Consider the following 72,089-nt stretch of genomic DNA (forward strand, 5'->3'; position numbering starts at 1 on the left):
ATTGACTTTTTATTAGATGATGCTCTCATGTTCATTTTTACCATGGAATATTTTTTTCAACTTGGATGAAAATATTCTCAATCTTTACTTAGATAACTTGATCACATATACTATTCAAACACATGATAATTAATTCTCATAATTTTCTAAAAAAAATACTAATAATACTATGATGATTAGTACTATTTTTTATTTTTTTTAAAAAAAATTATGATAATTAATCATCAAAATTAAAAACATTTTTAAATAACATCAATGATCAAATTATTCATTATGGGAAAAAAACAACGATAAAATGCCTAATATGGGAAACCACTCGGTAAAAAGTTAATATTAGGGAATTGATTCGAGAAAATGCCTAAAAAAGCTACTTAAATTTCTTACCGTAAACCAATTCAAAATCCTTTACATGAAGGATTGAAGCAACAATTTTATTAAGTACTTAAGGATAAAACTTAAACAAGATCCATTGCTAACTTGAGAGCACCCAATTAACAGCCGCTGTCTCTGTGACAAAGGTTCCTGAAACCTGCTATGTGATGCATGCATTGCATGATACACCAATAACAATATCAACACTAGTATGATGATACTAAAACTAATAAAAGAAACTTTGCAATCATATCTCACAGGCATAACTCATTCCAGTTTCTGTTGTGGATTTCTGGAAACCATTTCCTGGTACTCTCATCCATCTTCAACAAGGGGATTTCTGGAATTTGCACCTGAGAGAATACTCGGTTCAAATTGCCTTCTTGGAGACATCGAGGAACACAGCTTATCTTCCATACTTTTTGCAGAATCTAATTATCAATTATGATGGACAAGTCTTACCTTGTCGAGCTATAACAATTTATGTCATCAATCTTGCAAGCTGTAAAGAAGATTATTAACCAGAAGAGATTCTAGGAAAACCACTTGATATACTCTTCCAAATAACTGCAGATTCAAGAAATCAGGCAGTGCAATGGACAGCACACAGATCATTAGGGTTTTGATATTTCATCCATCAGAAGAACATATTTAGCAGCACTTTGATGAATACAAAGTGCAGCTTTGGCAACTAAAACTGATCACATTTCCAGAAACAAGCCATGTTAACTGCAGCTCAGGAAGAGTTATTCAAATGTCAACATTACTCCTAAAAAACTCGTCGAACACTATCAGGTGCAAATATATACTGTTTCAAGCCCAACATTTGATTCAGTCTACCAAACAAAGCTGAATCAAAGGGCTTAGAAGCAAATGCAGACATATATGTTAGCATAATTAGCAAGATTTAGACGAAAAAAGTCACCACCAAGATGGCAAAGAAAAAAAAAGCCTGCAAATTCTGTCAAGGGTAACCAGGAATAGGACAACAAAAAGAAGTCATAGAGGGGTAACACGGTCTACAACAGTTAAACAACATGCAGTACAAAAAGTGATAATTGGGGTACAAACATGACAATGGTACAAACTGAGGTAAATGCAGACATATATGTTAGCATAATTAGCAAGATTTAGACAAAAAAAGTCACCACCAAGATGGCAAAGAAAAAAAAAAGCCTGCAAATTCTGTCGAGGGTAACCAGGAATAGGACAACAAAAAGAAGTCATAGAGGGGTAACATGGTCTACAACAGTTAAACAACATGCAGTACAAAAAGTGATAATTGGGGTACAAACATGACAATGGTACAAACTGAGGTACTCTCACTTACCATGTTATGGTGTCAAATTTCCAAAGAAAAAAAAATAATAGGCGAATCAACTACAACAGGAAACAACACCTAACAGTTCGTCTCTAATTAATACGCTCATTATTGTTTGACATTTGCTAGATTATGAGTAATCATACAATGATATGCTCTTGTCATCAGATACACTCGCTAGCCGCCCTACACGTAATCCTGTTCCTCCAGGAGGTCGAAATGCTACACTCCACACCTGGTCAGAGTGGTTTGTCATAGTCTGCACTGCAGTCCTCATGCTGAGATCCCAAAGTTTAACTGTTCGATCACTGGATCCTGTTGCTATCGCTGCACCATCCAGACTGGCATCCACACTCAGCACCCAGCTTGTGTGTCCCGACATTGCACCAACCAGGCTCTTTCCCTCCGCATCATACATGTGTACATGAGTATCATCACAAGCAGTAAATAGAACACGAGGATCCACAGGGGAGAAGACCATCGACCTCACAGGCATGTAATGACCATCAAGGTGGTGGAGGAACTTAGAACGTGCAACATCAAACACAGCAATTGTCCCATCCATAGATCCGCAAGCTAACTTTTTACCATCTGGACTCCATGCAACAGAAAGAACAAATTTGCCGCTGCCAGTCTTATCAGGTCGGGCACCTTCTGGGCGTGGAACCGGAAGGCTGCAAACAAGTTGCCATGAGGAGGTGTCCCACAGCTTAACTGAAGCACTGCCACCACCAGCAACTGCCAGAATGGTGCCCTAAATAAAAGGGATTTTTTTTGTGAGATAATTCAAGTGCAACCTTTATTATCATAGATATGTGCAAGACTTCATGGCCAAAATTTATCAGGTCAACATCTTCAACGACAACCAATAACAAACAAATAAAGTTATTTCCAAAATGTACACTTTTGAACACAAATATATTTCCTAAATGACTTGCAATGAAGAAGGTTCCAACCTAAGCTATATGTTTTGATTTCTCAAGAATAAAATGATGTGAAAGTATTTTGATGGACTTGAGCTTTGGCCACGTTGAGTTGTACAAACAAAATAAAAACACATGATTTTCTAATTGTAAATGTCTCGTAGAAACATGTAGATACTGGTAACTTGGCTAACTTTATAGAATACATATAGTTCCTCCGGTCTTTGTATGTGGTAGATGCATAAAATACATTAAAAAAAATAACCATTTAGTTCTTTCTACATATCTAGGAAAAAAATTATAGAGACGATCTCAGTTGTTTAAGCTTAAATTGGTTCAAAATCCTCTTGCACATAATATAAATAGTGGCAAGGATATGGATATGGATATTAATTCTCAAATCAAATTAGTTAGAGAGATCTATAGCCTAAACCAATATTTGAGGGGGAAACGCTTACTGGATTGGTGATGATAATAACAGCTACAAGCCTACTAAGGATGCTTCAACTTGCAAACTTAAATCTATGGACAAATTCCAAACTAATTTACACATGAAAACCCCACCTCAAATGTATGTATGTATGTATGAGAGTCCACAGCAAGATGCATGAACAGTATCCAACTGGTTAATTATATATCATGACATAACAGACTACTCGATCACAAGGATGTTCTTTCATTGAAAAAGAAAAAGCCTTTTGTTATTATGTAAATTAGGTGCTTTCGAATAAAATGGTAACGCTACCATAAAGGATCATAAAAATTAGAGGCCTTCAGCTTCACGTTTGAGGTGAGTCCAAACCTCATGAAATTATTCAAATACTGAAGTAGATGCAGCCTATGTGATGAAAGGGACTCGCCTAACTTGTTAAAGAACCTTGGTGACATCGCCATATTGCAACATCGATCATACATTTAATGATATTTGATTCATTACACATCTTACCATGTTTAACTTTCACATGTAAGCCTGAATTTATCAAATGTCATGCGAAAACTATTAAGTGCATCACTTTCCTTTTGTAATAATGCAACTATATTCCTTCAATACAAGGTAACACATAAATTCCTCAAGTATGCACCAGAAGAGTCACATATCCCTTTCCTTTTGTGGTAATGCAACAGTTACAGACTATTATGCCTCCAATATAAGGCAACAGAGTCATCAGATACACATGACAAGAGCCTTTATGAGGAAAGCATACAACACCATTTATTAATACAGCATTGTTTCTCTAAACATTCTAGAAAAGTCTCACTGTAAGATGTAAGGCAAATATCCTTTCGAGATTGTTTTAACTCCAAATACAATTTCCAATTTTCATGGGTTACCCACTCTGACACCAGACCTATAATGGCCAACAACTAGATGCAATCAGTTCCATCTTCATACCATAAATTTCTTATGAAAATTGAGAAATTCCAACTTAAACAAGTGTTGTACTTGAAAGGGATGACCAAGGCAAAAAGTTATCAAGCAGAAATATTGCTTCAAACTGGAATCCGAATTGGTTCAATAATTAATCATTAACTTAGCAGAAAAATCCAACAAAGATATCCTTATTAAATTAGGTCATCACTTTTTAGCTATTCTAATATTGCCTCATCCAACATCAAATATGATGTCCCAATATTGACTTTTATGTAACATTTCTTCATCAACTTTAGTAGATAAATGCCAGAAAAAAAACTACACTTTAAGAAGAAACAAGATACAATGGAGACAGCTTTACTCACATATATTGTTATAAAAACATAGAAACATATTCTGATCTAAAACTAAAGCAGAGTAGATACATGCAATAGACTGTTAAATATGAAACACGGTTTCTCAGAAAATAAAGCTGAGGCTAGAATCATTAAGACAGTATGTTTCTAACCTCATCAGGATTCTACGGTATATCATATGTTGGTACCTAAAGAAGTATCTTCTTGATTGCCACATACACATAGCACATGCAAACTACTGATGTATGAAAAAGAAGGGAGGAACCATATCCATGCCAGTCATAACATAGTCCAGTAGTCTCCTACTTTGAGAGATACACAGGCGCACGACAGCCAACGACATCAGTTGTTGCAAAGCCAAATAACCGAGACTTACAACAACTGAAGCACATGGTTTTACATAGTATCTCTTCTTCAAGTACAGCCAAAACATGATTTTTACCCTTTTCTTCGAAGTCGCTTAAATCACTAGCACCAGAAATGAACAGAGAATGGCAAAGATAGCACAAAAAAGCAACGAAAATCTAGGCTTTCTAAAGAATAACCAAACCACATAAGGGCCTCACCTTTGGATCAAACTGCATGCTCCAAACTTCAGATGGAGGCGCCTCGAGGGTGGCAATGGACGCATTAGAGTCGATGTCAAAAACGCGTATAAAGCTATCGAGGGAGGAGGAGGCCGCCACCGCGCCGGAAGGGTGGGCTGCGACGGAGACCACCCCAAGGGCGTGACCCTTGGAGGGCGGCGCCACAGGGGTGAGTTCGTCGGGTCGCCACAGCCGCACGGTTTCATCTAGGGACCCGGTCAGGAGGAGCGCTGGTCTGGCCTCCGTCGCCGGAACCCACGCCGCTGCCCATATCGATTCGTCATGGGCGTTCTCCACGGATTTCAGCCCCGCTAACTTCATCTAACCGCCACAAAGGACAACAAAAGGAAGCGAACCGAGCAGGAGAGAGAACGCCCCAGGATCGGGTCTCTTCTCCTCCAAGGGAAACGCTAGATTTGGCTCCGGAAGAGGGAAGGAAGCCCTAGATTCTCTAATGGAGCACCGCTAACAAAACAGCGCCAAGAAACCCACCGCTTTCTAAACCCCGCCTCAAGGAGGGCATAAAGCTACCCAAATCCTGTATCCAAGTCAGAACACCAAACACGGATATCACCAATTACAAAAATATATATGATTTAGAATATTTAGAATATTTTTATGTATTTATGTTTACTTTAATTCAAATTCGCATATATATATATATATATATATATATATATATATATATATATATATATATATATATATGTGTGTGTGTGTGTGCGTGTGCTGTACTAAAATTTGAAGGGGTATATACACAGTTTACAAATTTTGCATTAATAAATATGCAAAAGAAACCCATAGTAAAATTCACTAAATCACTGGTTCAAAATTGTTTTTTGGTTTTTTCAGAAATTTGATTTTGATCTGCTTTGACCGGATTAATCGATGTTATGAGCCTTAATATTCTTAATAAACAACTAAATTATTTTAATATATACAATAATATGTAAGACAGGCTGTGATACCAGCTCTTAGTGTAAGCATTTCACTGGAACTAAAATTGTAATGCAACATTTCACTGAGCTACAGTTGGTAACATATGATGCTTATAAAGCATTAGGCCATCATGATATTCCCAGCATCCCTTTGCTTGCCACTGCAGTGAGAAACATGTTTAGAGGAGGCATTTAGCTCTATGAACAGGAGAAAGAACTCAACAAGGCTCTCTCTAACTAATTTGCCTTGATGCTGTGCCATCCTATCAACCACCAAAAAAGAGCTACTGAAGTCAACAAAAACTTACACAAGATTCAGTGTCGAGAATAATATGATCCCTCTAATATTACAGAGAAATATTATGTTACAGTTGTTAAAAGTGTACTTCTCGGACAGAAAAGCTCACTAATTTAACCCACCAAACTGAGCATCATGGCATTTGTTATTCTTTCAAATGAAGCCATAATCCAATAATTCCCATCTGAATGACGGGAACACATAGAAGACTTGGGGCGGCGTCTTAAATAGCAGGCCCATGCAGACACAGACTGCCGCGATACCCACAAGAGAGAGCATTACTGGTCTGTACAGTATGGTCCTCGCCACAGAGTTAGGGTAAGCTATCTTTTGGCTGCATCTGTTGCAATACGGTTGTCGTTCTCTGCTCAAGCAACTCTTAGTTATCTGGAATAAGTTTGGTTTACCAGATTTAAGTGCATCTACTAGCTCATAGGAGACAACACCGGGAATGTTGAGGACCACCTGACTCTGGTGATGTTGCTTGTCAATTTTCTTCTGGACCAATCTTATGTATGAGTCATGGCCCTGAGCGAGAGCATAATCTTCGGGAGTGAATCCAATGCAGTCACGGACGTTCTTCCATGCCTTAATTCCCAGCTGGAATGCAGAAACCAACAGAGGGTAAGAGAGACTACCAAACAGGAAACTGAAGTACAAGCTAACTGAAATAACCTCAAAAGTGAGCATTGGTTAGAAAAAGAATAAATAACAGCTGCCAGTTCATACATAAGCATTACAAGAACTAAATTACCAGAACATATAAGTAATCGTTCCTTGCAGCTGCTGAGGGCAACATGCATGAGTAGGTGGAATCATGGCCACGTTAAGAAATAAAGCTTTGAGAAATCACACTAGCAACACATTTATTTCAACATGGTTTTGTGATATAAGCATGGTAGTGAAAAGAGATACAAGTGGGTAAAAGTTGGTGCAAGGAATTTATTTTGCATGATCGTATTACAGAAGCAAAAACTTACATGAAACAAATGAAAACAGGAGGTTATGAGCTCCAAGGGCCTAGCCTCAAATATAAGTTAATGAACTAACTACTAAGGAGAGTTGCCTAAAATAATTGCAGGCTAATGCTATGTGTGCTTTAACACCGAAATATGCCAGTGACTTCCACAACTAAGGTCCAGCAAGAACTTGTACGCAAAAAATGTCATGTAAAGCATGATGAAGCCATTAGCATCCAGAACGAAGTTCAACCAGATTATTTCGTGTTATTGCCTCAATCAATTATAGGAATGAAAACATAAGCATGAAATAATATGTACCAGTTCAGGATCATCAGTAAGCGCATCCAATATGCTCTCAGCACCGTTACTGGAGGCTGCAACATGCAGCGGAGTTATACCCAAGGGGCCAAGCATGTCAGGTCTAAATAAAAAACGATCTACATGCGTCTCCTTTGAAGCTTTAACAGGTGCATATCTCAATAGAAGTTCCACCATAGGCCTAGAGTTCATTTGAACCGCACTATGGAGCAGGTTTTCAGATAAGGCAAGTTCTGTAGGTGATTGCCTGTCTGCATCTACTGTTCCACTGAATAAAATATCGAGAAGCTTCTTCACAACTGCAGACCACTCTCTACTCATAGCGAATGACATAAGATGCCTGAAGCGTCTCAGGGGAAAGGTATTCTGAGAGAATTTAGTTCCTTCAGAAGCAGATCTCATATGATTCTTCCGAAGCAGCCACCCGAGTTCATTAATAAAGTCTAAAGCTTGATTTCTAGCATTGGCTGCATCAGTTCTTTCCTGAAGTTGGCCATCACATGAGGCTATATTAATTGCATTCTCCAGCATACGGATCTCAGAGCATACATCTTCTTCCGCAACTATGAAGGGAAAGAATCCATTACAAAGGCCACAATCTTCGAACTAGGAGTCAAAACCAAGAATTCCATAATCAACAGAAAAAGCTTAAAGTTGACAAAGAAAGAATTTGAAAATAGGAACTAAATGACTACAATATGACGGAACCTCAATGAATCCTCTTCCTGTCACATCAGGTAGCAAACAAGTAAAGCTCAGGCACTGAGACAGATCATGCCCTGCATCTCTACCAGTTCCCTCAACTAGAGCTTGTGTTGTTTCTTGGACCAAGTATTTCCCATCAAATGAACATAGCAACCTGATAGGAGGATCAGCATTATGATACAACACAGGAAAAATAGATAAAACCATATTTTATGCACCAGAGAAAGGTTACATAATTGCGCAAAAGATTTCAATTCATCAGAAGCAAAGAAAATTAATACCCAGAAGTTGGTTGAACTAGATTAAAACCCTTCACTGTAAACTTAACCTTTGTAGAACAAGCAACTGCAATAGGTGTGACTGACAAACCCTGACAATGGTTGAAATCTCCAATTGGGAAAGGCATGTCTAGAACAACCTGACCTGAAAAAGAATTATGCAAAAAGATGACAAGATATTTCTGTGGTTGCTAATAAAACCAACTTGTACAATGCTGCAATCTTGAAAAAAATGCTGCTCAGAAGAAGCTCTACATACCATCATTTATAAAGACAGCGCAATTTTGTACCCTAGCAAAAATCCATCCCGTTGTCCAGAAATCATCGGAGTCATGCAAAAGCCTGCTTAGGTTGGAGCTTAAATCATGAGAGAGCTGTCAGCATAGGAAGGATTAGATTAATAGGCCGAATGAACTGTGGAACACAAAGTTGATCAGAGATGGAAACTTACCTGTACCCATGCAGATTCAGCTTGCCGAAGGTATATTGTTAGAACTATACAACCAGGCCTAATGTAGCTCTCAATATCTGTAGGACCACTGGATAACCAGTCAAGAATCTGCAATTCAGCATTAACAACGAATTAAAAAAAAACAAACTTGTGCATGCATTTTTCTATTTTTTTAAGCATTTCAAAACTATTTTGGAACTTACCTGTGTTCGCAGAGCAAGAGGAAGATCATTAGGGTCTTTGCCAAAGAGTTTGAAGATAATCCTATCTGTTCTACACTGAAATGAGAGGAGACAAAAAATAATCAATAACGAATAAGTTGAAACTTTTCTAAGAACCAAGTGGTACAGAAATTTACTAAGCTGCCCTAGCAATTTAGCAATTTAGCAATTTTGACAAGTCACTGAAAGGTATATTTTTTATTTAAAATATTTAATTTTAAGTATGATGGCACATTTTCAGAAAAGACAGAGTATGTGTAGCATAGTGGTGAGCCACATGTTGTTGAAGGTCACAAAAAACTCTCCAAGCAATATAATTTTTTTTGGTTTCTCTTATTTTTCTATTTTCATTTTCTAGTCTAATTTCTAATCAAGTAAATTAATACATAAAAGAAATGTTCAGTGATATCTTTTTCAAATCCATAGGTTTCGAAGGTGCTAACTAACCTAGTTGGTATAGACTTTTGGCAGATCATTGCAAGTCCTATGCTCGAATCCCACCTTTGTCACTTAACCTTTGCAAAAAAAAAGAAATATCTATAGGTTTCTAAATTTAATAGATAAATTAGCACCTAACATGTGATATCGTGGCTCAGCCCCTGGTTCTTGCAGATTTTATAACTTCAATCAGATAGATTACTTTCATAAAGATATGAAGATAAATAGGCGAAATGAGCCCCTAAGATGCACCCAAATCAAAACCATTTTAGTAATAAATGTAAAAGGTTTTCTAGAAGGTTCGTCACACCACTTTGCTTGTCCAGAACAAAGACAATGTTAATACAATGAACACCCAATCAACATGGTCCTATGTTCACATAGACCGCGACACGTGCTGCACAACACGATGTATATTCAACTCTTAGAAAAAGTTTCACAGCACATACCAGACCCATACCAGTCTGGTCAGGGACCAGCATGGATTAGTTGCCCGAATGTCAAACCATGGCTACGAAAATCAAGGAAATCCATATAAGGTGCCAAAAACTCTCATTCTCATGCCTGCAATTTCTTATATGATAATGAAAGCCATCATTGGACCTCACAGTCAGACCAATGGTGAACATCATGTCTGATACGAAACAGCCAAGCCCAACCCATGTCTTTTTAAGCTCAAGAAATGTTAACCTCAAACATACAGTACGGATTTATTGGCAGAATGTAACTAGAAGTTCTCTATATTTCAAGTCATACAGAAGCTCTGCTACATGCATACATGGCATTCTTCATTTGGTCCAATCTTCACTGTCACTGTCACTCTCCTTTTACAATTATCCTACCTTGATCTAGAACAACTAAAGCTCATCTAAGGTGAATGAGAAGATACCACAAAAGAAGCTGTAGTATTCTCTACAAGAAAGATTGTGGAATATTTGCAACAGCAAGGGTCGGTTGGTGGTGTACTTGAGGCAGACATCTTAATGTTTTCTATGAATCTATTGTTTGCTAAAAACATTGTTTCTATAAGGCAAAAGGTAAACAATGCTCAAGCTGTTGGATTCAGATAGGCTTTTAGGTTTCTCACGGATTTGAGCAAAGCCATTTTTTATCAAAGGATGTATCATCTTAAATTCCTGATAAAAGATCCCCAAGAAAAGATCATAACACCTGATAACCTCATAAGATTAAAAAATATATATCTACGATATGCAATAAGGCCTCAGCCCCTTGGATGAGTATATAAATGTTGCTCCTTTTCCATCCCTTTCTTTCTCTATTTTTTTCTAGTACAATATTAATTACTCTCTTCAATATTCCCAACATGTTTTATAGTTCTGTTTATTTTTCTCATCCTTGCTGATTTCCACATAAATATTGTTTGTTTACATGAAGCTGATTAGCAGCTGTTTGATTTCAAGTTACTTGCATTTCACTTTGATAATGTTTTGGTGCGATTTTCTCAGGACAGCAAATAGAGACATTTGTTTTCCTTTATTTTGAACCTTTTCTAGGCACATGAAACCCTAACCTTCAACTTTCAATTGCACCCAGTAATGGTATCAAAGAAACAGTCTTTCTATGTCAATCTGTTGAATACTTGTCTTAAACCTCTTGCTTTCCTTTTTTATTTTCATTTCCTGATTAATCATAAGCTTGAAGACTTGGTGAACTACATGCTTCTAAAATGTGTTTGCTCGCATAAAAAATTGTACTAGAGAAAGCTCTGGAGATGGGGCAAATAACAAGTCCCAACAACCATACACTTGGTCCCACAGGAGAATTAAGCATTAGTAAACACGAATAGTGCCTAACTCCACAAATTCATGACCTCTGGTAGAAAAGGAAAGAAATTCACAGTGCCATCTCATTTAGGAAAAAAGGTTTAAAGCAATGGGGTTGGTTGCAGATATGTGAGACACCTCCTATGATAGAAGTATTGGGCTTTCAGAAGACACATATGGGCTTAGGTAAACATAATTTTAGAGAATAGATGCATGTTACATTGTGATTGGTTTGATGCACAAGAAAAATGACATACTTGAGCACCTCCATGTGAACTAGTTTGAGATTGATTGCAGGTATCCGAGTTGCCACTGGTCTGAGGTGGACTTGACTGATGAGAACTCTGCAGCAACCATGAAGGGCAATTAGAAGAATCCATCCTAGTAGACAAGAGAGTTGCTGGGTTCATTCTTCCTTCTTCACAATCTCTTGTGTCACTGTATGCATTGTTCAAATCAAAGTCCATTATGACTCTGTCTGTGACATGCTCTGAAATAGCATAGAATTTAATTAGCATGAAGTTCTGTTCATAAAAGAGAACAAGATTCTTAAGTACCTAAAATGTAGAATATACAGAAGGAATTGCAGGCACAGCCTCACCAGGAGAAGCTACCCTTTCTTTTGAAGGCACGTCAACAGTAGTTACAGAAACAGATGTGACATGGTCAGTTTGCCTCAAAGGATCCTGAGTACCAGTGATGCACGTCATTACAGCCGTCGAACACAAGGGATTACCAGATTCTTGCTCACGAACACCATTTGGAACAGAAGTAATAACCACATCTGTGGATATTCCGGAACTAGTTACAAGCTTTTGTGGATCCTGAGATGCCTGTAGGAGTCTAGAAAGACCACTTGGATCAAAGGAATTAGCAAAGGTGGCCAGGTTCCCTAGAAAATTAGTCAAGAGCTCTGGATCTTGTGATTGATCTGAGTTAGCTGCTGCAGAAACATGAGCCAAAATCAGCAGATACGGAATCACAGCTATCAAGTTTCTACATGTTAGAGTGTATGAAGGGCCATGTATTGATGAGAGGCCATGGTGTGATATGCAACTACATATGCAGTTAAACTAAAGCATTCAAAAAATGTTCAATTAAGTTACAAGTAAATATTCCACCACCACATTTGTGACATAACATGGACCAATTTTGGTAAAAGTTACAAAATGGGTTGAGGTATTAACTATGAATTACCATACTATTATAAACCATGTATTATGGTACTAGAAGAACAACTACATTAGAAGCAATATTTATAAAGCCTGAAACATAAACCAAATATGGGACCACATTTTCATGCTTTTGCAACTTGGCGACTGATCTCCATGTACAATCATACCACACCATAAGGCTACACTAGCTTCTGTGAAATGGTCATATGTCTAGATATGCATATGTGCCAACATATAGGGCCACATACCACATTTGGGGACACGTACAAGAAATACATGAAGCACATGAGCATGATCCATTTTTTATGTTAACTATGCTCCACTTTGGGCCACTTTAAGTTGGTAGTCACTCATATTTTGCAGTTCAATAAACATGCCAATATGTTCAGAGCTCAAGATATACTAAGGTGTCAAGCTCTCAAAAAACCATTACATAAGGCATGAGGCAAGGTTCTGATCAAAGCAGAAATCATAAGTTCTCATCATATCAAAGAACAAAAAGTTACAAATACTTGAATGGCATCTACTTCTATCAAAAATTTCTGGAGTAATGATGTCCTTGCTGAATTGGAATCTTCCCCATGCAGAACAGGTTAGTACTCTAAAATCTAAATACGTGTTCCACATATTCATCTCTGTTAATATTAAAGGAAAACATGTTAAAGAATGGACTAATATGCTGCACCTAACATACGTCTTAGTCAACACCATCTCAATTAGTCATCAACATATGGCACAGGAGTATGCCACATCCCAAAGTGATGTGATCCGTGAATTTTTTTTTTCCCTCCATTTTGACTAGCATACAGGACACCATGTTCGTGCCCTACAGAAACAGTATGAGATAATCAAGGGTTAAAAAAAACCAAACAGACTGATCCATACCGGCAAACATTTATCAGTCCAGCCCAACCAGAAAAAGTGATGTGAACTGGATGATTTCAGTCCGAAACAAGGGTTACAGCATCTGATTCCAAACCCCACTTGGTGGGACACCACCTTCCTAAATGGCCCTGGAAGTGTCACCTACCTATTATTTGACTGCATACTCGATGATCGTTGTTCCCATGGCATACCCCTCATTGACTTGGACCTCCTCATGCTGGCCTCCTTTACAGCCCCAAACTACACCATGCTGATGTGCCAATCTGTGCTGGAACCATACCAGTCCAGTCATCAACCAGTATCAACACCGGACTGAAATTGTAAACCCTGATGATAACTAAATCCTAAGGTGACATGTGCATATAAAGAACTTCAAGAATGAGCACTTGATACATGATAAACTAATCAATCATCTTAGATGTCTGCCCAGGACTATATTACATACTGGCTTCCTACTAATGATATTTTGTTTACCAAAGACATTGTTCTTAATTTCTAAGCCTGCCCACTGAAAGAAAGTACAGGTAACACTGACCAAAAGCTCATGAATGGTATCATGGGAATTAGATAATTGCCAAAAACATGCTGAATTTAGAAAAGTAAGAAAATTGCAAAAAGAATGCAATTGACTAGAGATTAAAAAACCATGTAGAGTAACATGTTGCAGATATTCAATGAATAAGTTGCAGCAGTTACATTGCAAATTGGATAGGATTCTAAGTAGGCTTATCAACAGATAGCCACAAGCCTGTTCATCTATCAAAGAATTCCCATTGACATTGACATCAAGCTGTGTCTTCCTCCTACGCCTGTTGTGGCCAGCTAAGCGCCGCCGACAACTTCTTTTGCCTTCATCAAATTCTTCAAGAAGATGAAACCTGGACGTGATTATCAAGAGCTCACAAGTCACAACAAAGACAAAGGGGGAAAAGTTAAAAAGTTCAAAAAGAAAAAAAAAAGTTCTAGAAGCAGATAATTATCCAACATCAAGGACCAAACCATAAAGTTCAAGGCAAACTAGAGATAAACTAACCTAGACTAGCGTGAAGTATTAATCACCAAAAGAGTGCAATAATCCCAAAAATTTTCTATTATCTTCTCATTTCAGTTAACATGTGGTTTCTCCTTATCACCAGAAGTGGTTGCAGAGGAAAAAAATTAATGTCCTACACAAGCAATATTTGATAATTGCCACTATGCCCAGATGTCAAGAGAAAATTAATGTCACACATTACAACTAATCTTGTCAATCATCCATATATCCAAAGTGACCTGAGATAACATTCATGTTGCATAAGTTAAATAGATGTATACTACAACTAATCAAGTTGAATAATTGACATAGTTTTGTTATATTCTATTTCAGACTTCACAAACATGACAAGAAAGAAAATATATACTATAAATTCGACCTGTTGCGAGATAAGATCATGAATAATGGATTAAAGCAGCTATATGTGTCACTAAATATGCAAACCTATTTTACATCATGAAGCCCAAAAACCCAATCTCTGGACTAACATTATCTTATTCTGATTCTTTAATCAAAAAGTATAGCTTAACATTGTTTAGGCAAATGCATTAGAATGAAATGAGTTATGATGCCCTAGAAATACCAAAACTAACTTCAATTCCAGAGGACTCTGCTCACCTAAATTTCTTTGAAGAGCAATAGTTGAAGAGGCAGAGTGACAAAGGAAAAATCAGAAAAATGGATTAGAACTATAGCAGTAAATTTGAACAAAAAAATTAGAAATTGAAATTTACAACAGTCATTTAATAAGAAACTAATGATAATAAAATTCAAAAAAATTCACAAATAAGTGCATTAAAATTTCTGGACTATTTAGGGATTAAATCAATTAATAATAACTCTTTTTGGCAAATAAATAATGTCAGAAACTAAACTATAAACAAAAACTGATCATCCATGAAACTGTAAAGATGTGTTATTCTCAGCAAGAACCAAACATGAGGATTCTCAAATTATGCACCTAAGTAATTTATAAAAAGAGGGCCTAGCAACATGGCCCAAAATGCTTAAAACCATGTCACAAGTGATACAGAACCCAGCTCACAATCTAAGTATATAGTTTCCTTTTCTTTCCAATGTGGTTCTATTTGGGTATCAAGATCATCATGCATTTTTGGAAGGTATCCAGATCAACACTAATACAGTATCAAGCAGCATTATTCTCCTAACTTAGAATTTTTTTAGTTGTTCTTCTGGGAACCTCTACAGTTAATAGCTTTTTATTGTCAAAGAACACAAAAAATTCACATAAGCCACGGCATTTTAAATTTTCTATTCAGTATTTTTTCCCAATTTAAATAAATATCAGTGAACTAGATTTTATTGCAGAAAGTGGCTTCATAAACCAACTGTGATATTCTTTTAGTCATTTAGTGTATGAAACATCAGTATAATAAGGGCAATGGACCTCATTTTTGCTCTTCTTTCTCATCATTTTTTTAGATTGGTTTCTATTTTGCAACCCTTATTCTTTCTTGCTATTTATTTCCTCTTTCTTTTAAATATATTATGCTTCCAGTGTTGAGGTTCAACCATAAAACAATGAGGAATAATCAATTTATTGTTATGTATCCATATTACCTATAATTTCAATAAGGGTAATCTCTGAGTCAACAAGCTAGCTTCAGAAATTCATTTTTTTACTATCTTCAGACTGATTTAGCTAAAGAAAACAAAAAATGGATTATCTGTGACACACAAATGTAACAGACAATGGAAAGGTTTCTAATCGTACAGATAGAAAAACATTTTGATTGAGCTGTACTATAACTGAATAAGTGCTATCCAGGATGGGTTTCAATTAAGAACCAAACAAACAAGCTGAACCAACCTACTACATTGCTGGCAGAAGCGCTGGCTTGCATTTCTGACAACCGCTGTGCTGGCCTTTGCATGCATCTCACAGACCTTGTGCCGCCTATGGTAGTCCTTTGAGTCACTGAGGTCAACATCACAGCCTTCGACCTGGCAAGCTGGATGACTAGAATTGCCTCCTGGTGGAATGCTCTTCTTTCCAGTCTTCCCTTCCCAATTTGCAAGGTCAGCTTCCGCTACTGGATAAGCATGTGCCCCAAGCTTCAAGCTCAAGGACCCAGCTCCACCGAAAGATTCATCTTCTTCCCCCACTACAATCCTCCTCCTCTTCTCTGCTTCACCTTTCTCCTTATCAACCAGTCCATAATCAACACCTTCAGAGGAAGATGATGAACAATTTGACACCAATGTTTTTGCTGTATCCTGGTGTAGTTGTTTGTTCCTGCAATCTTCAGGGATGGAATTTAGAGGGCTAGCAACAAAGCGATCACCATCCCATCTCCAGTCATTCAAGTCCCACTCAAGGCTCTTCTTCCCGATCCTGTTCAGTTTAGATGTCCCAGCAGCAACAAACTGATGGTTTTCACCCCCAATTCTGGCCTCCATCAAGGCAAAAACCTCAAAACAACTCAGAAGGCCGAGATTTGAATGCAAATACTTCCCATGCTGCAAGGTGTATAGCAAGCCACTCTGGACCAAGAAGATGGAGAACACGATGGAGTGGAGTTCCTAAACCACGTCACTGCTTCGCCAAAAATCTAAAAGCATAACATTGGCAGATCCGCAGATCCAAACAAGTGAAACCCACATACCAATCACAATGTCCCACACAAAATCACTAGAAAAGAACCAAAAATAATTTATTTTCACAAGAGAAAGCCTAGTTCACTGATTCCAAGCAATAAAATCACCAAATTAACGACTGTAACAGCTCGAGAAACCCACTCAGTACGGAGCTAACCCTGCTCCAGTTCATCCGTCACGATCCAGACGCCACTAAAATATACCAGATTTAACCATATTTCTCGAGCAAAACATCAGCAAAACTACTCCAAATTCCCGCAGAAGTGCTAGAAGTTTAACTCATTCAACCGTTGCCACCACGAACCTCGCTACTCACAGAAGGGGGCGGGGAGAAAGAGAGAAAATTTAAAGAACCAGAACCTTCCTCGGGAGCAACCACTGGCCGATCCAGAGAACCCCTTTCATCCGGATCGAGATGCCCGACTCGGCAGCCATGATCGATCCAAGAAAAAACCTAAACAGCGGCCGACGATAACAACCACGCAGAGAAGAGAGCGGAAGAAGTGGAGGAGCTCACTGCTTTAAAACATTATATAGGCAGTTCGGCCGTGAGAAAGCCCCACTCCCCAAACCTTTTTAATTTCCTCCTCCACCTAGACGACCGGCACCCGCGGTCCACCCTACGCCAACTCCTGGGACCACAAACGTGGGGCCCACACATTACAACTTCAAGGAGAGCGACTTGGGTGACACGATTGCGTCCTCTTGCTTTTTCAGATTTTTTTCTATCACGCCCGTTGTTTATTTCGCTTTCCCTCGGTTGCGTTGCTCTCTCGCAAACTGACTCGCCATCGCCACCATAACCACGACACGCGGCTAACAAGCACAGGGTTTCGCGGACCCCACCGGCAGCACGCTCCTATTGGAGACTTTCCGTGGCCAGTAAGAAAACGGCGTCCGAGTACGTCAGAGTGGGTGGATAGTGGGCCCGGGGTACGTTATTTTACGCGGGCGAACGCGCGAGATAACGCATTGCCATCTGCGGGGCGTCAGCCGTCCGATGCTGATCTGAGAAGATATCGACCGTGCATTCATCGTCGAATCCGAAAACGTTTGCATGCGGTCGTCACGGAAGTTATTCCCCCGCCGTACTCGCAATAATGCGCGTGGTTCTCTCACGTCTGGACCGTTCGTTCGCGGGGCCTGTCTATCCTTGAGATTGGCGATAGCACGATCGTCAAAGCAACACGGAACGCGTGCTCTTCTTTCTGTGATTATGCGATTAGCCCGTGCATAGCACGTGCCAAAGGGAGAACCCAAACCTTAAAAGGAACTTAAAAAAATATATATTTTTTTTATTATTAACACTCTCCTCATATGGATGGAGACTTTTTGTATGAACGAATGACTTTTCACTATTATACCATTTTAACTTTTTTTTAATCAATGTCACGTTTAAATCGATAAATGAGACATGATCTAAAATTTTATATCTTGCTCATGTGTGAATGGTAGATGTCCCAATCCAACACATGAATAAAATTCTTGACAACATATGACCTTAGCTAATTCTTGAATAGTAGATGTCCCAATCCAACACATGAATAAAATTCTTGACAACAGATTATGTTGCTTCATCATTGACTTTAGCTAGTTATTGGCAACATATATCAACTTATTGTTATATATGATGGGTAACCCAAGACGGAAAGTATTATTAATGAACAAGGATAGAGGTATATTATATATGGAGTTATTATTGGGCTAAATCTCACATCCTCACATGTGTGGTATTATGTTTAGATATTGACAAATGTACTAAATCTTAAGAAGTCTATGACAGAAACCATTTTGTTTAGATATTGACAAATATATTATTGGGTTGGTGACAGAGATCATTTTGACCATTTATAAGACAAATTTTTCTCTGGAAGACATTTTTTGAGCACCTGCAACCATTCGGATTGGAGTCATGCATCATGGAGAGGTTGTCTACACACCATCGTAAGCAACTTTCTTTACATTTACTCAGTGTCTTCAGGTACTGTGAGAACTGATAGAGGAGTAGGCTACATGAGATTTAGAAGTGAAACATGTATTCATGCATATTGTGGTTGATCATTTGCTACAAATAATCCCAGAAGGCTATGTATTATAGTGTTATATTTAATGTTGGAATCCACGAGTAGGAGCTATGTATTTCATTTCACGTAATTATGTGGTATAGATAAAATAGTTTGGCCACATTTATTCTCTGTGGTACAGTGGGTGGGTGGACTTTATGTGGCAGATGCCAACCCTACATGAAAGGGAAGATGTACGTGTTCAAGATAGTACACACGAATTCAGACGTCAGTAAATGCTCGGTTACAGGTGGTCTCTCATGATAACGGAGGTCCCCGGCATTAGGTATTCATTCATGGAAGAACTCCTCGTTAAATCTCTTCCTACCGCAACAGCCGAGGGAAGGAAGGGCCGGTGGCAGTTGTTTGGTGAGTCGTTTCCCATTCGCATGGCAGTCATTGATGAGCAGCTTTCAGCCCCATCATTCATCAAACGATGCTTCGCTTTCGTCCGGATCATGCGAGGGTTTTCCCTGCTTGATTCTGAGCTTTAACTCTGACAGCTCTTGATGCAGCAGTGAACGAAGACGACATTCTGTTGTCGGTACTGTGTAGGAACTGCACCTCCTCCATGCACGTGCCAGATTGAATGAAACCCTTAGGTTATGACTCCCCTCTAATGGACTCGGATTTAGTTTCAGAGAGTTTGGTGGCCATGCAGGGATATCTACCGAGAGTGCAACGTGGGTGCAAATCGGTTGACCTTGATCCACACAGAAGAGAGCTCATTGGACTTAGTCGAGAGAATGAAGGAATATCTTGTTTCTGAAAGTTTGATGAGAATGCAGGGAGATCTAATGAAGGATCCGTGAGCTGCGTTTGCATGTTGCTTGACCTCGATCCACTCAAAAGAGAGCTAGTTCTTTCCGAAGGACTTAGATCCAGTTGCAGGCATGGAAGAACATTTTGTTTCTGAAACTTTGGTGACATCTACTCGAGGAGTGTAGTGTTGGTGCAGGTTGGTTGACTTTTATCCATGCAGAAGAGAGCTTGTTCTCTCCCAAGGACTCAAATTCAGTTGCAAGCATGCAGGAATTTCTTGTTTCTGAGAGTTTTGGTGACCATGAAAGGAGATGATGCAGGTTGGTTGACCTTGATCCGCACCAAAGAGAGCTAGGACTTGGATTTAGTTGCGGGCGTGCAGGGAGATCTACCAAAGGCGTGAATTGTGTTTGCAGGTTGGTTGACCTTGATGCACACAGAAGAGAGCTTATTCCATCTGAAAGACTTAGATTTAGTCGCAAGAATAATTGTTTCTGAAAGCCTGGTGGGCATGCATGCAGGGATATCTACGGAAGGAGTGTCGTATTGATGCATGATGGTTGACCCTGATCCATCTGAAGGACTTAGCTGAGAACATGCAGGAAATATATCTTATTTCTGCAACTTTTGATGAGCATGCATGCAGGGATATCTACTGGATGAGTGTAAGGTTGATGCAGATCGGTTGACCCAGCTCTCTCTGAAGGAATTGGGAGTATCTTGTTTCTGGAAGTCTAATGTGCATGTGGGTGCAGGTTTGTTGGGGTTGACCATGACACACAGAAGATGAACTCTTTCAAGGGATGGCACCGACTACAATGCCATCCATCATCTTTATTATTAGGTACTTTCTCCATAAACTATATAGTATTCTTCTCAGACATTGGATCCCAAGTCTGGCTCCACTTTGCAGTGACAAGGCACAGAAGCCACTTGTTCTACCATGTCCTTTTCCTTGCCATCCTTGTCTCCTCCTTTATGGACCTCCCAACATCTTTTCTAAGCACCCAGAATCCCTGTTTCCGATGGCCAGCCTTTAGTTAGAGCTTGACTTATTGACTGGAAATAAAGTTCAAACCAGTAGATGATTCATTCTATATTAACCTGGGAATCATGTGGTCTCATCAGTTCTGCTGCTACTTTCTTGGAAACTGCAAACAATAGCCAGCAGGCATACGGCTCAGATCAATGTCGAGCTCGCTCACTTCATCTCACTGTTTCTTGACACACAAAAGATGTGATCTTTGGAAGCTCCATGGGAGTTCCCCTGTCTCACCAGAAGCTGAGCATTGACATCTGACACTGCAAGTGTGATCCCCTGTGCCCATTGTCACTTACTGCATCTTCCCTGGACGGAAAACTTGTCTCTTCTCATTACGACAGAGATCAAATCCCCTTCCCAGAGTAACTCCTAAGTCTTTTGCTAAGCTCGACCAACTTGAATGTAATTCCGATAGAGGATAAAGTGAGGAAAAGAGATCTACGAATGTTGTGATTAGACGAGATGAGATAATTAGCATTAGTGATATTGAAAATAGACAGAGATAAAAAAAAAGATTATTTGACTAAGGAAATTACTTGATGCATGATTCGATAGTTGAAAAGATTAATATAATGCATCCAAAGAATTGAGACTTTACAGCTTGTTGCCGCTGTTGAAGAGTCTTTCTTTGATGATATTGCTGTGGCATAATGGTAGGAAGGGATGAAAAGGACAGAAGTCGCGTTGAATCTTGACGAAGCTGCGAAACTTAGATTTATGATCAATGAGAGTTTTAGATACGAAAGGAATTATCTCCTCTTAAGTAGGTCAAGTCAACACTATGACCATGTGCCGCTTGCTTGGATTGGAATTCAACGAGAGAGAGAGAGAGAGAGAGAGAGAGAGAGAGAGAAGATGACACGGGGTGGTGTGCAAGGGAGGAGGGGGCTGCAGAGTTTGGAGGCACTCTTCACGGGTATTCTGGTCAGTGGAATCCGAAGAGGCAAAGGCTAACCTTGTACAACTGCTGTCCTTTTAACTTCTCTCTCTCTCTCTCTCCCTCTACTCCTTAGCTGGAGAACTGTAACTGACAACGCCATCCTTGCATGTAATGTCATATGTTTCAGCCTCAACATGAGAGAGAGAGAGAGAGAGAGAGAGAGAGAGAGCAGAGCAGTCTGATAAGAGTGAAACTCAGTAGCAGCAGCAGATTTGATTCCATGGAGATTTATGCCCACAAAGACATCACACTGGCTCTGTCTCCTCCAATTCGGCAGTGGATTTAAGGCAGCTCAAGAGGGCGCTGTGGATCCTTTAGGTTACTGGACGGTGGTTTGTTTGTCTGTAAAGAGAGGGAGAGGGAGCAGCTGAAGACAAAAGGTGGCGGACAGGAACAGTTTTGTTCTTTTGCAGTACAGACTGTAATGATTTTTTCCCTCTCTCTCTCTCTCTCTCTGTGTATTTCTTTTTTCTTTTGATTGATGGTGGGATTGGTCTTTTGAGAACAGAAGCAGCCCATAGATCACAATGGAGTTGATGGGTTCCACTTCCACTTGATTGCCGTAACATCATCAGATCACCACAGGATTTTCGAGATTGTGCTTCCCTTTTGGTGTAGTTAGAGCTTGTTCATTGCTTCTTTGGTTGTTTGGGCCGATTAGAACCCAGTCACATGAAGAGATCTGCATTTGTAAGTGTCTCTGTTTCTCCTGCTTCACGCTTGGATTCCTTTTTCCTCTTGACGTCTTGAGGTCAATTGTTGAGCTCTGCAATACGGTTATATCTGAATGGATCTTAGTTTGTGTAAAGCTAGTTGGTTCTCTTTCTTTCTTCTGATACTGGAATGTGGATCTGTGATGGAAAATACATCTGCTTCTAGTATTGAATCTATCATCCCCTTTTCGTTTCTTTCTCATTTTATTGCAATAGCAGGCCTTTGCTGCAACTTGACCTTCCAGTCATGTATAAAAGAGAGTTTTATTGTATCTAATCTGCAGTCTGCATTTTAATACGGTTTTCGATTCACTTATTATTCTATCGATACTTCGATCTTTTGCAGCATCTGAAACAAAATTCGATACACATTGGATATATGATTTCAATCCTGTTCTCAAGCCATTGTGCTATGTTGGATTAATGAACTTTGTAATCCAGATTCATGGTTTCCTAGGCTGGATTATGGAGCATTTTTTTCTCTTACAAATGAATCAAGGGGAGCCTCTTTGGTGAAACTTATCTCTCCCCCTTGACGATTTCCTTGCTGTATTCACCCACCAATGTAAAATCTAGTTACAAGAGAATCAAGTGGGTTTTGATAATATTCTTTTTCCATTTACCTCAAATAATATGACCTATTGAAAAGCATATTACCGGTTCATGAAAGTGATTTAAGTTAGTCATACATTCTGATATAGGTTTTGTTTTCTTCCAATTTTATTTATAAACTGGGATCCTAAATCGATATCATATACTTCCCTTTAGTTTTTCATTTTTTGTTCTGAAAATTGAGTTTGCAAACCCATACTGGAATTGGACCTGCTTAACATTGCACCATTCATGACATCCAACTTTTGACTCTCAATTATATAAGCTAGCATCTCAAGAGATACAAAAGGAGCTGATTGAATTTGGAAGAAACAAATATTTTGAGTTTGATTCTTTCAAGTGATCATGTAGAGGATGGATGCTAGAAAATATTTGTGTTAATTTTCTTTTAACCAAATCCCGAATGATTTTGAGATCATTGTTTTCCTTATTAACCTATGGAATTTTGACTCAGCTGCTAGAAACTCTTATGATTCTTGCAACGGTCGGTCAGTCATCATGGGCTGCCTTGTCTACTTCATCCTGCAAGGAGATGGGATCAAGCACGTACCGGCCACACACTGTCACTGTAACAGAGTTTGGTGCCGTTGGTGATGGTGTCACGCTAAATACCAAAGCCTTTCAGAATGCTATCTTTTATCTCCATTCATTTGCAGATAAGGGTGGGGCGCAGCTGTTTGTGCCTGCTGGAAAGTGGCTGACTGGAAGTTTTAGTCTCATCAGCCATCTCACTATATCACTAGACAAGGATGCCGTAATAATTGGATCCATGGTGAGTGTGTAGTTTCATATCAAATCTATGCTTGCAGTACATGGTAGAAACAGTTTAGATTGCTTTGTCTCCTGCCTTGGTTTTTATATTGGAAACTAGACATGTCCCTGTAACATAAAAACAGCAGGCATCAAGATTACTTGTGAAGACGGTCCGAACTATCTAATATTTGAGGTTGGTTAGACTAGTGGCACTATCAGTTTTTGTCAAGGAGAAGATGTATTATGTGTCTCTTTGAAAAGTTCACAAGTTGTCATGAACTGATGTACTTCAATTTTCTGCACACATCCTTCAGATGATGTAGTTGCCGCTAATTACACTGAAAACTAAATCTGATGTGATACTTCATTTTACTGAAACCCTCCTGTATCGAGGAAAAAAAAAATCTTATGAAAGAAAACTTTGTAGGGTGGCTTGCTTCTATTTATTTTTCTATATTCTCTCTGTTTACATATACAATTGTGTATGATCTGTGAAAAATTATCCATTACGCTTTAATACAGGATTCCTCTGATTGGCCAGTCATTGATCCATTGCCATCATATGGCCGGGGTAGGGAGCTACCTGGTGGAAGACATCAAAGCCTCATACATGGGTCCAACCTGACTGATGTGATAATAACAGGTCAGTAAATCTTGAATGAGTTTTGCCTAATGTTTCTCTCTTAATTTACAGTGGTAATGAGTAATGGCTCAAAAGGCAACCGATATCTTATTAATTATTGTGTAATTTCTATTTAGTGAGCTGTTGTATTGGATGCTTTTGAACATTCCAATTTTATTTTTGCTGGGCATTATTCAAGCAACATCCAAGCGCAACAATCTGAATCTTTATCTTTAAATAGAAAGGCCAGGGAATACATAAGAGTATAGTGTCAAATAGTTGTCCTGATTTGACTACGAACTTGGTTCAGGTAGCAATGGGACTATCAACAACAATCTGTATCTTTAAATAGAAAGGCGAGGGAATGCATAAAGAGTATAGTGCCAAATAATTGTGCTGATTTCACTATGAACTTGTTTCAGGTGGCAATGGGACTATCAATGGCCAAGGCAGCGTTTGGTGGGATTGGTTTAACAACCACATTCTCAACTATACTCGACCACATCTCATAGAACTCATTTACTCAACTGGAGTGGTCATCTCAAATCTTACGTTCATTAACTCACCATTTTGGGCCATCCACCCCGTATATTGCAGGTTTGTCCATCCTAGTGTATGTATTTATTTCTCTTATTAGCTCTGTAGATTGATGTTCGAGTGGAGCTTCTATGAGCTAGGGGAGACCTGAGACTGCTTTTATTGGATTAACAGCCAAGTGCTCATCCAGAATGTTACAATCCTTGCCCCACCCGATTCACCAAACACAGATGGAATAGATCCAGGTAATGATAAAGATCTACAGCTACAAACTGTGGTGATACTATTCAGTATCAAGTAGTCGTAGACTCATAGTAATGATAAAGATCATGTTCAACTGAAGATGTTTATAATTAATTACTTGCTGTTTCATCCAACAAAAAAATGGATAATGCTCATCTTCACTGAAATCCAGTAGCTTGCACCATTTGGTCTTTATATGACTCCTGTTCAGTTGCTAATTTTCATTGTGCCAATACTTCAAACTTTAAAGTTCTCAGTTTTACATTAAAAAAAACTATGGCTTTGCACAGATCATAAGAAAATCATGCACATAGCCTATATTATACTTCTGTGATTATGATTTTGTTGAGATAATCAACTGTATCATATAGACTTGAAACAAAGTGCTGAACTAATGCAATATGGAAAACTTAAGTGCTGAAATATAGACCACTCATCTATGAACTCCACTGTGCAAGCTTGTGTCAAAAATCCTGCAATATAGCTTAATTGCTTGATGCTCATATTCAGGCACTTTTGGAACTTATGATAAAATTTTAATGAAGAAGAATTCCTTGTTAAAAATTTAGTGATGAGTATGTGTACCAATATTTTGTCAATCATTTTAGCTCAAGCAAGGATAAATCACCAAATAGGTAGCTTTCTACTTGTGAGTCCCAATTTTAATATAATGAAAAGTTGAAGATTTTTGCATCTTAAGTTCTTATGCATTTTCAAATTTAAGCATTATTTAGTTATGCAGTAAAGATGCAGGTCAATTCTTATTCTTGTGATCATCATGATGTTTCCTGTCATGGTCTGAGATGCTTGTTCTTTTTATTTCACATTCTAAGATTGAAAATTTTGTTTTTAACATTTGAACTGGTATTGTGTTAATAAAAGAAGTTGGCATGAGTGGCCATGAGTGTTCTGCATATAATTCCCTTGAAATTCTTCTCAAAATTTTGATTATTAAATGTATACAATGATTTCGCTCATGTCATTCAAATGAATCCAGATTCGTCCAGTAATGTCTGCATTGAAGATTGTTACATCAGCACCGGTGATGATCTTATTGTCATCAAGAGTGGATGGGATGAGTATGGCATTTCTTATGCTCATCCAAGCTCCAACATCAGCATCCGACGCATCGTAGGAGAAGCCAAATCAGGTGCAGGCATTGCCTTTGGGAGTGAGATGTCTGGTGGCATATCGGATGTGGAGGCAGAGGACATATCTCTGTTTAATTCATTGTATGGCATCAGAATAAAGACATCTCCAGGACGTGGTGGGTATGTTCAGTACATCCACATCTCCAATGTTGTTCTGAACAATGTCAACATAGCCATTGGTATAACTGGACAATATGGTGAGCACCCAGATGAGAATTTTGATCCAAATGCACTTCCCATTATAAACATGATCACCCTGGAAGACATTAAGGGAACAAATATCAAACATGCTGGCACATTAGAAGGTATTCAAGGTGATAACTTCAGCAGTATTTGCTTGTTCAATGTCCACCTCAATGTGACCTCAAGTTCTCCATGGCAATGCTCATATATCCAAGGCTCTTCTAACTTGGTCTCTCCAGAATCATGTGAGCCACTCAGAAACCCATACCAAACCTCAGTTTGCTACACAGCTAACCATGTAAGAACTCAAAATCTGGTGCAAGCTGCTTGAGTTGCCTGTTCAGAGTTTTGGCATCATCCTAACCCGAGTCTGGCACTGCACACAAAAAAATAATTCATATCAAAGAATGTCCAATTGTCTACAGAATCTGGTACATGCTTTTTTTTTTTTAATTTTGTTTATGTCTCGACATATTGTTTTGACTTCCAGTTGAAATGGTAATGCTTTGTTATCATAACAAGTTCGATATGGCTTGAGAGTATGCTGCAACTGACTTCAGTGCATCCTCACAATAGAATACAGTGACAGTGAGATGTTAAATGGCCTTTTCTGTCTTGTGTTTGCTTATGTTTTCCTGTTTTTGTCAGTAAAAACTCAAAAAATGAGGCTTGAGACATTTATTATTATCAAGCTTTATTTAAGGTTTCCTCAAGAAACATTTCCCCGAGTTGCCTGTGAGGCTATATGTGCTTTTTGCAAGAGATAACCTCTTGATTTCAATTTTCAAACAAACATGTTTTGAGACTAACTAATAAAGTTGTTTCTTATTATACAAACATACAAATAAAGTGAGGTTCAGGCACACTTTTACTACTGGTACTCATAACCTCCTCAACAATGACTAAAGAGCTGCTACTTAAAGCTTAAAAAATCATATTTGCTTTCTGATTTCTAAACAAGTCGAATCACAACCAAAGAGCATCTTAGAACTGCAAGTATTTTATCAGCCAGATTCACCCCAAATTTCTGTAATATAAAAGTAAATGCATCATTAAGAAAAGCAGTTGATCTTATCATTAGATCCAGAAACAAACAAGACAGTTTGCCTTAGTGTCATGGACAAACTTCGAAACAGGATGTTTGATGTAATGCTTATGTATGTCCGTGTCTTTTGGCATGTCCATGCCTTGTACAGCATGTAGAGGGGCGGCCGAAGGCTTAATAGTCCCATTTTAGTTGGGTTGGTGGCCTCTTTAGGCTTGTAAATAAAGGTTGTGTCACGTGGACACGTGCGAGAGATTTTCGGTCTGTAATGGATCATTTTACCCTTTGTTGTGCCACTGTTCAGAGCTTGTAAAGTCTGTTTGTAATTTGCATTGTCTATGAAGTGTTTTTCGGAGATGTTTGCTTGTGGATCCCGATTGAGGCGTTCTTTCTAACCCGTTCTCTTTTTTGGTGGTCCTAAGGGACAATGGGAGGCTTCGGGGAGGCTGACCTTTGCGGACGGACACGCAAGGGTGCCGCACGACTTAGGCAAAACCAGCTAAGTCCGTGACAGATGGTATCAGAGCGGGACAAGCACTCATAGAAACACTTAGCATGCAAACGTGGGGGACCTAGCGGGGCTGCGTTGAGGGCAGTCAGCACACGCGCGACCGTTTGGGGGAAAATGGGCATGGAGATGTAGGGAAAAGGAGTCGCTCAGAGGAGCGGGCATCCGAGATTGACATTCAGAGGAATGACCAACCCTTCGCGCAAGAGGCACCACGAGAACAGGCAAGCTTGGAAGAATGTGGAGCGCACAAAGGTTGGGATGGCTGAGTTTGAGCTACGGCTCAACGTTGACAACCATACTTGATGGTGCTCAAGGCAAGCGAGGCGCTTGGTAAAGGATGAGACCATGCAAGGTGGAATGAGTTGCTCAACGACCAAAAGAGTTATGCAAAGCTCACAGAGGTGAGGGGAATTGCTAACTCGAAGAATTTGGTACTCATGCATGGGCTTGTATGCGGACGATGGAATGTTCATGGTCATCCCAAGGTGACCGAAACTCGGCGCCATGGAGCATTGAAACTTTCTCTTCGGCATGTGAAGGATAAGTCCGTAGGAGGCTGAAGTGTGCAACGAGTTCAGCATGTTGCTAGGCCTTGAGGGGTGCAGTGGGGACTGTATTGACTGGGAGTCGCAATCTAGCAAGTGCGTTTGCAGGAGGCAGAACAATGCACAGTTTGTTCAGCAGATCGGAGTAGTCCAAGGGGACGGTGGTCTCCGAAACGAAGAGAGATGTTGCTCCAACGGGATAGTTATCTAGGAGGGATAAGTCCCGGCTCTCCAGAGGGAGAATCATGTGAGACGGACCTCACATGTTGAGGAGGAGTACCTCAACAAACAACAACTCCACGAAGCTCGATGGACTGAGCAGGCGGCGAGGAGTCGTCGCATGATCTCGCTTGAGAGAATGCATTGGTGGATGCATTGCGAGATCAAGTGGGGGAGCGACCCAAAGCAACACAAATGAAGGCACACTTGGAGTCGATATGGAGATCGGACTCAAGGGAGGGCTGACCCGTGGAATGGTGGGCGCGAGGGCCACCATCGACTCAATGCAAAAACGAGGAAAGGAGCAACTTGGGTATAACTTGGCGAAGTACCCAAGTCGCATGAAGGGAGCCATCATAGAAGTTAGAACATGGAGCAGAGGCGCAGTGCTTTCCCTAGACAGAGGTCAAGGACATGAACTCTTGTAAAGGCAAGAGTAGGATCATGTTGTTCCATGGGTCATTCATTCTATCAGAGAGGACTTATCTTGCATGGTGCCAAAGATGAAGGGAGCTTCTGGGCACATGCACCTTTCTCGAAGGAGCATTTGATGGAGGAACTAAGGCGACTCAATTTGCGGAGGCGAAGTTAGGTTCAGAAGGCCTTAGCACGGGGCAAGAGGACATAGAGGTGGGTACTCTTGAAGAATATGCCACAGTGTTGCCATTCAAGTTGCCATGAAGGAAGCGGTGCGCAGCGGAGATTATGCTGGTAGGGGCAGAGGCCCAGGATCCAGACAATGGTGCACAAATTATAGTGAAGTCGGTGGACTTCGGGAGCTATTAGGCGACGGACTATCCTATAGCGGTGCTTCATCTAGGTGTTGACCCAAGAGTGGGTGGATGAAGGTCGATTGCCAAAGGAGCGAACAAAATCGAAGGTGGAAGAGACCCTGCGATGTATTGGCAGAGGCCACACATGGAGGGTTCACAATTCGAGTTTATTCCACAAGGATCGGAATGTAATGGAGATGTCACCAGGAGGCGACATGGTGCAGCGGATCGTGGTGGAACAGTTCATGGCAAGGAAATACACACGACTTAGTCCCGTGAGGGACTAAATCATACGGAGGTATGATCGGGAGCTATTGGAAGCTCCACTTCGGTGAACAACACGACGACAAGAAGGGCTATGGATTCAAGGAGTGAAGGCCATGGTACCGCAGAGGCGGGTCTTCCGGGCGTGCATCGAATTTTGCATTGGATGGAAACCTTGGTCATCAGCATATGGGGGCTGTGTTCCACTAAGGGAAAAAGTTCAAATGCAAGTACTAGTGAGTCCCATGGGAGGGACTTGATCATGCAGAGGTATGATCGAAGCAGCTGGAGAGTTGGACTGCTCCAGAGCTCATATTCGCTTAAGGGAGCCCGACAAGTCAGAGGACAAGGCCGAGTAAGCGAACGTTGCTACCAAGGAAGCTAAGGAGAACAGAATCGGTGCAAACTCTACAACGTGATGGCAGAGGCCATGCATGGGAGTTGCAGTCTGTCTTTCCATCGACCAAACAGACTGCTTGGAGAACACAGAGGTGTTGAAGCAGGGGGTCGAAAGGGGCGAGGAAGCAACGACGAGTCCAGAGGGACTTAGCTACCCAAAGTCAAGCAATCAGTTAGAATGGAGGTGGACTCGGAGGAGTGTTACAGAGGCATATCTACTGATTGTGAAGAAAAGGGATGTAGATGTGAGGCGACGGATAGTAGTGCCATGGGCATGGCAGCGCCATGGTACCACAAAGGCGGGACTTCCGTGAAGGTCATTGATCCCTTGCTCTCATGGAGGGAGAGCGCTTGGTCGTGAAAGGGGCCGAGGAGGTGGAGCATGAAGAGGCAATCTCCAAGTACCGAGACAAGGCTGAAGGGCAAAGGCCGAGGAACTTCGTAAGACCGGTGTCAATGTGCTTCTCATCAAGATAGCCGAAAGTGAAGGACTTTGGGTCATGCAAGAGTGCATAACCAAGGAACGAAGCAGGCAGTACGCGGTGTTGTACCTTCGCTACTCAAGGGAGTAGGCGGCAGGGTTGATGGAGAAGACGGTACAATCCCAGAGGCGACCAAACCTATGAGAGAATTACTCCAAGTTGGGGTGAAAAACTTCCTGCATTCCAGAAGTTCGATGGCATTGAGAAGGTGAATCACAGTAGCTAACTCAACGCAAGGAGTGCAAACACTTCAAGTGCTTCAAAAGTGTGAGCAAAGAGCAGGCGAAGGCTAGTAACCAGCTCGATGCATGGAGTACAACCTAGAGGAGGCGGGCGAAGTCAAGTAACCTTTGCCTTCTCAACCCTTAAGAGAATGGGCGAAACCGAGTACCCCAATTCTCTTATCTATCCAACAGAGGAGCTCTGCACAAGTTCAAAGACCATTCGAAGATAATGAAAGACAATAGTTGTCAAATCCTCACCAATAGTGATCAATGTTACTGAGAGTAGATTGTCCGCTTCATTTCCTAACGAAATGTCAATCGAAAGCGGAAGTGATGCGAACCTACTTGGATGTGACAACTAAGGGAAAGAAGAGTCAATGAGTAAATTTTGTGGAGGAAGGACCCAAAACATCAGAAGTTTGCGAGACGATGCTCGTTAAAGCTCCAACAAGCATCCACCTAGTTCAAGCAGCATGAGGAATTTGAGAGACTGGCGCAGTAAGGATGGTCTTTTCCTTCATCTGGCGGATCCGCAGGAATCAACAATGATTAACACAACTCAGCCAACCCCACACCAGAGTCAGAGTCATTGGTGAGTTGCAGCAGCATGGCGGATCAAAGGTTCAACTACTCAAAAACAGCAGCGGAGAGCAGCTGGGAGCCAAGAGGCGCATTGTAGTTGGAGCAGAAGATTGAAGACTCAGCAAAGGCGAGGAGTTGCAGTGTCGGCAAAGGCTTCAACGAGGACGTCGAAGGAATAAGTGGGGGAGAATGTCACGGACAAACTTCGAAACAGGATGTTTGATGTAATGCTTATGTATGTCCGTGTCTTTTGGCATGTCCATGCCTTGTACAACATGTAGAGGGGCGGCCGAAGGCTTAATAGTCCCATTTTAGTTGGGTTGGTGGCCTCTTTAGGCTTGTAAATAAAGGTTGTGTCATGTGGACACGTGCGAGAGATTTTCGGTCTGTAATGGATCATTTTACCCTTTGTTGTGCCACTGTTCAGAGCTTGTAAAGTCTGTTTGTAATTTGCATTGTCTATGAAGTGTTTTTCGGAGATGTTTGCTTGTGGATCCCGATTGAGGCATTCTCTTTAACCCGTTCTCTCTTTTGGTGGTCCTAAGGGACAATGGGAGGCTTCGGGGAGGCTGACCTTTGCGGACGGACACGCAAGGGTGCCGCACGACTTAGGCAAAACCAGCTAAATCCGTGACATTAGGGTAGCCTCAAATCTGCTAATAGTGTGATGTTGCCTGTCAGATATTAGTTATAACTTATAACACCATATGTCAGACAGATTCGAGGTCAGATAGAAGAGAAGGAAATGTAGATGGGGGAACTTGTTTATGATTTGTTTCATCTTAGATCTTTTTCTTCCATTTCCTCTATGGAGGGCAATGACACAAGATGTTCCGTGGATTACTGAAGATCCGGGAAGCAGTAGCAGATGGGAATTGGGTGGTCAATTTTCAGTTTCTCTAATTCATTATAATCTTGCATGTGTTGTCTCAATGGCCAGCCTATTATCTTTCCTGTTATTAAACTAATTCTTTTTTGAACTATATGTAGTTTAATAAAATTCTGAAACTGTTCTCTTGCACCATATGTTGTGGATATGGAATAACTTCTGTCAACTGCTGTCATGCTCATAGCACATTGAACTGTTGAGTTAGACATACAAGAAGGTATCTTAGGATTTTTCCTATAGCATTCGCTTCTTGTATCAATTCTCAAGAAATTTTCCCTCATAATAGAAAGTCGTGTACATGAAACACTCAAAGAAGTTTGATCTAGTCCAAACAGTCAGTTTAAGATTCTTTCTTGTGACTTCACAAATGCATCATTTTTTATCCATAAAAGTGGCATTGCTAGGATTCTTTTAGAACATCCAGTATCATCCGTTGGTAAAGATCAGTTATTTGCTGTCAGAATTCTTTGAAAACTAGCTACTTAGCTGTTGAGTATTCATAAATGATTCTAGTAATTACAGGAGATTATCAATGTTCCGTCAAATTCTTCACTTGAACATATTTTTAGATTCTGTCACCAGAATCAGGTTAACTTCATATAAATTTCATGCAACAAAGTGAAGAATAAAACAAATTTATTATTGCCTGCAAGAAAGAGCCATACATTGCATTACTAAGAAAAGGAACTTCTTGATGGATTTATAAGCATCAATATCATAAAACAAAAACACCACAAGAACACCATAAAAAAATGAATAATAAGTAACAATTAGATGAAACCTTATATATATTATTCTGCTAGTCAAGCTAAGAACTAGAAAGCAAGCATATCCTTCCTTCCAGGTATCCTGCCAAAAGATTTCATTCAACAGAAGAGGAAGGATCCCAAGCACATGACTATGACCTTTATGTACATGATCAGCAGCCACAGAGATCACACACAAATTTCTCATTCTAGATCATTTGATTTCTTGTTTGCTTTTTACTGACATATTTTTTGAACTTGGTGATTTTCCCATCATTATCTTCTTTGCTTTAATGAGTGACTGCTTGAGCTTTGATATTATGTTATTTGAATGTCGTTGGGAGGGCTTAGCTGGGATGTCCTGTTTAGGAGCCTCTCCTTCTACCTTCATAACATCAGCACATTTCGGAGTCATAATTAAGTTTTCATCTTTAGGATTCTCTGTTCCTTCTTCATCTTGAGCACCTTCTTTATCCTTCTCAGCATCCATAGTTCTAGTAGCACCTAATGCAGCAACCACATTTGTCTCTTTGTCAAGATCTCTGACAGTCTCAGCATAATTTTCCTTGCTTGTAATGCTCTCATCCTTGCTTTCCTTGACAATTGAACATTCATAATCTTTTGCCTCTTTACCCTTCTCAGCATCCATAGTTCTAGTAGCACCTAATGCAGCAACCACATTTGTCTCTTTGTCAAGATCTCTGACAGTCTCAGCATAATTTTCCTTGCTTGTAATGCTCTCATCCTTGCTTTCCTTGACAATTGAACATTCATAATCTTTTGCCTCTTTACCCTTCTCCTGAGTCACTTCATGACCTTCAGATATTTTATCTTGCACAGGAAAGACATTTGAAGCATCACTATTAATACCGGCATAATTGGTGATCTCACCTAAAGTTATCTTATTTCTTGCAGAGTTTTTACACTTTTCTTTGACCATTTCATTACCTGTGGAAGATTTATCAAGCTCTGACGAGACTTCAGCCATTCCAAAAGCTTCGATCAAAGACGTCTTTTCGCTTTCCAGGTTCTCAACCTTGCTCTCCCCTACTACTTCAGCAACAACAGAGTAGCCCTCTAACTCTGTTGAGTTTTTCAGATTATCTTCTTTTGTTCCATCTACTATTTCAGGAACTTCTAAATTTCTCTTTCCATCCAATGCTACATCAGCTGTTTCAATACCACAATCGAGATTTTTTGAAGTCTCCAATAAAGTCGCTCTATCATCTTTTAAGCTCTTATCATCAATGTCCTTGACCTTTGCTACAACTTGTGAAGGATCATTCTTCTCTCGGACCATGTAAGCTTCTTCAGGGCCTTTCACTTCCTTGAAGTGTATTTCAGAAATTTCACCAGGAGCATCAACACCGTTTGGGTTATCTGTGGAAGTATTGCTTCCAAAAATATCATCTTTCTTGTCCTCAAACTTTTGAGTGCTCACATTAGCTTTTTCTCGTTCTAATGGAACTTCGGCAGTCAAACTAGCAGAATCAACTTCGTTTGTTTCAGTCATTGATTGTTCCTCAACTTCTGTCAACTTGTCTTTCTTCTCATATATGACTTCAGCTTTTGGTTGTGTGATCTCATCGGCAATTTGAATAGCTGAAGTGAGATTTGTTGACTGGGTAATATTTGCAGTAGCATGAGGTTTAGGCATGCCAAAGTCAGTTGCATCTTCTTTCACTGGATTTATTATAGCCACCACATCAGCCTCACTTAAATTATTTAAATCGTTATCCTCTTCTATTGCAACTGTTACCATATCATTTTCTTCCTTTACTGCAACTTGCACAGTGTCACTAGTAGCATCCACTTCATTTGCCTGGTTCATTTTTCGTTCTTCGACTTTTGGTTCTTTAATTTCTGTTACTGCTTCTTGCTTGACATCTATGGTTTTAGCTTCAATCTCTCTACTTTCTTCAGTAGTTATAATAGTTGAACTAGTGCTACTAGATTCTGTTGGATGAACAACAGCAGGAACTACCAGCACATCAGAATCATCTGCAACTTCTTCCACTGGATCATTCTTCTCTTCTACCATGGCAACATCTTCAGGGTCTTTCACTTCCTCAAAAGGGGTTTCAAGAATTTCACCAGTCACATCGACACCATTTGGTATCTCTATGGAAGTCTTGTCTTCTAAACAATCATCCTTTTTATCCCCAATTATCTCAATGTTCACATCTGCAGTCAAACCAGCAGGGTCAACTTTGCTTGTTTCAGCGATCGACTGTTCTTCATTTTCTATCAACTTGTCTTGTGTGACCTCATCAAAAGCTTGAATAGATGAAGTGCCATTTGTTGACAGAGGGGTATTTGCAGTAGCAAGAGGTTCCATATGAGCCTCACTCAAATTGTGCAAACTGCTATCCTTATCCTCAACCATCTCAGCTGTTACAGTATCCTTGTCTTCCTTTACTGCAACCTCCACAGTTTCACTGGTAGCATCAACTTCATTTGCCTGATTCATTGCTTGTTCTTCAACTTCAGGTTCATCAATTTCAGTAAATGCTTCTTGCTTGCCGTCTACAATTTTAGCTTCTAGCCCTTGAGTTTCCTCAATAGTTTTAATAGCTGAAGTAGTATTACTGGACTCAATTGGATCAACAAAAGCGGCAACTTTAGACACTTCAGAGTCAGCTGCAACTTCTTTCACTGGATATGTAGCCTCCAATGGAATCTCATTCTTATTTTCCAAACCGTCATCCTTGTCCTTGACCATTTCAAGACTTACAACACTGCTGTCTTCCTTGGTTGAGACATCAACAGTCTCACTAGAAGAACTAGCTCCATTTACCTGATCCATTACTGGTTCTTCAATATCTCTAAATTCTTGTTTGTCATCTGTGATTCCAACTTCTATCTTTACAGTCTCTTCAGCACTTCCAACAGCTGAAGTAGCAGCAGCAATCTCAATCAGGTTTATGACATCAGGAACTTCAGAAAAACCAGCAACAGCTGCAACTTCTTTCACTCCGTCTTCGATTGTTCTGCTCTCTGTTCGTTCTTCCATGGTATCCTTCATGATCTCTCCAGCTCCATCAGATGATTCAAGAAAATCTGGAACCATTTCTATGCTTTCTGATGCAAAATTCTCAACTTTCATGTCATCTTCTGAGCTGTTTGAGTTGCTTATCTTTTGCTCTGAAGAATCACCAGTGACATGAGCATCAACCAAGAATTCTTCAAATTGGGAATCCTCCCCACTTTCTTTGGGTGCAGACTCCGCGGTAGTGCATGACAAAACTGGCTCTTCCTTTTTGTCCTCTGTTTCTGAGATTGGAACTTTGGAGATATCTGAAGCCACTTGACCTTTGACACCTTCAGATTCTTGTTCTTCAACCAAAATCTCACCTGCATTCCCTTCTCCATCTTCTACTGGTCCTGGTGACAGTTCTTGCGTGTCAGATTCATGTTGTTTCTTTGATTCATCTTCTCTTTTCTCTGAAGAAACTGAAATGCCAGCTTTTTGTTGAGGATCTGCTTCATCTTCCACAACCTGAGCAGACAAAGCCACTGAATCTGACATCTCATTGTTACTAGATTCTGTATCCTTTTTCACATCCTCAACAATGGATTCATTCTTTTCTCTGGATTTTTCTTCTGCTTCAGTGGCAACAGCAGCTTCAACATCTGTTGAACACACCATCTTTAGCTTTTCTTCCTCATCCATCTTTTTAGGTTCTTTTGGATGGGAATTAGTCTCTCCATTCATGTCTATCTCCTCGTTGATAACTCTTTTCTCCTCAACAATCTGCAGATTTTTTTAATAGTCGGATATAAATTGAAAAAAGAAAAAAATATTTGCATGAAATTCCTGCATGCCTCAACTGCAATCAATATACAAATGCTAACAGGCATTTAATCAACATTTTAAGAATATTCAAATATTTTGTCTTGAAATTCCAAAGGAGCCGAGACACATGATATTATAATATCATGCCAAAGCATTTCAATGTTTCTTCTAGTGATTTTGAAATAAGAAAGATTTTGTGGTGCTTGGATGCTAAAAAAAGAATGTTTTTTTTAATATTAAGCAGGTTTCTTACATACATCTAAACATTTTATTTTCTTTTTTTTTTTTGCATGAAGAAGAAGAGAAATTGAAGTCTGCCAAAACATTGCTTCCTTTTCTTGAAGTTATTGAAGTAGAAACCTGAGTTAGTGTAAAACCTTCTAATTATAATAATTTCAGAAGCAACTCAAACATTTCAAAAAAAAAAAAGAAAAAAATCCAGAAACAATGTCACCCACATATTCCAAGTTCTTCAATGTAATTTGTGTGTGTGTGTGTGTGAGAGAGAGAGAGAGAGAGAGAGAGAGAGAGAGAGAGAGATCAAACCAATTCTAAGTGGATCATATAAGCAATTATCAGTATTATTCCTCAAATAAGGAAAATTAATGCAGTGTTCAGAAATAAAAACCATACTACTTATCCACTGAACAACAGAATGAAGAACATAAAAGTGGATCATCAGATAGAATGGAGATTGGTGATTTTAAGAACTACACACTGATGAAGCTGCTCCATGTCAAGTGACCAATCTATTGCAACACAAAAAATACTTTATGTTCACATCATGCCACAAAAGTGTTTTGACAAAGGACAATTCCTCTTCAATGAAGTGCATCAAGATGAGGTAATAATAGACTCAAGTTGTTGAAGAGAACATTGAAAAGTTAGACACTCCTCATTTACAGGATAGTTAATAAATTGCAATTTCTTATTGAAAGGTATAAAACAGAGAAGGCTCTTCAAAACTTTCTTGAGAGATTGAAAGAAATGATAAATTACTTCATTCAGATTCAGTGGTCATTAAGAAAGCAAAATGAGAACAGCCTGATCTCATGATTGATGAGCACTTAGAGAAATTTAGAAGTTGTGACCAAAAATAGACAAACTGTAAAAAAAAAAAATAATAATAAACACAGAAAATTGAGGTAATGAGAAATCTGATATCTGATCAAAGCTTTCTCCCAGCAGCACAACCCAAAAAGACTCTTGTCAATAATTATCAGGATGGATGTAGAGGCTAACTATTTCAGGTACCTCATCAGTTGTTTGATCTGTTGGCACAGCCTCAGACTCCATGGATTTGGGCAAGCTCAAGGAATCCTTCAGCTTCAGGAGGAAGAGGAGGAGTCAAAGAAGAGGAGAGCAGACAAGAAGAGATACTTCAGATTTGGTACAGTGAAGTAAAAAAAGGACCACAAGTTCAATTATGGAGTGAACAGTCCATGAGCTCTACAAAATAAGGCAACAGAAATCCTCCTTAAACCTCTTCTTCAAGAATTTAAATGCCCATTATATAACTGAACAGTCATCATTAATATGAATTCAATTGTACTAATTAGAAATATCAATTCTAGGAATATAATAGATTAAAATGACATGTTTGTTCTTTGTTGATCATATGTCATAAACAGATATATTCCAGAAAAAATGATGTAATTGTCATGGTGATCATAAAGTAGACCAGAGGGAGTGAATCAGGCATCCATGGAGGAAGGAGGACTGAATCATCAGCTGTTAAAGGTATGACAGCACATTCTTTTCTTCTTTTTCCTGCAGTGGCAGGCTGCAGGAGGGCATGAGGTGATGAGCCCACCAGGCTTTTCCAAGGAGAAAGTGTTGCATGGTACTCCTCTGATGATGCTCAGCCAGGTGATGTGGTTTCAGCTTAGATTGCTGTTATGGTCACATAAGATCAATCACTGTCTCTCTTCAGCTACAGTAATCAAGATTTGCTAAGCAGCAGAAGAAGAAACTAATATAATCTTCTGTTATTGGATTGTTAATAAGTTGAAATTGCAGGTTTCCTCACTCCAGATGTCAGATATAAATGCAAAACAGAGTATGGAAATAATTAATGGAAAAGATTATTGCAAGCAAGAAAACAAAACACTGATAAGAACACAAAACCAAGTTGGAATCTTGTAGATTAAGTATATTAGAATACTGAAAAATTAATATTAATGAAAGAGAATTACTTCAAGCAAAAAGGAAAGAGATCACTGATGAGAACACAAAACCAAGTTATAAATAAGCTAAAAATCCATTGGATTATGTGAAGATTAGAACAAGAGCTGAGTTTTTCCCATGTCAAACACAGCATTTTCCAAAACAAAAAAATGTGCTATTGATGCATTATGGATGAAATAGCTGTAGCATTAATTTCATGTGTGCTTGTGTTGCACAAGAAGGGTCATAATCAATCTTATCTCCCCCTTCTGTTCTTCTGTTTTCTCTTCTTCCCCTTCTTCTTGGATGGCCCAGGAAAAGAAAAGATGCCTCGAAAGATGTGCTGGTGACTGCATGCCACGGTCCCAAAAGATGCAGAAAAGGTGATGAGATGGGGCACGCATCAGCACATGTTCTGCCATGAGCGGGGAGGAGCTACCATCATTTGCCAGCAGTGATCTCTGAACTCCCACCATGGGCTGCTCGATGGGTTCCCTGTTCCCCATGTTGCTTTCCCTCTGGCTGTAGGTGGGTGACGAAGCCCTGCTAATGCCCACATAAAGCTCAGCATTTGGTAGGTTTGGACAGCTGAAAGCCATGCGCTGAGCTGCTCAATGGTGCCCGAGTTGGTCCAGAGTTGCTTTCCACTGCTGCAGTGACATGCCCGGAGTGGGAGACTCGAGTAGATGACAAGTTGTATCATATCAAGATGATAGTTTTGATGGGTGAAGTGTAAGCAGAAAACATACAACCAAACACATTTGACAATGGCAATGCAGTCACAACAGTCCTTCACAATTCTGACAGACTGATTCATTTGTTGGTTGTGAATGAAGCTTCCAAGCTCTCATCTTAATCAATGTGCTTTGTCTCTTGATGATCTAAAGTTCTGACCTTCTGTTCCTCATCTTCATGTCGCCTAGCAAAAGGAAGTGGAGTTCCTTGATGACTCAAAGTTCTTCTCAGATACTGGGTGGGTGGCAGAAGAAATGCTTGTCGTTCTCATGCATCAGTATCCTAATTGTTTTCCAGCTATGATTGTGGGTGACAGATACCCCTAATTTTGAATATTTGTATCTTCCACTTGTATTTATGATCACCACAAAGATGTGATCAGAGATAGATTGGCAGAAGAAAAGCTTGTCATTCTCATGCATCAGTATCTTAATTGGTTTCCAGCTATGATTGTGGGTGACAGATAACACTAACTTTGCAGATTTGTATCTTCCACTTGTATTTATGATCACCACAAGGATGTGATCAGAGATAGAGTGGAGATTTCTAAGGTGCTCTTTGAATCATACAAGACATCATGATGATTTTATTATGCAGGATTTTTAAGAGGATGATTCACTCAAAGTAAGTCTCTCAAACATCATCTATAAAACTAAGACATTCAGGTGTGACCAACATTATCATTGGACACTTAAATATATAAATAGATTTTAAAAATCGAACCATAAGAAATTCATATTTATAAAGAATACTAATTTTAAATATTGACCATATTGATCATTATAATAATTCTAGCAAACTTTCACTGAACTTTTTGAATAAACATTATTTCTAATGCTATATTAAGTCTTTCAAAATATTATGCTCAAGCAAAAAAAAAAAAAAAAGGCATATATATTGCACTATTATGGAGCAAATATTGAAAGTTTTAAGATCAATCCATATGGTCTTTTTTTTTCCTTGAAGTCTTTTAGTTAAATAGCTAAAAAGCAATCTTTCTCTATTTATCATGTTTATCGCTAAAAAAACTTAATTAAATAAATCACTAATTTTTCATTGTGTTGTCACATAATTAACATGAGTTGATGTCAAATTGGTCCTTAAGACTGATCTATGTCTCTCCTACATTAATCTTGAATTAAAACCTAGATTTGAGTTTTTTTTTTTTTTAAATCTTGACATCCAAATTATCATGAACAAGGTTAATTAAATATTATCTTCTATATTAAAAAAAATATATATATTTGAATCTATATAGTTCTAAAAATGAAATAAAGAATCTCATTTGCACTAATGTTGTATTGACAAAAAATACAACATATGACATTATGTGCTAAATTGACATTAAAGTGATGGGCACAAAGATAATTTTAATATTTATTTTTATTTTTAATAACTTTATCTATTTTAAAAGATAATTTTAATATTTTTTACTAAAAATAGAAAGGATATTGAAATTATCTTATTGCTCATCACATTCGTGTTAATTCAATATATTATGTCATATGTTATATTTTTCGTCAATGCAATCGATGACATTAACGCAAATGAGATTATTTGTTTTACTTTTAGAACTATAGAAATCTCAGAATAATTTTTTTAAGTATAAATTTATAAATAGATTTTGAATATCGAACCATAAGAAGTTCATATTTATAAAGAATATTAATTTAAAATATTGACCATATTGATCATTATAATAATTCTAGCAGAATTTCTTGGATGGTATAAAATAAACATTATTTATAATACTATATTAAGTCTTTTAAAATATTATGCTCAATAAAAAAAAAGACTTATATATTGCACCATGATGGAACAAATTTTGAAAGTTTTAAGATCAAAACTTTTAATTAAATATGGTTTTAAGATCAAAGTTTTAAGACCATATGGTTTTTTTTCTTTGAAGTCTTTTAATTAAATAGCTAAAAAGGCAATCCTTCTCCATTTATCATATTTATGGCTAAATTACCTAATTAATAAATTATTAATTTTTCATTGTGTTGTCACACAATTAGCATGAGTTAATGTCAAATTGGTCCTTAAGATTGATCTATTGTGTCGTCTCCCATAAATTAATCTTGAATTAAAATCTAGATTTGAGTCAAAATAAAAAAAGAAAAAGCTTGACATCTAAATTATGAGGCTAATTATAAATTATCTTTTATATTTAAAAAATATATATTATGATTCTTATAGTTTTAAAAGTAAAACAAATAACTTTATTTTTGCTAATATCGTTAGTTGCATTGATAGAAGACACAACACATGACATCATATGCTGAATCAATATGAAAGTAATGGGTAAAAATATAATTTTAGCATCCTTTGGTTTCTAATGATTTTATTGATTAAAAGATAATTTCAACATCCCACGTGTTAAAAATATAAATAATATTAAAATTACCTTATTGCTTATAATTTTCGTATCGATTCACATGATATCACATATTATATTTTTAGTTAATGCAACTAATGATATTTATTCAAATAAAATTATTTATTTCACTTTTAATACTAAGCTATGATTCATTAATGGGCTCAATATGGGCCTAACACAGTGAGGCCCAAATAGGTTCATCATTTTGTTCTACTGACCCGGGCGTAAGTCGCTACCAAAGAAAGTGCGCGCCACCTCCTCCTCTTCCTCCCCAAAAACCCATCCATCTCGTTCCAAGTTTCTTCGTCGTCGTCCTCCACCTCCCCCCCCCCCCCCCCCCTTCCCACTCCCTTCTATGATTTGCACAGCAATGAAGGGGATCTCCACGTACAGGAAACCTTCACTACTTCACTGCGATTCTGTTTGCGTTCATAAAGAAGGTTACAGTGGAACGACGCTGTCTTGTACGCTTAGTTTCTGAATCTTTACGCTGCATCTTGATCCGAGTTCAGATGAACTGTTCCCCCAAAGTTCTGGTTTTTCTTAAGCTTGTGGTAAGTTCGAAGATTTCTATTAAGTTTCTTCTTGTTTTCTTCAGATGTTGAATGTTCTGTAAATGGGCTGCTGTAGTATATATTTGATGGGCAGTGTGGGTAATGCGATCTGATTATGGAGATTATGGGTAGGGCTTGGTTGATTGTTGTTGTTGTGGGATTTTTCTTCGTTACCAGTGTTTCAAATTTAACCTACTTTAAATCAATGTTATATTTATGATGGTTTCGACATTGTTCTTTCTTTGTTCTCCGAGCATTCAGCCCGTTCATGAAGGGGGTAAAAGCAGACTATTTTCTCAAGAAATCTTAAATAACTGATGTTCCTAGGTTAGCTTTGAAACACCAAGATGGTGCTTAAAGTTCAGTGTCAGTTTTTTAGAATGTTTGATTGCAGTGATCTCCATGATATGTTTCTAGAGCTAGTACATCGTTTTAAGTCAAAATAGAAGAGAGATAATCCGATCCAAATATTTTGATGGACTTACCTGCCGTGAACAATGCTTCCATTTGTTCCATGGTATCTATCTACCTAACCTAGTCAAATGTTGAAAGTATAGGTTGCCTGAGACTTTGAAGCCCTCAGCTTGAGAAGCTAGAGGAAGTAAAAGAAGGTCTTTTTATGAATGACAGTCTAGGCAAAGAAATTTGTGGCAGAAACTAAATAAAGAAGTAAAGATTTCAATTTGATCAATGGAAATGTGATGCTTCACAATCAATGTATGTCCATGGATTCTATTTCTATCAACTTTTCACCCTTTTGAAGGCCCCCATCCTAAAATCAGTAGGCATTGGTCGACTAAAAGAATTATGTAGCTAAAGATAGCAACGACATCATTACCTGATGTTTTCTTTCAGAAATGACAAGATGTTTGCCTTGCATGGTTCTTACATACTTTTTGGCTATGATGTTTTGTTTCAGTTAGGTTCTGATGATACAAACATGCATAAGGGATGCTGGGGATACACGCTGATAGAGACTAAACTGAGTATATTGGCTATGCACCATAAAATTGAATGGTTGAGTTCGTGGTGGGAGGCTCATGTAGACTGAGTTTGACCTAACTTCATCATTCTCTAATGCTGATTTCTAACTACATGCATGCATATACTTGAGGGTTCTTTGGCAAGAAGCAGCTTCATTACTGTTGTTTTGGATCTAATCTCATTTATAACTGTTTATATCATAATCATCATTATTGATATATAAAATTATTGTTAGTCATAGATGCTCTGTAAGCCAATCACGTGAGTGATACACGTATTTTTTTTCTCATTATATTATTTGACATTTTATCACTTTATATTGATTGTTGTATATATTGTAATGCTCATGAATTTATGTAATGAGAATCAGATCATGATGAGATCATAATAATAAGACTGATTCGTCTCTAAACACAGATCCTAAATAATCCCGGTTATAGGTTACTCGAGAGGGATATCGAGATAACCAGACAGACTGGTGTACTGTATACTCGTACAAATGATGAAGGCGGCTGGTCTCATAGTTGCTTGTGTAGGGACACTAGGGCTACAGTGCTAGTGCTCATTGGAGAATGAGTTCACTGATTGATCCCAATGGTTAATGATACATCATTGTCAGACAGCGATTCTGTTGTCCCAATGGTTTATCTGGTTCTTAGATTTGATATACTAAGGATATCTTATATGAGTACTTCACTCTTTGATACTAGACTTATAGGTATGAAAGTTTCAGATCTAGTACAATCGGCCATCGAGAGTGGTAGCCAACTTTAGGAGGGTTATTGAGTGTCGATAGAGGATTATCCACTCTCGGTATCATGAGACGAATATCTTATGTTTCTTGCTCAAACAAATCTCTAACTAGGGTCGTTCGGATTGAGAAAGAAAGAGTTCTCCGAGAGATTCCGATTAGAGCAAGATTGGAGGAAAAACCGTATGAGCCTGATAGTATCATGCTCGGTATACAGTCTCTGGGGTATTAGATGGATGAGAGACTATATGTACATAGTAACTGAGGATAAATAGGTCTAAATGGATTGAATTCCCTTGTATCGTTTGGGGACTACGGCGTAATGGCCTAGTACGTCTGTAGTCGATGAGTCAGGTGAATTATTATGGAGATAATAATTCACTAAGTTAAAAGGAGTTCTGACAGGTATGATTCACGACCAGCTCGATATTAAGCCTGGAGGGTCACACACATATGGTAGGCATTGTGACGAGTAAAGGTTAGGATATAAGATATCTGCCGGAGCCTCTATTTTATTAGATATCCAATAAGCCTATGAATTATTGGATCATATAAATGAGATCTAATAAGAGCCAATGAGAGATTATTGGATATAGATCTACTAATCTAAGAGGTTTGGATAGTTGGATAGAGATTTAATACCTAATAGGACTTACCTGCCGTGAACAATGCTTCCATTTGTTCTATGGTATCTATCTACCTAACCTCATCAAATGTTGAAAGTATAGGTTGCTTGAGAATTTGAAGCCCTCAGCTTGAGAAGCTAGAGGAAGTAAAAGAAGGTCTTTTTATGAAAAGAAGGTCTAGGCAAAGAAATTTGTGGCAGAAACTTAATATAGAAGTAAAGATTTCAATTTGATCAATGGAAATGTGATGCTTCACAATCAATGTATGTCCATGGATTTTATTTCTATCAACTTTTCACCCTTCTGAAGGCCTCCCATCCTAAAATCAGTAGGCATTGGTCGACTAAAAGAATTATGTCGCTAAAGATAGCAACGACATCATTACAAGATGTTTACCTTGTATGGTTCTTACATACTTTTTGGCTCTGATATTTTGTTTCAGTTAGGTTCTGATGATACAAACATGCATAAGAGATGCTGGGAATGTTGGGCTGGCAGCCCACAGATTCAGCCTATAGTGGGTTTGGGCAACCCACAGCTCACCCCCTCTTAACCTAACCCTAATTAACATTAGGGGGGGTGTGGTGGCTACGTTTTGGAGGTAGAAAAAGGCATAAATAGGGCAGCAACGTGGGAGAAGAATATAGCCACGGTATTCCAAAGAAAAAGAAGAAAACAAGACAGAAAAGGAAGAAAAAAAAAGGGAAGAAGACAAGGATAACGCAGAGAGGCTGTTCTCAATCATCTAGCAGTGTTCTCATCTCAGGTTAGATCAAATCTACAGTAGACTCTTGCTGTGATTACTTGGGGAGGTTTTAGATATTGTAGGCAGTGACGTGATCCTTGTATCCCAGTTATTCTCTTGTGATTGTTGCTAGGGTTTAGGGTAAGAGATTGAAATTTGTATATTCATTATTCTCATTATTCTCATAGTGGATTATCTCTAGTTTGCCCCGTGGTTTTTACCCTTCATATTAAAGGGATTTTCCAAGTATATCTTGGTGTTCTATTTGATTATGGTTTCATTTAATTCCGCTGCGTATTATGGTCTTCTAGTATTTGTTCAGATACAAAGGTTATTCCTGTTTATATCCCCATCAGGGGATACACGCTGATAGACTAAACCGAGTATATTGGCTATGCACCATAAAATTTAATGGTTGAGTTCGTGGCGGGAGGCTCATGTAGACTGAGTTTGACCTAACTTCATCATTCTCTAATGCTGATTTCTAACTACATGCATGCATATACTTGAGGGTTCTTAGGCAAGAAGCAGCTTCATTACTGTTGTTTTTTTTTTTTGGATCTAATCTCATTTATAACTGTTTATGTTATAATCATCATTATTGATATACAAAGTTATTATTAGTCATAGGTGCTCTGCAAGCTAATTACATTAGTGATGATATCACACACACACACACACACACACACACACACACATATATATATATATATATATATATATATATATATTGTAATGTCTATGGATTTGTGGAATGAGAATCGGATCGTGATGAGAGCACGATAATAAGACCGATTCGTCTCTAAACATAGATCATAAACAATCTCGATCATAGGTTACTTGAGAGAGACATCGAGATAACCGGACAGATTGGTATACTGTATACCCGTATATATGATAGAGGCGGCTGGTCTCATAGCTACTCATGTGGAGATACTAGGGCTATAATATATATGCTTATTGGAGAATGAGTTTACTAATTGATCTGCTCATAGAATGCTAGATGATTAATGATACCTTATTGTCAAACAACGATTCTGTTGTCCCAGTGATGTTTTTGATCATTAGACTTGAAATACCAAGGATATCCTGTATGAGTACTTCACTCTTTGATACAAAATATATAGGTATGAAAGTTCTAGATCTAGTACAGTCGGTCATCGAGAGTGGTAGTCAACCTTACAAGGGCTATTGAGTGTTGATAGAGGATCATCCGCTCTCGGTGTCATGAGAGGAATATCTCATGTTTCTTCCTTAGACAAATCTCTAGCCAGGGTTGTTCAGATCGAGAGAGAAAAAGTTCTCTAGGAGAATCCGATTAGAGCGAGACTAGAGGAGAAACCTTATGGGCCTGACAGTATCATGCCCGGTATACGGTCTCTAGGGTATTAGATGGATTAGGGACTATAGGTACATAGTAACTGAGGATAGATAGGTCTCTGGGGTATTTCGGGACTACGACATAGTGGCCTAGTACGCCCTCAGTCAATGAGTCGAGTGAATTATCATAGAGATAATAATTCGCTAAGTCAGAAGAAGTTTTGATAAGTATGACTCACGACCAACTCGATATTGGGCCTAGAGGGTCACACACATATGGTAGGCATTGCGACGAGTAAAGGTTCAGATATAAGATATCCGTCGGAGCCTATATTTTATTAGATATCCAATAAGCCTATGAATTATTGGATCATATAAATGAGATCCAATAAGAGCCAATGAGAGATTATTGGATAGAGATATACTAATCTAAGAGGTTTGGGTAGTTGGATAGAGATTTAATACCCAATAGGGCATGATCCATTAGGGTGAAGTTGATAGGGAGTCTCTATAAATAGGAGGGAACCAAATGTTCATAGGCTAAAGCTTCTTTTAGTTGTCATCTCCTATTCTCCTCTCTCCTTCTCCTCAGATAGTAGACCTAGAGATTTGAGGAGTGTCGTCACAACCTTATTGTGTGGATCACCGCTAGAGAGGAGGATGCTTGACCTCCTTCACCCACTCCTATAGATTTGTAGGGATTCAATGATATATGATCTCCCTAGGTAACACAATATTTCATATATATAATTTTTAATTTTATGGATTTTGCGCACCAATCTTCGCATGATGATGAACACAATTTATGAGAAATTTAGGGATTTTGTTTTCGTTCTTTCGCTATGCTTATGATGTCACCTCTAGATTTCCCTATAGTGGTATCGGAGCCAGGTTATTCATGCGAAAGATTAGTTTTCAACTACGTGTGTTGTGTTTTAGGAAAACCTTTGTTGTCAAAATCGTTGACGCAAAAGGTAAGAGAGGGCAGCAATTGTTGCTGCCCTCGCAGATTGGCCAATGGCTGCTTGCAGCCTTTGCCGAGGCCTGGCTACCTACGTGTAGGTGGCTAGCGGATAGTAGTCGGTTGCTTGCGGCCAACTATTGAATCTCGTATTTTGATGATGAAACCAATTGATAAGTGTTTATGATTTAATATGCATTTTGAGTGACGCAGGATGCTTCAATCAGTGAGAGACAATTAAAACAGAAAAAATCATGTTGGGCCGGAGGAAAACATGTTAGAAGATTGGACGTCGAGCCAGAGGATCAGTCGACGTATCAATAGAAAGCCGGATATTGCACCAAGGATATCAGAGTTGCGGAGTCAACTGGCCGATTGGGCAATAGGCCATAAGAGAGGATGATGCGTCGAAGATCGAACGAAGCGTCAAGGGACCAATGACATGTCAGACAACATGATTAATGCTTAGTATTAATTGTTTAGATCAAAGTGTGTTTTTACATGTGTAGGATTAACTACGACAGCAAGGCATAAAGCAAAATGAAGTCTCAAAGTCAAGGACGTGATTTCGTTCGGAGTTTGAGAGTTCGTTGGAAGTCGAGACGTTCGTCGGAAGTTCTACAGGAACCAGTCAAGAAGTCTCAGAGCTTGCTAGAGAAGCTCATTAGAACTCACAGAGAAGATCGTCGTGAAGTCCAGGAGCTTGCCGGGAGTCCATTGGAACATTGCCGAGAGATCGTCAGAAGTTCGTCGGAAGATCGCTGGAAGCTCGCCGGAAGAAACTAGACTAACGGACTTGTTTAGCTTAGAATATGTCTTAGGAATCGTAGTTAGCACGTAATTAGGTTTGAATTTGAGCCAACCCAATTAGGGGCTAGTTTGGCCCATGTAAGGATTGTGTTGGGCCCAATGAGAGGCCCAAATAATGCCCCAAGAGGTGACACCATAGTGGCACAATCTTCGAGATTATGTCAGGCAGTGGTATCGCCCAGACACAGCCTCCGAGAGGTTGCAGGCAGTGGTACCCATAGTTTGGGCGATGGTACCGCCCAGTGTCAGGCAATGGTACCGCCTAGTGCAGTGTCAGTGTTAGACTGACACTGGCAGTGATATCGCCCAACGCAGGCAATGGTACCGCCCGTGCCCGGGAAACCCGGGATGAGATGGTTTTAGGCTCCAAGATTGAATCAACTTGAAGCCTATAAATACCCCTCTCATCCTTGGTTAAAATACACAAGCACAGAGAGTTTAAAAGTGAAGAAACACTATTGCAATCACTTGAGAAATCCCTCCTCTATATCTAACCTTAGAATTCTGTTTAGGATGAGTGTGAGTACTTGTAAGGGTTGTCTCCTAAACCCGGTAAAAGGAGAAGAGGTGTGTAAGAAGGAGGTTGATCTTCGCCTATTAAAGGAAGATCGATAGTGGATGCCGGTGGCCTCAACGGAAGAGGAATCAGAGGAGTGGATGTAGGTCACGACGACTGAACCACTATAAATCAATTTACATTCATTTTCAACAAATTTACTTTTATAGCGAACTGCCTCTCCTCCTTACTGTGTTTTTACTACGCCTATGCTCGCATACACTTTCAAGCAATCTTTATGAAACGATTTTCGTCGAAATTGTTTTTATCGTACGAAGGTTTTTTGAAGACGTGATTTTACCGCTGCACTAATTCAACCCCCCCCTCTTAGTGCCGACCCCTTTCCTAACAATTGGTATCAGAACCTTATTTTTCATATTTGGTTTAACACCCAAATAGAAATGACTCTTTTCGGCTTTCAAGAGGGTCATTCTCTCATTCGTCCTCCCTTTTTCAATGGGACAGACTACACATATTGGAAAACTCGAATGAGAGTTTTCTTGCTTTTTTTGGATTTGAACTTATGGAACATTGTCGAATCCGACTTTAAAAGGTCTTCTCTTCCAATGAAAGATTGGAATGATTTGGAGAAGACTTTTTCTTTAAATGCTAGAGCTATGAACGCTCTATTTTGCGCCTTAGACAAAAACGAGTTTAATCAGGTTTCTATATACGAAACGACTTTCGAAATTTGGCATACTCTCAAAATCACACATGAAGGCACTAACAAAGTTAAAGATTCGAAAATCAACTTTTTAATGCATGATTTTAAACTTTTTCAAATGAAGTTGAGTGAAACCATTGTTGACATGTACACCCGTTTTACGGATGTCGTCAATGGTTTAAAAGCTCTTGGTAAAAGTTTTTTGGATTTTGAACTCGTTAACATGATTTTACGATCATTTTCTAAAAATTAAAATTCAAAAATAATGGCTATTCAAGAATAAAAAAATTTGAATACTTTTTTGATCGAAGAACTTATCGGGTCTCTAGTGACCTATGAAATGATGTGTAATGTACGTGAAGAACTTGAGAACCACCTTCCAAAGAACATGAAGGATTTCAGACTAAGAACAATTGAAGACCACTCGAGCATAAGCTCAAGTGATAGTGAACTTGAACTCCTCACGAAGAAATTTAAAAAGTTTATGAAACAAAAATTAAAGAACAAAAAAAACGTAACTATTTGCTATGAACGCAAAAAGAAGAATACAAATTGGGATGAATCGAGCTCCTCCGAAGACGAGAAGAAAATCAACAAAGGCGAGATGACAAATTATGCCTTAACGGCATTCGACGATGAGGTAATCAAAATGTCTTTAGTTTATTTTGAAATTACATAATGCTTCTCATGACTTATTTTTAATTTAGTTTTAATTTAGTTTAAGAAAATTAAATACTTTTTAAATTACATGTTTAATGAAAATACAAAAATAAAATTAGATCATGCTTGCCTTTCTAATGATTTTAAAAATAATCATGAAAAATATATATTTTATGATAAACAAATAAAATGATTTCGATTGAAAATATAAAATCATGCTTAATGAAATAATGTAATTTGAGATCATGCTTAATAAATTTATATTTCAAAATTATGCATGATGATTCTTGTAATTTATGGATTATCGATTTTTGCCATAATGAAAGTTACTTTTTCGGGTTTAAAAATGATGCAGGTTTTGATTTGGCATAAATGAAAAAGACATGTTTATATGAAATAGTATAAGTGTTGATGATTGTATATTTAATGATGCATAGATGTAATAAAAACATTAAATGTTTTGATACCATGATTCATGATTTTATGCATGAGATTTTAAAGTTATACATAATGATTTTTGTGATTTATTGATCTTGATGATTTTTATGATAAATCTTGCACTTTCATTTTAAATAATGATATATGTTTTGATTTGACAAGTTGAATGATTGAGAATAAATGATGATTTTTCTCTTGATTATAACTTATGATATTTTTTATGAATCATCATCTTGATTTTGAACTCCTACCATTTTTCTAAAAAGGAGAGATTGATGAATCTATCTATTTTTTTATGAATCTCTTGAAAATGATTTTGATTTGACGATTTGAATTTGAATGAATTTTATCTTGATTTTTCGAGATTTATAACTTGAGATTTCTCATGCATAAATCAAGATCTTGGTTTTTGATCTCCTATGCTTCTTTTTGTCATTTATTAAAGAGAAAAATTATCCAAATGAATCATGAATGTTCCTTTGGTATTCATGAATTGATTATAACTTGAAAATCTTTTATGAATTAAGATTTTTTATGATCTCCTAAGAAATATTTTTTTTATTTTATTTAAGAGGAGATTTATTAAAATGAATCATGATTTCTCTTGATTTCTTGGAATTATAACTTGAGAATTCTTTTTACAAATCAAGATTATTTACTATGATTCTTTCTTTTTGTTATTTGAGTTATTCAAAAAATATCATAAATGTCTCTTGATTTTCATAATTTGTCTTCATTATTTGTGCATCTCATCACCAATTTTTATTGTTAATTTTCATGTGATGATATGAAATCATGCAATACTCATGATATTATACAAATGAGAAGTTATAATCATGCATGATAAGATATACTGACATTTAGATATCATTATGATTTGAAATACTATGATTTGTTGCTAAAATGATGTATTATGAATGTCTTAGTATCATATATGATATGTTCAAAATAATGATGAATATTTTGAAAATAAATATTTGTATCGATGATTTTATATTTTAATAATGTGCATGATGAGTTATAGTGATGATTGATTTATTTTTAATATTATGCATGAAAAATAAAATGTAAGGTTTTGAAATTGTATATATTTTAATTTGAAAATATAATGATGCACAAATAAGATTGATACTTCAACTTTGTTATGATTTGAAAATTGATGTAAAGAAAAAAGAATTACAACATTGTATTCTTTCCTTCTTTTTGACAATGACAAAGGGGAGCAAAACTTGCTAGAAAGCAAATTTGCTAGCTTGCACAAGTCAAGAAGAAGCAAAAATTTGCTAGCTTGCAAATTGCATGGAGAAAGAAGTGCTATCTTACCTATCTGAAGATGCAAAACATGCTAACTTGCATATCTAGCAAAATTGACAAATTTGCATATTTCAAGAAGCAAGAGTTGCTTTCTTGAACATCTCAAAATAACTAGCTTGCATGTTCTAAAATGTTGTAAAATTGGCTAGCTTGTACATTGTAGAACTTGCTATCTTACTACCTTGCATATCTACGATGATAGTAAAATTGCATGATGATAAAATTGGAGATTATGTTAATTATGCAACGATTTGAACTTACATCTCAAACACTTGATAGTTGACACTTCTCCTTTTTGTTGATGACAAAGGAAGAGAAGTATGATCATGTTATATATGATGATATGCTATAAATATTCATGATTAAATTTGCAGTGACTTGAATTCAGCTTGAATTTAAGGTTCTATCAATAAGGCATATTGATAGGGGGAGTTAAGGTTAACTCCGTCATCAATTGGTTGTCATCATAAAAAAGGGGGAGATTGTTAAATCTCGTATTTTGATGATGAAACCAATTAATAAGTGTTTATGATTTAATCTACGTTTTGAGTGACGCAGGATGCTTCGATTAGGGAGAGACAAATAAATCAGGAAAAATCATGTTGGGCCGGAGGAAAACATGTCAAAAGATTGTACCTTGAGCTAGAGGATCGGTCGACGTATCGATAGAAGGCTTCGGGCCATGGATTCGGGCATCGGGCCAAGAAGAGTGGATATTGCACCAAGGATATCGGAGTTGCGGAGTCAACTGGCCGATTGGGCAATAGGCCGCAAAAGAGGACGATGCGTGATACCGGGGAGGGAAAAATGCAGAATGGATGTCGATAGAAAACCGATATAACAGTTGTTCAGATAGAAAATGTCACAAAAGGCAAGGAACGCACTTTTGAAGAAACTTCGATAAAACGATATGTAGCTCACCACCAAGTTTAAAAATCAAAAGGGATACAGAAGATCACCACCCTAATGATAATAAACAAGGATACAGAACTGAAAGCGAAAGACTCACCACTCAAGGACGCATCCAAGAGATACAGAGTTCAAAAGAGCACTCCAAGAGAGCTTATGCCAATATCCTTAATTTTCTAAAAGTCCTTTCTAAGTCCTAAACACCAAAATAAATACTAGTGCATGAAACAACCCTTCATGCATAGGGAATTTCGAAATTAAGTGTTCACAGCTGCCAACCAACTCCTTTAATGCATTCCTTTGTCTTGAAGAAAAGCACCTTGAAACAGCTTTAACTTTGTGCAGAGAATATGCTGATGAGCTGTCATTTTTTTTGTGTGCTGAGATGAAGATTATGAGGCATCATTATTGACTGAAAAAGATACTAGATCATAATCAAGGCTCATATAATCAGATTGTAGTAAATTAGACACTCCCGTGTCAATCTCCCCCGGTTGAATGAGACTTGTCCTCAAGTCTTCGTTTGATTCATCAACATGATTATAAAAAGGACTCAAATCAGCCACATTAAATGTTGGGGATACTCCGTAATCTTCAGGTAGCTCTATCTCATAAGCATTTCTGCCAATTCTCTTAAGCACCTTGAATGGACCATCAGCCTTTGGTTTCAATTTTCCAAATTTGCCCGGTGGAAACCTCTCCTTCCTTAGATGAATCCAGACCAAATCACCTGTATTAAACTCCACATGTTTTCTGTGTTTGTTGGCAGCATGCATGTACCTCTCATTTTGCTTCTCAATGGTTGCTTTCACACCCTCATGCAGCTTCTTTATCTGCTTAGCTCTTTCATCAGCATCTCCACTAAATTGCTTTGTTATAGAGTGAGGGATTAAGTCCAAAGGACCAGCAGGATTAGCACCATAAACTACCTCAAAAGGACTCTTACCAATACTATGATGCATAGAACGATTGTAAGCAAACTCAATTTGTGGAAGAATGACATCCCATTGCTTAATATTCTTGCTAACATAGCTTCTAAGCAAATTTCCCAAGCTTCGGTTTGTTACCTCAGTTTGCCCATCGGTTTGTGGATGATGCGAGCTGCTGAAATTCAAAGAAGTACCCAGCTTCCTCCAAAGAGTTCTCCAAAAATGACTAACAAATTTTGAATCTTGATCAGACACCATAGTTCTTGGAATACCATGCAATTTTACAATCTCCTTAAAATATAAATCAGCAATATGAGATGCATCATTTGATTTATTGCATGGAACAAAGTGAGACATTTTTGAAAATCTGTCAACAACAACCATGATAGAATCCTTGTTCCTTTGAGTTCTTGGCAGTCCCAAAATGAAATCAAGACTCACATCCTCCCATGGAGCATTTGGCACTGGCAAGGGAGTGTACAAACCAGAATTTTGACTTCTTGTTTTTGCCAAATGACACATTCGGCATTGCTTCACATGTCTATCCACATCTCTGAACATTTTAGGCCAGTAGAAATTTGATTGAACAAGAGCTAGAGTCTTATCCCTACCGAAATGTCCTCCCAAAACACCACCATGAGCTTCAGCTAGAATTACTTGTCTCAAAGAACAAGATGGAACACACAACGCATTAGCTCGAAAAAGAAAACCATCAAAGATAAAAAATTGTTGAAAGGAACCTGATTTACAATTCTGCCATATCGAGCCAAAATCCACATCATTCTCATATAGATCTTTGAATGTTTCAAATCCAACCACTTTGACTTCCATTGTTGATAATAAAGAATGCTTTCTGCTCAATGCATCAGCAACTACATTTTGAACACCAGATTTGTGCTTGATTGTAAAGTTGTAAGATTGTAAGAACTCCACCCAAGCTGCATGCCTCTTGTTTAGCTTGTGCTGATGATTAATGAACTTTAATGCCTCATGATCAGAATATAGAACAAATGGCTTGGCGAGAAGATATTGACCCCAATGAGACAAAGCTCGATAAATCGCATAAAACTCCTTATCATAAGTAGAGTATTTCTTTCTTGTATCATTCAGCTTTTCACTAAAAAATGCAATGGGCCTTCCGTCTTGACTCAAAACAGCACCAATTCCCACATTAGATGCATCACATTCAACTTCAAACACATTATCAAAATTTGGTAGAACTAAGATAGGAGCCTCAGTAACCTTTCTTTTCAAAAGCTCAAAAGCATCGTTAGCCTCACTAGTCCATTTGAATTTGTCACATTTCAGACATTCGGTGATTGGAGCGACAATAGAGCTGAAACTCTTGATGAATCTTCTATAAAAAGATGTTAAGCCATGGAAACTCCTCACATCATGTAATGAAGCAGGTGTTGGCCAATTGAGAATAGCTTCAACCTTACTTTGATCCATCATGATTCCATCTTTTGAAACAACATACCCTAAAAACACCACACTAGAAGTAAAGAAATCACATTTGTTTAGATTAGCATAAAGTTTTTGCTGCCTCAAAATAAGAAAGATTTCTTTCAGATGACTCATATGCTCCTCTTCACTCTTGCTGTACACCAATATATCGTCAAAATAAACAACAACAAATATTCTAATGCATGGCTTAAGTATGTGATTCATAAATCTCATGAATGTTCTAGGAGCATTAGATAGTCCAAATGGCATAACCAACCATTCATATAAGCATTCTCTAGTTTTAAACGCTGTTTTCCATTCATCTCCGGGCCTCATTCTTATTTGGTGATAGCCACTCCTCAAATCAATTTTAGAGAAAATATAAGCACCACACAATTGATCAAGTAAATCATCTAACCTTGGAATAGGAAAGCGATAGTCCACTGTGATTTTGTTGATGGTGCGACTGTCCACGCACATTCTCCAAGAACCATCTTTCTTAGGCACCAACAAAGCTGGAACTGCATAAGGACTCATGCTCTCCCGAATTAACCCCATTTTCACTAATTCATCAACTTGCCTTTGAAGTTCTTCATGTTCTTTAGGACTCATTCTGTACGCAGCCTTATTAGGTAGAACAGCCCCCGGAATAAGATCAATGTGATGTTGAATGTCTCTCAAAAGTGGAAGGCCATGTGGAATCTCTTCCGGTATAACATCTTGAAATTCTTCTAGGATTGGTTGCATGATTTTCGGTGTCTCCTTATGTTGTTCGTTCTCCTCTACTACCATTAGGGCCAAAATATGACCGCCCTTGTCCAATTCATATCTGCATTCTCTATAAGAAATAAAAGCACTAACTTCCTTCTTTGGCGCACTGATTTCGGAAGGTTGTAATGGAGCTAAGATAATCTTCTTTTCATTCACTTTAAAAGAATAAGTATGTTTATAACCATCATACAATACTCTTCTATCATAATGCCAAGGTCTTCCCAATAGTAAATGACAAGCATCCATAGGGGCAACATCACACCACACTTTATCTTTATAATACTTGCCAATAGAAAATGAAACTAAACATCTTTTAGTTACCTTGATGTCATTTCCTTTTTGCAACCAACATAATTGGTATGGATGTGGATGAGGGATCGTATCCAACTTCAGCTTCTGCACCATCTCCAAAGAAACCACGTTCTCAAAACTGCCACTGTCGATGATCACCAAGCACACTTTGCCAAGAGAAATGCATTTAGTGTGAAACACATTTTTTCTCACCCAACTTTCATCGTCGGCCACATATGACACTTGTAAACTACGTTGCAATACAATAGACAAACCATGATCAGCATAAGTAATCTCTTCCTCATCATCATCGTATTTTGGTTCGTCGTCAGCTTCATCTTCGCCTCCATCACTATGATCTTCAACCAAAGTTACAATCCTCCTATTTGGACAATCCGAAGCAATATGCCCAAAACCATGACATTTGAAGCATTTTCGACCACTTGGGGTAGAAGAATTAGGTGTTTTTTTGTTGCCAAAAGACTCTTCACCCTTTTCTTGCACCTTCGATATCACCTTGCTTTGGACAGTAGGCTTGGAACTTCCTCCTTTTGTGTAGCCTTCTTTTGAGCCATACCGAAAACTCTTTTCAAACTTCTGTTGCTTTTCAACTTTTAATGCCAGCTTGCTCACATCATTTAAAGACCAATATGGCTGTAGCTGAACAACTTTAGCAATCTCATACTTCAGACCTCCTAAGTATCTTGCAATTGTTTGCTCTTCCGGTTCCACAAGCTCTCCTTTTAACATCAAATTATCAAATTCTGCAGTGTACTCCTCCACACTAAGATCTTTTTGCTTGAAATCATGTATTTTGAGAAAGATCTCTTGTCTATAATTATCAGGTAAATATTTTCTCTTTAGCTCCCTTTTCATTTTCTCCCATGTAACGATCTTACTCTTCCCCTCACGTTCTCTTTGTTTCTTCAGATTTTCCCACCAAAAAGATGCATTCCGCCCGAGTTTGAGTGCCACAAGTTTGACCTTCTTTTGTTCCGGTGGTTCATGAAAATCAAAAATTCTTTCTACTGTATTAAGCCAATCGATAAAGTCATCAACATTTATTTTGCCTTCAAATTCAGGAATATCAAATCTGGGGTTATATTTATTCTGCCACTCGTCTTGGACTTCATTTCTGCTCCGACATCTTCTCGACTCCCTTGGAAGAAGTGTATCATCATCATAAGTAAACTCTCGAGCTTCATTTTCATATTTGTTATGTTTACTCTGAAGTTCATCGATTATCTCATTTTTTTCTTGTAGGCTACGCAGCAATTTTCGTAGCTGCAGCCTCAACGACTCAGCGTCATCTTCGTGATCGCTACCTTCACCAACTACATCTTTTCCATTCCGCCTTGTCATGATCTCTAGCCTTTAGCTCTGATACCAAACTGATACCGGGGAGGGAAAAATGCAGAATGGATGTCGATAGAAAACCGATATAACAGTTGTTCAGATAGAAAATGTCACAAAAGGCAAGGAACGCACTTTTGAAGAAACTTCGATAAAACGATATATAGCTCACCACCAAGTTTAAAAATCAAAAGGGATACAGAAGATCACCACCCTAATGATAATAAACAAGGATACAGAACTGAAAGCGAAAGACTCACCACTCAAGGACGCATCCAAGAGATACAGAGTTCAAAAGAGCACTCCAAGAGAGCTTATGCCAATATCCTCAGTTTTCTAAAAGTCCTTTCTAAGTCCTAAACACCAAAATAAATACTAGTGCATGAAACAACCCTTCATGCATAGGGAATTTCGAAATTAAGTGTTCACAGCTGCCAACCAACTCCTTTAATGCATTCCTTTGTCTTGAAGAAAAGCACCTTGAAACAGCTTTAACTTTGTGCAGAGAATATGCTGATGAGCTGTCATTTTTTTTGTGTGTTGAGATAAAGATTATGAGGCATCATTATTGACTGAAAAAGATACTAGATCATAATCAAGGCTCATATAATCAGATTGTAGTAAATTAGACACGCAGGATGCTTCGATCAGGGAGAGACAAATAAATCAGGAAAAATCATGTTGGGCCGGAGGAAAACATGTCAAAAGATTGTACGTTGAGCTAGAGGATCGGTCGACGTATCGATAGAAGGCTTCGGGCCATGGATTCGGGCATCGGGCCAAGAAGAGTGGATATTGCACCAAGGATATCGGAGTTGCGGAGTCAACTGGCCGATTGGGCAATAGGCCGCAAAAGAGGACGATGCGCTAAAGATCGGATGAAGCGTCGAGGGACCAATGACATGCCGGACAACATGATTAATACTTAGTATTAATTGTCTAGATCGAAGTGTGTTTTTACATATATAGGATTAACTACGATCGCAAGGCATAAAGCAAAATGAAGTCTCAGAGTCAAGGACACGATTTCGTTGGGAGTTCGAGAGTTCGTCGGAAGTCCAAATGTTCGTTAGAAGTTCTGCAGGAACTAGCCGAGTAGTCTCGGAGCTTGCTAGAGAAGCTCATCATAACTCACCAAGAAGATCATCGTGAAGTCTAGGAACTTGTCGGGAGTCCGCAAGAACATTGCCGAGAGATCATTAGAAGTTCGCTAGAAGATCGCCGGAAGCTCGTCGGAAGAAACTAGACTTACGGACTTGTTTAGCTTAGAATATGTCTTAGGAATCATAGTTAGCATGTAATTGAGTTTGGATTTGGGACAACCAAATTAGGGGCCAGTTGGGCTCATGTAAGGACTGTGTTGAGCCCAATGAGAGACCCAAACAGTGCCCCAAGAGGTGACACCATCGTGGCACAATCTCTGAGAGGCTGTAGATGGTGGTACCGTCGGTTTGGGCGGTGGTACTGCCCAGACACAATCTCCGAGATGCTGTAGGCGGTGGTACCGCCAGTCTGGGCGGTGGTGGCACTGCCAAACTAGGTGGTGGTACCATCCAGTGCAGTGTCAATGTCAGACTGACACTGGCGGTGGTACCGCCCAACGCAGGCAGTGGTACCGCCCATGCCCGAGAAACCCAGGATGAGATGCTTTTAGGCTCCAAGTTTGAATCAACTTGAAGCCTATAAATACCCCTCTCATCCCTGGTTAAAAGACACAAGCACAGAGAGTTTACAAGTGAAGAAACGCTGTTGCAATCACTTGAGAAATCTCTCCTCTAGATCTAACCTTAGAATTCTGTTTAGGAGTGTGAGTGCTTGTAAGGGTTGTCTCCTAAATCCGGTAAAAGGAGAAGAGGGGTGTAAGAAGGAGGTTGATCTTCGCCTATTAAAGGAAGATCGATAGTGGATGCCGGTGGCCTTGACGGAAGAGGAATCAAAGGAGTGGATGTAGGTTATGACGACCGAACCACTATAAATCGATTTGCATTTACTTTGAGCAAATTTACTTTTATAGCAAACTGCCTCTCCTTCTTACTGTGCTTTTACTACGTTTACGCTCACATACACTTTCAAGTAATCTTTATGAAACGGTTTTCGTCGGACTAGTTTTTATCGTACGAAGGTTTTTTGATGACGTGATTTTACCGCTGCACTAATGCCCCCACCCCTAGTGACGACCCCTTTCCTAACACCAACAGCATGCGGGCTGTCGGCAGGCAACCACGGGGGCAACGGGGCCCGTAGGGGCGGCGTCGCCAACGGGCACATCTCTTGCGGGCAAGGGCGACGCCTCCTCCCCCCGGCGCCATGGTCGCCATTGGTAAGGTGGTGACGACCACAACGTAATAGCAGGGATGGGGTTAGGGAATTTTGGGCAAAAAGATAATTTTACACCTTATAATTTGAGAAATTTCAGGTTCTATCCTTTTATTCAAATTATGAAAATACCCCTCATAATACAAAAAATTTCTTATATGACCCTAATTTCAAAAAAATATTAGTTAATTAAATAGTTTAATTAACTATTATTATTATCTAGTAGTCCTACATGATGATGATATATACATGTGATGTGATTATTATTATTATTGGGGCCTGCGAGCCACCACTTTATTTCTCATTTATTGTCGGGCCTGCGTACCTATGATTAAGTTGTAATCACATGAGGAGGCACAGTGGGAGTGTAAAAGCGATAGCGGGATCCACGAGACCGAGACGAATGATCGCGACACATGAAAATACGTTGAGATACCGACGGAACCGACGAGGACGAGATGGACGATCACAGGGTATGAAGATGCGCCATTACACACATAGATCTTAATGTGAGTGATTATGCCCATTGGCTTGGGCCTAATCATATTAGGCTGTAGTCTATGATCATCTGGTGTGATTGTTTATGTGATGTGTGATTGTTTATACATCTACTATATATGTATATATATTTACATGCGATGTAGATATATATTAAATATGCATGTGTGTGACATATCATATTATTAGACCAAATCAAAATCTCCTATCTCGATAATATTAAGTAGGTAAATGTGAGTCAATTAGATTGACTAACGTGGCCTTCCATTGTTATAGGTAGGGATCGATTCTCGACGTAGGTTGAGTTGGTCGAGTCCCTCGAGGCTCACCTATATCGTGAATCGCTATCTTGCCTATGACATAGAGATGTCACCGGTGACCTGAGGACATGGTATGTTTGGTTGAGTCCCTCGAGGGTATATCATCGAATAACTCATCTTGTAATAATGTTGTTGACTTAACCGAATATCATGGTTGGTCAAGTCCCTCGAGACCATGGTGGTTCGGAGGCTGAAAAGGATAGGAATCACAAGGAGTTGTGATCGGCAAGAGTTATCTACCTTTTGGTTAGTGTGATTGGTCGAGTCCCTCGAGGTTACACTAAGACATTGATTGGACCTCGATTCTTACTAGAAGTCTGTCGGAGACTTCCGTTTCACGTGCTGAGGGTATCGCGTGATTTGCTAGAAAAATAGTCAGAGTAGATTAGATAGAAGTCCATATCTTATTTGTTTATTTCCCTGCAATATCTGCATATTATTTATTTTGGCTGCATCTTTATTTTTAGAAAATATCGCTTTTAAATCTCTTACGTGGCATACTTGATGTCAACCGCCTCACTGGTTCGAATTATACGGATTAGCTTCGCAACTTGAGAATTGTTCACATGACAGAGAAAATCGCATACGTCCTTGATACAATATGCCTACGCTCGAGAAAGGGGCAAGCAAGGATGAGATCACTCGTTATGTGAAGTACATAGATGACTCCATTTTTGCTCAATGTTACATGTTGGGCTCCATGACTCTTGAGTTACAGAGACAACATAAAAGATGGATGTCAGATTCATTCTCCTATATGTCTGCAAACTGTTTGAGGAACAGGAAAGGACTCAACGATATGAGATATCCAAGAACCTCTTCCACGCTAGGATGACTGAGGGGACACCGATTCAGAATCATGTCCTGAAGATAATTGAGTGGATAGAAAAACTCACAGGTCTAGGAATGATCCTAATGGATAACCAATGTGTGGATCCTATGCTTTAGTCCCTACAAGATTTTTTTTTACAGTTTATAATAAATTTTAATATAAATAAGCTTGAGGTGACTCTCCCTGAGCTCCTCAATATGTTGAGGGAGGCAGAGAGCACTATAAAGAAAGAGAAGCTAGTTCTCTATATTAGTAAGACTTGAAAGAAAAGAAAGACGGAAAAGTCCCTTAAGAAGGGCAAGGGCAACGACAGACTAGGTAAAGCAAATGTTGCTAAGAAAAACTCGACAAAGGACAAAGGCTAGTGCTTCCACTACAGCAAAGATGAGCCCTGGAAGAGGAATTACAAATAGTACCTTACAGAGAGGGCGAAACAAAAGCTTGGAGAAGCTTTAGGTACATTCATGATCAGTCTCCATTTGTCAAACTTTTATGATAACACATGGGTATTGGATATCGGTAGTGCTTATCACATTTGTAATTCGTTGCAGGTTCTAGCAATACCTAGAAGATTGATGAGAGACGAGATTGACCTCAATATGGACAATAGAGCAAAAGTTGTTGCAGTAGTTGTTGGCGAGATCACCCTACACGTGCTTGGTGAAACTATTATTGTATTTGATATATGTTATTTTGTTCCTTATATTATCAAAAATATTATTTTCATTTCATATTTGACAATTAGTGGATATAAATTAGTTTTTTAAACAATAATTGTTCAATACTATTAGATGATGAGATCATTACGAGAGGAACATTGCATAATAACTTATTTATGTTAGACACCGCTCCACATATCATGAATGAAAGTATATCTAAGAGGAAACGAGATGAGGTGAACAGTGCACACCTGTGTCATTGTAGATTAGGTCACATCAATGAGGGAATGATTTAAAAATTACTAAAGAATGAATATATAAATCCATTCGACTATGAGTCATATACAACATACGAGAATTGCCTTCATAGAAAACTGACCAACTCTTCTTTTAGTGGAACTAGAGAGAGAGCCACTGAGTTATTGGAACTCATACATAGTGATGTATATAGACACATGTCAATTCATGTCATAGGTGGTTACTCATACTTTATTACTTTTACTAATGATTTCTCAAGGTATGAACATGTGTATTTGATAAAGTACAAGTCTGAGGACTTTGAGAAATTCAGAGAGTATAAGAATGAAGAGTTGAACCAGACTAGAAAGAGTATCAAGACTCTTTGATCAAATCGAGGAGGTGAGTACAGAGTTCACCTAATTTCTCAAGGACCATGGGATTCTATCCCAATGGACACATCCTTATACGTCTTAGCTGCGGTCCATTATAAGCTTCGCCGACCTATCCATCTCATTCTAGGGATACGCCATAGTGACCGTAGCTTATATTCTAAACAAAGTTCCAACTAAGTCGGTAGTGTCTGCACCATGTAATATATGGAAAGGAAAGAAGCCCGATCTTAAGTTTGTTAAGATTTGAGGCTGCTCTGCCCATGTTAAAAGATACAACCCCGATAAGTTGGAATCTAGGATGAAGCGGTGCAAGTTCGTGGGGTACCCCAAGGAAACTTGTGGGTATTATTCCTATCATCCCGAGGACCAAAATGTCTTTGTAGCCAAGAGAGCGGTGTTCCTTGAGAAGAAACACATTCTTGGCGGAGACAGTGGGAGCGTGATAGAGTTGAGTGAGGTTGGAGAACCTAACTTGGCGGAGACAGTGAGGTTTGAGAAGAAACACATTCTCCACAGCCCGAGTCTGTTCAGGTACCTAACACACAAGTTTCAACTTTACGTAGGTCCAATAGAGTATCTCATCCTCTTGAGAGATATACGGGACATGTTAGAGGAGAGAATATTGATAATATTGATCTTCAGATCTACGAGGAGATTATTATGAGTATAGACTCTAGGAAGTGATAAGAAGCCATGAATTCTGTGATGGATTTCATGTATTCCAACAAGGTTTGAAACCTAGTTGATGCACCCGAGGGTATTTACCTATCGGTTGCAAGTGGATATTCAAGAAGAAGATCAGAGTAGATGGAAAGGTAGACACCTATAAAACAAGACTAGTGGCTAAGGGGTATCGTCAAAAGTAAGGTGTTAACTATAACAAAACCTTCTCACCCGTAGCCATGCTAAAATCCATCCAAATTCTATCGGCTATTGTATTATACTATGATTATGAGATATGACAGATGTATGTAAAAATTGTGTTCTTCAATGGCAACCTCAAGGAGGAGGTGTATATGATGTAGCTTGAGGAATTCGTGTCCAAGGACTACCCAGATAGGGTGTGTAGGTTGCTTAGGTTTATTTATTATTTGATGAGGTGAAGTTGGAACATAAGATTTGATGAGACGATCAAATCTTATGACTTCGTTAAGAACGAAGGCGAGCCTTGCATATACATGAAGGTAAGTGAGAGCATTATCACCTTTTTGATGTTATATATGGATGTCATCCTAATCATTGAGAATGATGTAGGAATGCTACCTACAGTAAAAACTTGGTTATCTATACATTTCTTCATGAAGGACTTAGAGGAAGCATCCTATATCTTGGGGATTTTGATCTATAGAGATAGATCCAAGAGGATGCTTGGCTTGTCCCAATCCAGGTACATAGACACCATTGCCAAAAGATTTGACATGAAAAATTTCAAAAGAGGTCTCATGTCGATGAGATATGAGGTATCATTTTCTAGGAATATGTCCCTAAAGACTCTTGAAGAAAGGACGAATATATATATGATACCCTATGTCTTAGCGATAGGGTTTATTATATATGTCATACTATGTACCAGGTCTGATATAGCACATGCTTTGAGTGTCACGAGCAAGTATTAAGCATATTCAGGTTTGGAGCACTACAAAGTAGTAAAGTATATCCTTAAGTGCTTGCGAAGGACTAAGGATCTTTTACTAGTATATGAAGGTAGTAGCCTTAGGGTTGAAAACAATACAGACTCGAGTTTTCAATCTAATATCGACGATAACAAGTCGAATTCAGGGTATGTATACACCCTGAATGGAGTAGCAGTATGCTGGAAGAGTTCCAAGCAAGATACTATTGTTGACTCAACCATAGAGGCGGAGTGCATTGCTGTAGTAGAGGCAACAAAGGAGGGAGTCGAGATGAAGAAGTTCATCACAGATCTGGGAGTCATGTCGGGCAGCGAGGAGCCAATTCCCTTATATTGCAACAACAATGAGACGATTGCTTAAATGAAGGAACCCAGGTCTCATCAGAAGTCTAAGCACATTCTGAGGAAGTTCCACCTGATTTGAGAGATCGAGACTTGAGGGGATATAGCAGTAGAAAGAGTTTCATCCGAAGATATCACATATTCACTAACAAAACCGTTATCTCATATTATCTTTGAGCGTCACAAGGGTTTGATGGGGATCAGACATATAGGTGATTGTTTTTAGGTCAAGTAAGAGACTGCTAGTTATAGGTGTCTTACAAGCCAATCACGTGAGTGATGACACGTGCAACATGATACACATTCTTTTTGCTCATTATATTATTTAGTATTTTTTCACTTTATATTGCTTGTTGCGCGCGCGCGCGCGCGTGTGCGCGCGCACACACACACACACACACACACACACACATATATATATATATATATATATATATATATATATATATATATATATATATATATATATATATATATAATGATGTCCATGGATCTATGCAATGAGAATCAGATTATGATGAGATCATGATAATAAGACTAATTTATCTCTAAACACAGATCCTAAATAATCCCTATCATGGGATATTCAAGAGAGACATCGAGATAACCATACAAACTGGTATATTGTATACTTATAAATATGATGGAGACGACTGCTCTCATAGCAGCTCGTGTGGGGATACTAGGGCTATAATACACGTGCTCATTTGAGAATGAGTTCATTGATTGATTCGCTCATGGAATGTTAGATGGTTAATGATACCTTATTGTCAAATAACAATTCTATTATCTCGGTGGTGTATCTGGTCTTTAGACTTGAGACACCAAGGATGTCCTGTATAAGTACTTCACTCTTTGACACTAGACTTATAGGTATGAAAGTTTCAGATCTAGTACAACTGGTCATCGGGAGTGGTAGCTAACCTTGCAAGGGCTATTGAGTGTCGATAGAGGATCATCAACTTTCGGTGTTATGAGAGGAATATCTCATGTGTTTTTACTTAGACAAATCCCTAGCCAAGGTTGTTCGGATTGAGAGAGAAAGAGTTCTCCGAGAGAATTCGATTAGAGCGAGACTGTAGGAGAAACCGTATGGGCCTGACAATACCATGCCCGATATACAGTCTCTGGGGTATTAGATGGATGAGAGACTATATGTACATGGTAAATGAGGATAGACATGTTCAAATAGATTGGAATCTCTTGTATCGTTTAGGGACTACGACGTAGTGGCCTAGTATGTCCGTAGTCGATGAGTCGAGTGAATTATTATGGAGATAATAATTCACTAAGCCAAAAGGAGTTCTAACAAGTATGACTCACGACCAGCTCGATATTGGGCCTAGAGGGTCACACACATATGGTAGGCATTGCGACGAGTAAAGGTTTGGATGTGAGAAATTCTTCGGAGCCTATATCTTGTTGGATATCTGTTAAGCCCCTTTATTATTGAATCTTATGGATGTAATACAATAAAAGCCAATAAGAGATTCTTTGATATAGATCCACTAATTTAAATAGCTTGGGTAGTTGGATGGAGATATAATACCCAATAGGGTAGGATCCATTAGGGTTAAGTTGATAGGGAGCTGTTATAAATAGGAGGGAACTAAAGGTTCATAGGCTAGAGCTTCTCTTGGTTGTCATCTCCTATTCTCCTCTCCCCTTCTCCTTCTCAGATAGCAGGTCTGAAGATTTGAGAAGTGTCGTCGCAGCCCTGTTGTATGGATCACCGCTGGAGAGGAGGACGCTTGACCTCATTTACCCTCTCTTATAGATCTACAAGGATTCAGGGATATACGATCTCCCTATGTAATACAATCTTTCATATACGTAGTTTTTAATTTTGCGAATTTTGCGCACAACTCTTTGTACGATGATAAACATAATTTATAAAAAATTTGATGATTTTATTTTTTGTTCTTTCGCTATGCATGCAATGTCACCCTTAAATTTCTCCACAATTATGAGTTAGGAGGGCCGTCCATACTAGGTCCATAGTGGGAAACTAACATGACATGGTACAGGTACTATAAAATGTTTAATCCTAAAAATATTAGAAAACAATACATCATGGATGCAACAAAAGTAGATTTTGAATATGTAATACTATATATAATTATCTTATAGCATTACGGTAAGATTCATACATGATGATTCGTAACTTACATTGCAGCAGGTCATATTTTTGAATAATCCATGTCCACCTTAACTTTTTCGTCTACCCTAATCATTTACAAAACTTGTCACTTTAGTCATTATTTCATTATATGTAATTAATTTATGATATTATAATAAGTAGTTTTATACAGCGATTTTAATAAGCGTCTCGGTTTCTCACTTAGGTGCTTAGGCGAGGTGAGATGAGGCCTAAGTGCCTTGCATCGCCTCCGGGTGATGCGATTCTTGAAGCGATGCCTGGACGCTCGCTTGAGCCTAGCCATCCGACATCTCACCTAAGTGAAAGTGGCTTGTGTTTATGTATGGTTCAATTGAACATATAAGTTGGTTTAACTGAATTAATTAAAGAAAATCACCTGATCAGAGCAGTCGGAATCAAGAAAAGACCGAGAAGAGACATAACAAAAGCATATCAAGAGATTGGAAAAAAAAAGCCTTGGCAGAAAGGAAGGCATTGACATGAAGGCGAATACAATGGAATCAATCTGTGCTCGACGACGGATGGGAGGGCAGAAGACGTGATCGATCATCAAAGGACGAAGAGTTTGAGGTTTGAAGGAAAAGGAGTAGGGGGATGACAGATCCCTTTTGCTCTCTCTCTCTCTTTCTCTTTCACGATCTACCTTTTGTCATGCCCATGTTGCGATGCATGATGGACTAATGTCAGGAAGTATTAAATTGCAATGAGAGGATTTGGGTTTCGAAAGTTTACCATATATAAGTAGCGCACTTGGTTCCAATTCTATCGTGTCAAGACGCTAATTGACTCACCCAATTTTAGATGTGGGTCAATTATCATTCTATCAAATGGAGTCGAGCTTAAATTACCAGACAACTCAAGTATAGCAATCAAAGAATCATATCGTTATAAATATATATATATATATATATATATATATATATATATATATATATATATATATATATATATATATATATATATATATATATATATAAATGTGCAAATACTATTGGTGCTCAACTCATATCTAGATTTGCTTAGATTTAATGTTATATGAAAGATTCAAATGGTCGAATTAGGACATGACTATAAGTACATTGACATGGAATCGATCCGTTTAGGTAAATCAATTATCGCTTCTCCTCTTAAGGGTATTAGTCATTTCAAGATGACTAAAAACCTAATATTTACTTTATTGTAGCTCTCTCGTTGATCTCCATTTCCGTCTCTCTTCTTTTTGAAAGTAAAAATGAGTGTAAATATCTCAAGTTGATTTTAATTTGATGTGATATTTTTATTTTTATGATCATATTTATCAATCATAATATATTTTTTTTTATTTTAATATTTTAGAAGGTCTTGCTTTGTTCGAGTGGGCACTTAGGTCTCAGACGTTTTGGGACTATGGTGTCTTGTGCTTTAAAAGACATTAGTTCAATATGAATAACACATTATATAGTGGGCCATAAGTTTGGAGAACCGGCCACCTTGATTTCTTTCTACCATGGTCATTTATAAAAAGTTACTTTTAATTATTTAGTATTTTAAGAAAATAGAGAAGATAGTAAGAACTTATGATATACTAATAAAGGTCATTCTTTTAAATGTAATAATACTATAATATGTTCATGTAATTGATTTACCTTATCATATATGAATCTTGACAAAAAAAAAAGGGAAAAAAAGAGAAAATTCTCCCAAGAAACATCCTTATAAAGTGTATCTTCTATCTTTATTTTCTTAGAATATTAATCTTTTATATATATATATATATATATATATAACAAGGATCTGAATTTCGTATCATATCGCTTATTACAAGCGACACGTATTGGTTCGCCAACCTATCAACACACGGACCGCTCGCTACCATACGGTACCAAATTTTTGGTAGACGGTAGCGGTCAAAATTTCGATCATTATTGATCTATACTAAATGATAATAATCGAAATCGATAATTATCGATTTATATTAATTTTTAAACTATCAATTTGATCATTGGAGGCTTCCTAAAGGGTTTTTAAAGCCTTTTCTCGCCCTTCTTTTATTTCATTTAACTCTCACACTCTCTCAAACTCATTTTTACTCATAATCTCTCTTTTATTCTTACATTTTCACTCTCATAAATTTAACAAAGCAATAATTTATGGATTAAATCAAATTTAGGAGGATTAAGAGGAAGAACTTTTTAATCAAGAGGTGTGTATTCTCTGTTTAGATTTCTATTGATTTATGAGATGATTAAGCCTATTCTATGTGATGTATGACTTAATGTCGATTATGTTGTTTAATATGTTTTTTGATGGTAGAATAGTATTAATTAGAGAGTAATTAAGGTCTTTAATGTTGTGATTAGTATTTTTAATATTAATTTATTCTAAATTAGATACTTAATAGTCAAATGTTTATATTTCATGCATATTGGATCATATGTTTATGATAGTATAATAGGTTTAATTGGGTTTTAATAAAATTTTTTAATGTAATGATTAGTGATTTTAATAATAATTTAATCAAAATTTGATTGATATTGAGTCAATTCAATATCTTTAATATATATTAGGGTATTTGGCATGTTTATAGTGTTGAAAGAGAAATAATTAGTGAGTAATTAACCATGTTAATAGTGTGATTAGTGTATCTAATGATGATTTCATTGTAATTTGACTTATATTTAATCAGAATTACATATTTAATACTTCTTTTATATGTTTAACATATTTATCATGATAAAATAAAGTTAATTAGGTTTTAATAAATTTTTTTAATATTATAATTAGTGGTTTTAATGATAATTTAATCAAAATTTGATCGATATAGGGTCAAATCAATATCTTTAATATCTATTAGGGTCTTTGACATATTTATAGTATTGAAAGAGAAATAATTAATAAGAATTAATTGTATTAATAGTGTGATTAGTATATCTATTTCATCGTAATTTGACTTATATTTCATCAAAATTATGTATTTAATTCTTATTTTATATGTTTAACATATTTATGGTGGTAAAATAAAGTTAATTAGGTTTTAATAAATTTTTTTAATATTATAATTAGTAGTTTTAATGATGATTTAATCAAAATTTGATTGATATTTGGTCAATTCAATATCTTTAATACATATTAGGGTGTTTGACATGTTTATAGCTTATTTAATTTAAATTTGGTATGAACACGACACCAAAGGAATAACCATCTGATGATGCTTACGCTCATGCTCGAAAGATAGATGGGAACCACCATCGTTAGCAATGTATTTATTGTAACTACATTGGCAAGAGTGGAGGAATCACTCGAGTGAAGATGTATTTGGCCGGCGGGTATCTCGATGTTCCAAAATGCAAGAAGGTTTCGACGGAGGTTCATAAATCATTTTAAAATAAGTTAATACAAGCAAGAGAAAATACAATAAAAAGGAAGGTAAGAGTTGAGGAAGAATACTGTAAGGCTACACAGGAACCAGTTTATGATGACTATGAGGGTCGCAATGATAAAATCGATCCGAATCTCACAATTGGTATTCGTGCATCACTGGAGCATCAGTATATGTACGACGAAGCAATGAGGTATCGATGACCTGACTCAATTGGAGCATAGCAGTGGTAGTGGATCTGCGTCAAAAGAAATCCAGAGGCTGGCCAACATGAGGCAACCAACTACCCCTCCTTAGTTAAGAGAACTAGTAGCATAAGGCATGGTGGACTTCGTGATTTTATGAGACATCTTGGCAAGAGGTTCTCACTAGATATTATTGATATTGATCCATAAGTCTATCCTTCACAAACAACGAAACAAACATAGATTTATGATGTATATACAAAAGAAAAGAAGCAGGATATTGGGAAGGTAATTTTAAAATGGTTTAACTTTTATAGGATTCCAGCAAACGTAACCCAAGGTCCATATTATCAGAGTATGGTCTCCTCTATTCAAAATTCTGGCACGGGGATCCAACCTTCAACATCAAGGGAGATTTATGACGAGTATTTAGATAAGAATGATCAAATCCTTCAAGAGGTAATATGACGAATATGAGGTGATTCTAACATGTGACAATTGGACAGGGCTAACCAAAATAAGTATTATTAATTTTCTTATTTATTACAACAAACGAGTGGTGTTTTATAAGTTAGTTAATGCTTCTGACAAGATTCAAGATGCAAAGTATATTGAAAACTTAATAGACACCGTAGTAAAGAAGATTGGACTATTGTAA

At 38.1% G+C, this 72,089-nt stretch overlaps 4 protein-coding genes across 6 annotated transcripts; 1 reads left to right on the forward strand and 3 right to left on the reverse strand.

Annotated features, from left to right (window-relative positions):
* Positions 1-1,598: 1,598 nt before the first annotated feature.
* Positions 1,599-5,430, reverse strand: LOC103969417 (WD repeat-containing protein VIP3). Its single transcript, XM_009382934.3, has 2 exons — positions 4,911-5,430; positions 1,599-2,447 (listed from the first exon to the last, which is right to left on the reverse strand). Exons 1-2 carry the CDS (start codon positions 5,250-5,252, stop codon positions 1,824-1,826), a joined length of 966 nt encoding a protein of 321 aa, XP_009381209.1. The 5' UTR covers positions 5,253-5,430; the 3' UTR covers positions 1,599-1,823.
* Positions 5,431-6,157: 727 nt separating this feature from the next.
* On the reverse strand, positions 6,158-17,547 carry LOC135605277 (squamosa promoter-binding-like protein 6). Of its 2 annotated transcripts, none has more exons than XM_065095173.1 (11): positions 16,249-17,547; positions 14,081-14,262; positions 11,926-12,264; positions 11,582-11,814; positions 9,085-9,159; positions 8,882-8,989; positions 8,690-8,804; positions 8,434-8,575; positions 8,156-8,306; positions 7,448-8,053; positions 6,158-6,767 (listed from the first exon to the last, which is right to left on the reverse strand). In XM_065095173.1, the coding sequence occupies exons 1-11, from the start codon at positions 16,836-16,838 to the stop codon at positions 6,321-6,323; spliced, it is 2,988 nt and encodes a 995-aa protein (XP_064951245.1). In that variant the 5' UTR covers positions 16,839-17,547; the 3' UTR covers positions 6,158-6,320. The 2 variants fall into 2 exon arrangements, with proteins under 2 accessions (XP_064951245.1, XP_064951244.1); XM_065095172.1 differs by having other exon boundaries at positions 11,926-12,267; positions 16,249-17,546.
* Positions 17,548-21,919: 4,372 nt separating this feature from the next.
* LOC103974759 (probable polygalacturonase) lies at positions 21,920-34,384 on the forward strand. The gene is made up of 8 exons (XM_065095177.1): positions 21,920-22,264; positions 22,352-22,533; positions 23,623-23,940; positions 24,444-24,564; positions 24,966-25,140; positions 25,255-25,325; positions 26,321-27,088; positions 34,252-34,384. Exons 2-7 carry the CDS (start codon positions 22,516-22,518, stop codon positions 26,986-26,988), a joined length of 1,371 nt encoding a protein of 456 aa, XP_064951249.1. The 5' UTR covers positions 21,920-22,264; positions 22,352-22,515; the 3' UTR covers positions 26,989-27,088; positions 34,252-34,384.
* Positions 33,344-40,202, reverse strand: LOC135605278 (uncharacterized). 2 transcript variants are annotated; one of them, XM_065095175.1, is made up of 3 exons: positions 38,387-40,199; positions 34,285-37,090; positions 33,344-34,167 (listed from the first exon to the last, which is right to left on the reverse strand). In XM_065095175.1, the coding sequence occupies exons 1-3, from the start codon at positions 38,426-38,428 to the stop codon at positions 33,551-33,553; spliced, it is 3,465 nt and encodes a 1,154-aa protein (XP_064951247.1). In that variant the 5' UTR covers positions 38,429-40,199; the 3' UTR covers positions 33,344-33,550. The 2 variants fall into 2 exon arrangements, with proteins under 2 accessions (XP_064951247.1, XP_064951246.1); XM_065095174.1 differs by having other exon boundaries at positions 33,344-37,090; positions 38,387-40,202.
* Positions 40,203-72,089: the final 31,887 nt, after the last annotated feature.

Source organism: Musa acuminata, chromosome BXJ2-2, assembly GCF_036884655.1.
Source record: "Musa acuminata AAA Group cultivar baxijiao chromosome BXJ2-2, Cavendish_Baxijiao_AAA, whole genome shotgun sequence".
In the NCBI taxonomy this organism is placed as follows: Eukaryota; Viridiplantae; Streptophyta; class Magnoliopsida; order Zingiberales; family Musaceae; genus Musa; species Musa acuminata.

Bases quoted from the DNA above. Each gene is read 5' to 3' on its own strand.
- LOC103974759 (XM_065095177.1), top strand. The intron at 25,141-25,254 runs GTTTGTCCATCC...TTGGATTAACAG, and splicing joins ATCCACCCCGTATATTGCAG to CCAAGTGCTCATCCAGAATG. The intron at 25,326-26,320 runs GTAATGATAAAG...AAATGAATCCAG, and splicing joins CACAGATGGAATAGATCCAG to ATTCGTCCAGTAATGTCTGC.
- LOC103969417 (XM_009382934.3), bottom strand. From the start codon at position 5,252: ATGAAGTTAGCGGGGCTGAAATCCGTGGAGAACGCCCATGACGAATCG. The intron at 2,448-4,910 runs GTGAGGCCCTTA...CCTTTTATTTAG, and splicing joins GCATGCAGTTTGATCCAAAG to GGCACCATTCTGGCAGTTGC.
- LOC135605277 (XM_065095172.1), bottom strand. From the start codon at position 16,838: ATGGAGGCCAGAATTGGGGGTGAAAACCATCAGTTTGTTGCTGCTGGG. The intron at 14,263-16,248 runs GTTGGTTCAGCT...AATCACGTCCAG, and splicing joins TTCTGCCAGCAATGTAGTAG to GTTTCATCTTCTTGAAGAAT. The intron at 8,805-8,881 runs GTAAGTTTCCAT...CTATGCTGACAG, and splicing joins CTGAATCTGCATGGGTACAG to CTCTCTCATGATTTAAGCTC.
- LOC135605278 (XM_065095174.1), bottom strand. From the start codon at position 38,428: ATGGAGTCTGAGGCTGTGCCAACAGATCAAACAACTGATGAG. The intron at 37,091-38,386 runs GTACCTGAAATA...AAAAATCTGCAG, and splicing joins CAGATCAAACAACTGATGAG to ATTGTTGAGGAGAAAAGAGT.